At 39.0% G+C, this 72,089-nt stretch overlaps 1 protein-coding gene across 1 annotated transcript; it reads right to left on the bottom strand.

The window, feature by feature from the left end:
* Positions 1 to 34,566: 34,566 nt before the first annotated feature.
* LOC148028146 (uncharacterized) lies at positions 34,567 to 43,245 on the bottom strand. Its single transcript, XM_087689821.1, has 4 exons — positions 41,988 to 43,245; positions 40,670 to 41,331; positions 39,673 to 40,191; positions 34,567 to 34,914 (listed from the first exon to the last, which is right to left on the bottom strand). The coding sequence occupies exons 1-4, from the start codon at positions 42,271 to 42,273 to the stop codon at positions 34,780 to 34,782; spliced, it is 1,602 nt and encodes a 533-aa protein (XP_087545947.1). The 5' UTR covers positions 42,274 to 43,245; the 3' UTR covers positions 34,567 to 34,779.
* Between the last annotated feature and the right edge of the window lie 28,844 nt (positions 43,246 to 72,089).

Genomic DNA, 72,089 nt, shown 5'->3' with positions numbered 1-72,089 from the left:
GAGTTTATGGTAGCATGTGTGGCTAACAATGCCAGAACCCCTGAGCATTGGTTGGCAATATTCCCCGCCACTTTCAAGGGCGCGACGTTTCAGTGGTATGAGAGACAAGCAACAGGAACTTTTGGCACATGGGACGACCTGAAGTTGGCCTTCCTCACTAAATTCAGGCTTGAAGGTTTTGAAGAGCGGATGAGACAGGAATTCATGAACCTAAGTCAGTCTTTTGGAGAAAGAGTGGAAGCTTATGTCTCACGAATGGAATCCATCCTGAAGAGATGGACTAACCATAATCTAGATGATGGCATTCAGAAGGGAGTATTTCTCAGAGGATTACAACCAGAAGTTCGTAAGTTTGTGGAGCTGCAAAGACCAGCCACCCTACAAGCTGCAACAGAAGGTGCAAGACTGTACGATGAAGTGGAAGCTAGATTAGCGATGAATACAGGAAGAGGAGTCCTACCTCCTCTGATGCCAGGAATGATGTATCCACCAAATGCAGTTCCAGGGACTGTTCCCTACCCCTACCAACCAATGCCTCCAGCATCACAGTACAGTGCACCAAATCCACAGTGGCTACAATCCATGCCTCAAATGATGGTTCAACCACAACAACAATGGTCCCAACCAATTTCCTCAATGCCAAATCAGCAGCAACAGTGGAATCCTACCAACTGGAGTCAACAGCCAATAGTTCAAACAGGAGCTTTGAATCAGAACCAGAATAGAGATCCCTCTGTACTAGCCCAACCGGTTTATGCAGTGATTACAGAGACTCCTCAAAACCCTACTACCAGTACCTCCGGAGGAGAAAGCTTGAAGGACTACTTATCTAACTCAGTTGCCAACATCAAAAAGGAGTTGATGGATGTGATTATAGAGCAGTTACAGACGTTGAAAGTGAACACTGCTAGCATATTCAACGTTGCAGGAGCAGGAAGAGATGTGATGCGGTCAAATACTTGGTATGGTAAGTGTCATCAAGCAGGCCATTTAGCCACTGAATGCACACGAAAACCAACCATTCTTGGAGCCTTCTATTCCTACTGTTTGCGGAAGAACCATACAAAGGACATTTGCTCTCTGAAGGAGATGCATGATAGGAGAAGGAAGGAAGAAGACGCAAGATTCAACTTGCTGGAATCCAAAATGACAACACAAGATATTGGACCCAAGCCTAGAGAGTTTGGTCCTAATTTCGGTCCCAGAAGATTTCCCTCTCAAAGTTACAGAGGAAGACAGTCTGGCGGTGGTCAGAGATCAGAAGTGGAGTGTTACAGATGCGGAGAAAAGGGACACATCTCACCAAATTGTCCAAATCCCAGAAGGTCAGTGGATTACAAGCCCTTATGCAGTCGATGCAAAGGAGAAGGCCACACTGCAAAAGACTGTCCAAGCCCAGCCCCAGTGAAAAACAGTGCTACTGATAGTCCAGCCAAGGCCCAAGAGCCTACCTCCAATTTAGTGGAATTGGAAGTTGCTTCCATCACTCGTGCAAAGCAGAAGGAACCACCTGTCCAGAAAGAAAATAACCCTCCTGCCAGAACAGTGAAGTTCAATCTTCCACCAGAAGAACTGAACAGAACAGAGCTTGACAGTGCCGTACAGAGCCCTACAGTGCCACAGAGAGTTACAGAGACAGGACCAGAGGTCCAGGAGACAGAAGAGGAGGAAGTGCCACAAGTGGCAGAAGAAGTTCCCATGATTCCCCTATTGGAAGAAAAAGGGAAAATGAAAATGGGTGTTGCCCCATTCCCTAACTGGTTAGAGAAGCCAGTGGATCCTATTAAGGAATACGATCTGGTCAGAGATCTAGATACCTTTAAACCAAACCTCACATTCCGACAATTATTGATGTTGTCTCCCAGTTGCCGAAAAAGGTTCAAAAGTATATTGACAAGAAGACATGGCTTAAGGATTGCTCCCTCAACAGCAGCAAAGTCCAACAAGGCTCCAGAGCCTGTAAAAGAAGTGGACGTAGCTAACGCCTTTCTAGATCCGGGTACCCTAGAGACTGGCGTGTGGATAGAAGGCTGTTTTATTGCAAATGCACTGATTGATGGTGGTTCATCAGTGAACATTATGACGGATGTGACGATGAAGGATCTAGGCTTACAAGGTGTGCAACCAACCCAATGGCTCATTAGACTGGCGGATCAGAGCAGAATCAAGCCTTTGGGTATTCTCCCATATGTGAAGACTACATTGGCTGGAAAAGATTATTGGCTAACTTATTTGGTGGTGAAGTCAAACTCTTATGGTACATCCTATCCTCTGTTACTGGGCAGACCATGGCTTTTTGAAGCCAGAGCAAGGACGGATTGGTTCAAAGGAACCTTGACCTTGGGTAGAGGACCCAACAAAGTGGTGCTGAAACTATATGGTTCTCAAAAAGGACATGGATCCATCTCCTTGGAATTATCTTCTGATTCCCCTAATGAGGCTACAGATGGAACATCAGCAGACGAAGATGCTGTCCAACAGATCCTTCCCAAGAAAACAGTGGCACGTTCCTTAACAATGGATACTGTAAGCCGACTTCCAAAAGATGCAAAGCCACTATCAATGGGTGAATACTTCCTGCATGAACCAGGAATGACTTCTAAAATCACTTCTGACAGTGAGATAGAAGCATGGATGTACTGCTCTCCCTGTTACATGATCATAGCAGAAGCAGAAGCAGAGACAGAGGTAGAAGAGGAAACAGAGAATCTGTTCTTCTGTTATAGAGCTCCTACAGAGACAAAGACAGAAGCAGAAGCAGCAGCAGAGACAGAGACAGAGACAGAAGAGGATGAATATGATATGGACGAAGAAGGTTATGAAAGTGAGCTAGAAGAGTCTATTCCACCCGAAGAGGATACAATTGGAGAAGAAGTTTCAGAAGCATCAGAAGCAGACGAGCTCATGCTATGGGACAGAATGGTGATGGTACCATTTGGTCTGGTAAATGGATATTCTCATATGCAAAATCTTTATAAGAAATGGATTAAGAAGAACAAGCCGTCTTTCAACATTGGCTCATGCCATCCTCACCCATCCTTGCCAAAGAAAGATGATGATGATGCACCGTGCCAACAAGCACCAATCCCACCAACCCAACAGGCATCAGAGGGTCTCTGTTATGTGACGTTCCTGGATGTGTCATCTTCAGAAGAGGAGTCTTCAAGCCAAGAGGTAATTAATTTTGAAACCAAACCCAAAACAACTCTAATCCCATTTCAACATCTTAAGGAGCAACCTAAGTCTCCACCAAAAGAAGAAGTTGGTTCTAGTGGAACATCAGAAGAGGACACCACTCCCTTGAAGGAGTCGGATTTGTATCCAAAAGGAGTCCGTGGGACCTTCATCCGTGAAGTAGAAGGTGAAAGGCAGTTAACCTTGTGGATGCAAAAGGCACTGAATGCCACTTGAAGGTGGGTAGCAGCCTCCCAGAAGAGGAGTTGTCAACCTTGTACAACTTATTGAAAGAGAATTTGGGCATGTTTGCATGGTCTTACAAAGACCTAAAGGGGATTGATCCCACAATATGTCAGCATCATATTGACTTGGAGCCTGATGCCAAGCCAGTACGGCAATGACAGAGGCGAATGAACCCGAATTATTCCACATTGGTGAAAGCGGAGCTGCTGAAGCTTCTGGAAGCCGAGTTCATCTATCTAGTGGCAAATAGTGAATGGGTTTCACCCATCGTGGTTGTACCCAAGAAGAATGGAAATTTGCGAATATGTGTGGATTTTCGAAAGCTTAATTCCAAAACAAAGAAGGATCACTTTCCTATCCCTTTCATAGACCAACTGTTGGACACAGTGGCAAGACATGAGCTTTATTCCCTTTTGGATGGATTCAGCGGATACAACCAAGTGCAAATAGCAGAAGAAGACCAGTCCAAAACAACCTTCACCACAGAATGGGGGACCTACGCTTATCGAGTGATCCCATTTGGACTCTGCAATGCCCCTGCTACTTTCCAACGAGTCATGATGGCCGCATTCCAAAATCATCTGCACGACTTTATTGAGGTATATTTGGATGACTTCTGTGTCTATAGTTTGATCCGTGAACATTGGGAACACTTGGAACAATGCTTTGACCGATGCTGGGAGTATGGGATTTCCCTCAACCCCGACAAATGCATCTTTGGGATCTCTTCTGGAGTTCTGTTGGGCCACATTGTCTCTGCACAAGGGATATCAACAGACCCTGCAAAGATCAAAAAGATCACAACTCTGACCGCACCTACCAACCTCAAACAGTTGAGGGGATTCCTAGGCCATGTGGGTTACTACAGAAGGTTCATAGCCCATTTTGCATCAAAGGCAACCTCCTTGCACGAGCTTCTGAGGAAAGATGCAGAGTTTACTTCGACAGAAGAATGTGACAAAGCCTTTCAAACTCTGAAGCAGTGTCTGATTAAGGCACCCATTCTGCAACCTCTTGATTGGATGAAAGAGTTCCATGTACACACTGATGCATCTATTGAAGGCTTAGGCGCAGTCCTATGCCAAAAGGGCTCCTCCAAATTGGATCAACCGATCTATTATGCAAGCCGAAAAGTCACTGATAGAGAACGGAACTATACAGTGACAGAGCTGGAGTGCTTGGCAATGGTGTTTGCCCTAGAGAAGTTTCGCCACTACCTCCTATCCACCCACTTTAAATTTTATGTGGATCATGAAGCCCTATCCTTCCTAATGAACAAAGCAGATGTGAAAGGACGAATGATGAGATGGCTCCTTTTATTCCAGGAGTTCGACTTTGAGGTGATTACTAAGCCCGTTCGTTCCCATATTCTGGCTGATCATCTATCGCGTATCCCACAAACTGCAGACGAGGAGCAGGATGATCTAGACCTCCCTGATGCTTCCCTATTCCTGGTAGAAACTGTAACTCCCTGGTATGCAGACATTGCCAATATGCTGGCAACCCAACAGTATCCTCCTGGCATTTCTAGTCGGGAAAGGAAGAAGCTCATGCTAGAATCAGCCCCCTACACCCTACTAGGCAGTGCACTGTACAAGAAAGGCAAAGATGAAGTGCTTCGAAGATGTGTTGCAGGAAATGAGATTGGGATTGCTCTAAAGGCTTGCCATGACGAGCCATGTGGAGGCCACTTTGCAGGGGAAGCTATAGCCAGGAAGGCTCTCCTAGTAGGATATTGGTAGCCTACAATTCACAAAGATGCCTATGATTACTGTAAAAGATGTGATGCTTGTCCAAGAATGGGGAAACCCACCAAGACAAGTGCCATGCCACTGCAACCTATTATTCCCTTAAAGCCGTTTGAGAAGTGGGGCATTGACTTCGTAGGTCCAATCGATCCTCCTACCAGAAGGAAACAGAACCGATACATCCTCGTATGTACGGATTATGTTACAAAGTGGTGTGAATCTAAAGCCCTAAAGCGGGACGATGGTAAAAGCATGGCCTTGTTCATGTACAAGAATATCATTACCCGTTTTGGTAGTCCCTTAGAGCTGGTAAGTGACAGAGCCACTCATTTCCTTAATAAAGTCATGGAAGAGTTGACAGAGTTGTATAAGATCCGCCATCGCAAGTCCACTCCTTATTACCCCAGAGCCAACGGCCAAGTCGAAGTCACGAATCACATCCTTTGCTCAATTCTGACAAGAATAATTGCCGCACATCGTCGTGATTGGGACGATCGACTTACAGAGGCCCTCTGGGCGTACAAAACCTCCCATAAAGCAGCAACAGGATAGACACCATTCCAGCTAGTGTATGGTACAGAAGCTGTTTTCCCTGTTGAACTGGAATTACCCTCTTTGAGAGTGGCTATCAAAGAGCGTTTGGGGGACGATGATTCACTACAATACCGTCTCCTGCACCTGGAATGTTTGGACGAAATTCATAGGATGGCTCTCCCGTGCATGGAAGCCACGCAAGCTCGACGTAAGGCTTACCATGATAGCTTCATCAAGCACAAGGAGTTCAAAGAAGGTGATTTTGTCCTAGCCTATGATTCACGATTTGGCAAGTTTCCTGGCAAGCTCCAACAGTGGTGGATGGGCCCCTATAAGGTACTTGCCATCAACCCTAATGGCTCTGTCCAAGTGCAGACCGTTGATGCCTCTGATGATCCCTTTCTAATCAATGGATATCGCCTGAAGAAGTACTTCCCTCCTTGGGAATCTTGACAATTATGGACACTTGATCTTTTCCCTCATTGGTGCGGCACTGTACTTCTTATGATGCCACTTTTGATAGCCGTTCTTCAGTCACTCCTGATGAGATGGACGCAACCCTCTGTCCCCTCCACTTCACCTTCCAGCCTTGATCTCTTATCCTCTATTTTCCACCAGCGATAGTGGCGAGGTTGGTTCTGATACATGAACTTTCTACCATTCCCTTGCTCAATTCGAAGAGAAAAAAAAAGAAGAAAAAGAAAGAAAGAAAAAAAAAACAAAAGAGAAAAATATACATATCGGTCATGGGAGAAAAGGACTAAGGTCCCTGTCATGCCGACCTATTCTTCGAGAAAAGGTGGAAACACCCTCGGGAATAGGGGAAAACAAGAAAAAAAAAACAAATCTGTTATGAGAGAAAAGGAAGCAATTCCCTGTCCTAGCAGGCCTCGTTCCAAGAAAAGGTGATAAACACCCTGGGCGGGAAGCTGGCTGTGGAAAAGGTGGCAACACCCAGCAGTCCAGAAAGTGGATTGATTGATTGATATCCCTAGGATCCAATTCCGAAGCTACCTCCCTTGGTACGCTGTGTCTTGGGTCTTTCTGCAGAGTGTCTACCTATCCTCTCGCAGACGACATGTCCTATCTAACACAATGTTCGATTTGATGGCTACCTCCCTGGGTACGCCTCTTCAACAACTGACGACGCGATCTTCATCGACAAACAATTGAGTGATGTGAGCTTTCATCCTAACCGGATGGGGGACGTGAGTATGGTTGCCCTCTGTAACTATCAACAGAGAGTGAGACAGAGGGTGGGGCGAGTGACCAGTCTTTTCCCTTCAAATCAAATGAGAGGTGAGAAGTGTGAATGAAGTGTTGCACGCACGGGATGGGCCTCTCAATGCACAAAGCACAATTTGTTCTGTGCACTGCACCATAAGGCTCCCTGGCCTTCCTTCTCGCACCGTATGCCGGCACAGGGCAAGATGCACACCATCAAATGCGCACAAGGCATACAACCTTTGCACGCGTGACTGTGAGGATAATATCAATGGGTTTCAGGAACGGGCTGCCCTCCTGTAATTATCAACAGAGCGTGAGACAGAGGGTGGGCTGAGTGTGACTGGAATTTCTTCAATCAATTACCGAGAGGTGAGATTGAGGGACGTTACGACACTTGGAGTCAGGTATGTTCCCGTTTCCCTGTGCACCCACAGGATGGGTCTTTGCCATCATCACAAGACACATTACCCTGTTCTGTACACTACACTATAAGGCTCCCTTGCCTTCCTCCTTGCACTTATGCCAGATAGGTTGGACGCACTAATGCACCATCAATTGTGCACCTTGGCATACTCCTTCTGCACCATTCCCCCCTTTTCGATCCCTCAACCGGGTACGAGATATGGGTTTCAATCCTTATTCCTCGAGTGATATTAGTCATGGGGCGAGTGACTGTTCTTTCATTCCATTTGAGTGATTGTGAGTTGAGTGCAATATCCCTCATCATCGACAACGCATTTCCTACGATTCCTTCCATCAGCTACCTCCCTGGGTGCTGCCACATGGTTCCTGCCATGACGGACGTGTGCCGAGAAGATGCCTTGGTACCTCCAAAAGCCGACAACAACACAGGAAGTGCCATCGACAATTGACCTTGATCCTCAATAAAATGGGCCAAGTTTTTCTAACCCTACAACTTCTGTTTCTCTGTCACGTTCATGTTTTAAGTGTGGGGAAGTTAGTGGATGGTCTGTGGCGTGGTCCTAGGTCCCTGTTGCTCGGTTAACCCTACCCATTAAGATCTTAAGTGTGGGGACGTGTCCCTGCGTGTCTACATTGCCTACCCTTCTGCATATGCCTCAACCTGCTCATGCATGTATGCCATGACTTGCTTTTACCCTAATGGGGACCCTTTCCACCCACCGTTTATGTTCCACCCACCCTTGGGGCTGTTCCCTTGCAGTTTTCCTTCATTCCCTGCTTTTAAGGTTCTGCCATGTGAATGCACCCTACGTTCACCAAAGTCCCAATCCAACCTTATAGCCCTGTTCCTCTCTTTGAACTGACCATTTTTCCTTTTTACCTACCCTTGTTCCGGTACACGATTTTCGCGTTATTAATTTTTGAAGCATTTTGCGTAAATTAGCCGGTTTTCCATGTGAACGCGCTTTTCTTGCTTCGGAACCATGCTCTGACATCATAGCCTCGACAATCACTTTTCCCCTGACATTTTTCCTTTTTACGCCGTGTCATTCCGATACACGGTTTGTCCAATATTAATTTTACGATGTTTTACAACTTTTTCGTGCGTCTTTTTGACATTTTTCCATGTGAACTTGCACTGTTTGCATCGGAATTCCAATTTGATTTGACCGCCGTGTCCCTTGTGTCTTCCCCCACCTTTTTCCTTTTTCCTCCCCCCTCTTTTGACTTTCGGATTTTTACTTATTAATTTTTCAGTGAGTTTTCGGGTGTATTTTTGGAGTTTTTCACATATGAACCCCTCCTACTTCCATCGGAACTGCGGTTTAACATGACAACCCGGTGTCACCCCTTCCTGCGGACATTTTTCCTTCTTCCTACATGTCATTCCGGTGAACAGTTCGTCCGATATTAATTTCCGATCCCATTTTCGGGGTTGTTTTTGGGTTTTTTCCACGTGAACGCGTCTTATCTCAGTCGGAATTATGTTTTGATGTGATAGGATTGTCGGGCACATCTTTCTCACAGTTTTCCTTTTTTCTGCACCTCGTTTGGATGCACGGATCTTCCAATATTAATTTTTAATTGTGTTTTTTGGTTCGTTTTTTGTGTTTTTTGCACGTGACCGCCCTTTACCCCTCTCGGAACCTCCGTCACATATTTTTCTTGTTTTTTCCCTGTCGTCTCGCCCACTTTTTGTTTTTACGCTATTTTGTTTTGACGTTCAGATTGGGAGTTATTAATTTTTCTTTATTTTTTATGTATTTTTACGCGCCCGTCCCGCGCGTGAACGCGCTTGTTTTCAATTTTACGCATCTTAACGCACCCCGGCCGCGTCCGCGTGCCTCGTCCCCGTATCCGGGCGTCCATTCAATCCCGTCATGGCAAATTTTTTTACCCCGCCCTGCGCACGTGCGCGGGACGGGGGTACACGTCCCTCTTGGGCCCCTACCCACCCCATGACCCTTAGCCCTACCTTCTCCCTTGGGCACCCTACCCCATGGGCTCCCCTACCCCACCCCCCCTTGAGCGCCCTTTTCCCCCCCACACCCTTCCCTATCCCCCTACCCTTACCCTTCTTTCCCCGACCCCTTCCCCCCCCCCAACCGCCTCCCTCCCTCTCTCCCTTCCCTCTGCGTTCGTTCTCCCCCCCTCCTCCTCTTCTTCTCCTTCTCTCCTCCTTCCTCCCCTCTTCTTCCCCTCCTTCTTCTCTCTCCAGCCCTCGTCTCCAGCCCGCTCGCAGTCTCCCTCCAGAATCTCCTCGTCAGCCGAGCCGCCACACCCCTCGATGGCCGTCCTGCGGCCTTGTCCGCCCTGGCACCCCTCGCCTGGACGCTGCCCCGTCGCCCTCTGCAGTCGTCTGGTGGGCGCCCTGGCCGTGGCCCTATGGCCCTGCGCGGCCGCCTCCTCCTCGTTGACGAGCGCCACCCACCGCCACGTGGCTCTAACGCCCCCCGTGTGCCCGCAGCCGACGCCCCCTGTGTGCCTGCTGACGACGCCCCCGCAGCTGACGCCCCCCCATGTGCCCACTGACGACAGCGCCATCTTCGTCTCCTGCCCCACCCGTTGACCTACCCTCCTCCACGTGCCACCTCCTACACACACCTCTCTCCCTAAGCCCCCCTTCCCCCCACTGTCACAATCACACACACCTCTCTCCCTAAGCCCCCCTTCCCCCCACTGTCACAATCATAACCCAACCCCCATTAACCCCCCCACTAAACCCCTTTCCCACCTCACCCCCCTTCCTTCCCGCCCATACCCACACACCCCCAAACCCCCCTTCACACACCACTAAACCCCCACCCTCACTACCCCTCCTTCCTCCCATAAACATCCCTAAATCCCCATCACCAAACTCCACCCCCCGTAACCAGACTCCACCCCCCAATCCCCATTGGCTTCACCTCACCCTCCCCCAACTGTCGTTCATGTGCGCGGAGTTGTATGTGCGTTGTTCGTGCGGGAGTATCTTTTAGCAGTTGTTCACGCGCAGGACGCGCGTTTGAATTTGACAATTGAGGTGGTGTGTGCTGGTTCGTGCACGCGCAGTTGTCACGTGTGTCCGGGTATTCATTTTTGAAATCCTGACTATCATTTTTTACAAATCCACACCTCCATTAAACACACTTAAAATTAAAAATAATAATAATAATAAACAAATTTGACAAAAATTTTGAAATTTTATTAAAATTTACTGAAACCTTTTTCCACCATTCTATATATATATATATATATATATATATATATATATCTCTCTCTCTCTCTCTCTCTCTCTCTCTCTCTCTCTCTCTCTCTCTCTCTCTCTCTCTCTCTCTCTCTCTCTCTCTCTCTTTATAGGCTACAATTTCCTATTAAACAATTCAAAAAAATTTCCATATTTTCCAATTTATTCAAATTTCCCTAAAAAACAAAACGCGTTTTAACAAAAAAAAAGAAAAAATAACAAACAAAAAAATCATTTTAACTTAGTAAAAAATACCCACAAACAACATAAAACTCTAACAAATTCTCAAAAAATTCCCCTCACCCCCTTGATCTTTTTTCATTCATTTTTCACTTTACAATATTTTTATACATGGAACCCATATTTACAAACAATTAATTAATTAAAAAAATACACACAAAACAAACACACAAAAACATTGACAAATGCAAACACAAATCATTACCAGACACTTCCAATTTTGAAAAAATTACACACGATTCTCGGAAATTTTCCTCTTGTTTCTGCACCCCATGGCCCTATTTTTCTAAACTTGAACATTTCAAAAACAAATATTTCTGCCCATTTTAAAATTCCAAAATCTTTCAAAATACCCAAAAATATGATAAAATTTCTTTAAAACTGCTAAAAAATTCCAACTTAATTTTTGAAAAATTCCTCACACTTCCCTTAACATTTTTATTTATTTCTAGCATATTTTTCTCAGCTGTCATAATATTTCCTTTCACACCTAAATTCCTCGCAAATTAAACCAAAACAAAAACAAAATATAAACAACACCTTTTTCATCCAAACACCAACTAACAATCTAGAAAAAAATCCAGATATTTTTAGATTGAGGAGAGTGCATTCTTTGCATTTCCATACACCCACTACCAGGTATTTTCCCTTTTATTTATTATTTTTTCCGCTACCCCAAAACCCACGGTTAATTCAAAAATTAAAAACAAAACAAAAAACACACAAACCACAACTACCACCAAAACAAACAAACACATAATAAAAACAATGAAACCTAAATACCACCATGGCACGCGCTTTCGCGCTATATACACACAATATTTTTTTAAATTAAAATAAACCCGCCGTTCACTTCGCACGCGCTACGTGCGCTAAAGAGACACTTTAATTTGTAATTAAAATGAACCAGCCGTCACATGAGCACGCGCTAGCAAAAAAGTGCTCCACATCACCTTAATTTGTAATCAATGAACTCGCATTTAGAGACCCAGTCTGGGTATCGAAGTCCGGGATCGCATTAAAGCACCATTTTCACCTAATAATTGGTAATTAAATTTATAATAAGGAACCGTCGTTTTCTTGCTAAGGTTTATCACTTAATAAAAATTCACACATTTCTTAATAATTTCTTAAAATCCACTCTTCATTAAATTGATTCCCCCTCACTGCACTTAAATTCCTCTTTTTAACGAACCCGTTTCGTGGGATGGGTATGCACAGTCATTGGAGTTATTTCCATGGTCAAAGACTGGTTTCTCAATGATGTAGTCTTGATATGTGTCGGATGTAGTATTGTTTTGGTTTACTGTCTTTGTTACGGTTACGGGTACGGTATGCAGTTTTTTCTTTTATTGCCTGATATGGGGTTCTGGGTGTTTGTCTGATGCATAGCATAAAGCTTTCGATCGCATCTGTCTCAAGGTCATGTCGAATTTTTTCTAGGCTGTGGTTTGCTTGGGGTTAGTTGGTTGAGTCACGTTTTATTATTTTGGTTGTTCTCTTATCCTTGGATTTTTTTCTGTTGCTTTGCAGGCATTCTCCTTGATTGTCTATGTTTGTGGTGTGTGTGTAACCATCTGAATGGCGCCTTCTCATGCTCCTCCCCCTATCCAGTACGTCCCATTAGTTAGTAGGGATTACTCTTCCCTACTTACTTTTGAGCCTCTCACGAAGGCGGGACTCGTTGTTTTTGTGGCTACTTCTTTTCCATTGCTTCCAGAGGATCCGTCGTTATGTGATGAGTTTCTAGCCTCTTACAGCAAGAAGACAGGACTAGTCCAGGGCATTTCTATGACTTTGACACCTCGAGGCTTAGGGAAAGCTCTATCTCTACCCTCCAAAGGTGAACCTTTTGTTACCACTCATCAGCTTTTCTCTAATGAAGAGATTCTGAAGATGTTGCAAAAGCAAACAAGGGAAATGCTGGATGTTAAGAAGGTGATCAACTCTTCAGGAGTTTCCTTTTCTATGATCACTGATCCCGTATGGAAGACGATCTGTCAGTTTCTCCAGGACAGGTGTATGCCCTGCCAAAACTCCATCCCAGTACTTGTCCAAAGAGCTTTTTACAGCTTCTAGGATGGTGTTGAAAGGAGTTGCTATTGATTGGAGCACTTACCTCCTCACTAAAATGGATCAACATTTCGTCAAAGTCACTAGGGGTAATGTTACCAATGTCACATATGGATCATATTTGTCTGCCTTCTTGACCTATTCAGGTTTACAGAAGACTATGCCTCCACCTCCTCCATCAGATCCAGTACCTCCTCCTCCACCTTCAGATGAGTCAGAACCCATTGATATAGAGGATGATGATTCTCCGCCTCCCCTAGTCATCCAGCGTAAATGCTTGAAGCGGGTAGCGGATAAAGCTCCTTCCGTACTTCCTTCAGTGTCCATTCCTGCTACCTCTGGCAGTGATCTCCCTGGGTATCTCACTTGTAATAACCTATTCAGAGCACATCGAGAAGGATCATTGGACATATCAGTTCCCTCCCTGAACAGTCTAGTTTCAGGAGATGCAATTCCTTTCCTCTGTAAAGATATTTAGAGTTCCATTGAATTGTCAGTGACAGCTTGTGTTCAACAACTGTACGCGTCCTTTTATGAAGAGCTCATGCAGTCTAAGGACCAGTTGCATAAGGCAACATCTGAGTTACCTTCTGCTAAGGATACCCTAGCAGATTTGTTTAAGCAAATGGAACAACAAACCCAACTGGTTGCCACCCAAAGCGATGAGATGTCTTCTTTGAAGTTCCAGTTACTAGAGGCTCAATCCCAGGTTACTAGCCTTTTAGAGGAGAATGAGAGGATGTCCAGAGAAGCGCAGGAGTTCCAAGCTATCTTAGATGACAAACTTTCAGCTTTACAGACTGCTAATGACACAGTGGCATCCCAAGCCTCCCAAATCAAGCAGTTGCAAGATCAACTGGCAAAATCCCGGTCTGTTCCTCCAAGCCCTAATGTTCCTTTGATCCCTTCTCTTTCACAACAGGACTTGGCTGCTCTTCAGAGACAGGCTACTTTGTGTCCTCTATTTCAAGATAAAGTGGAAAGATTGCAATCCTGAATGGACTTGTTATGGTCTACATTTGAGCAGTTTCAGGAATATGTTCCACCAAACCATTTTTTCTTTGTCCACTACCACTTACAGAAGTTGGTCTTTTACATGAAGCTTTCCACGATGGATTTACCTCTTCCAGAGGATGGATGGAGTGGGGCCTGGTCTGCTGAGTTGTTAACAAAGGTAGTAGGGATGGTGTTTGAAGATTCTGTCACGCCAAATACCATGTTGATGTCATATATGTATCTACGAGGAGACTTGTTAATTCCAGATGAGGTGGATATGGCATGGTATGTGGGGGATGTGGTTCTACAAGCTGTTTTGTATGTCAACCATTTGGAGTTGCACATAGCTGACATGTTCCAGAGTTACTCCTCCAAAGTGGCTGATTTTCATGATAATTCGTGGCATCCCATGATTGATTCTGTGGTTCTGAATCAAAGACAAAACACAGCTCCTACCTTTGCCCAAAGTACTAATCAACTGAGGATGGATCTCTTAGCCTATCTTTCAAAACATAATCTGTTTGATGCTACCTTCTTTGATGCCTATCATCGACGATCTCTCTTAGGACCTTCTGTTCCTACCCTCCTCTATTACCAACAAATGGCTCACCGCTATGCTATATATCTTTCCCTTTGTCAATCTCATTCCACAATTATTTTACCCCTTCTTTTCCAACCTTCCTCTTTTCCTCAAATTCCCATTTTTACATACTGTTTCTTTATTGAGGATAGGGTATTTTTCCCTTCTCCACCCTTTTCTTCTCCATCCATTCATGTACCCTCTACATTTCCTATTTATCAGTTAACACCCTTCCTTAGTGATTCCCTCCAAATTTCTGCCACTCCTTCTTTAAACTTTTCTTCCTTTTATGATTTTTCCTATCCCTCCCTTCATCCACTTTTTCTTATTCCACTACCCTCTCCTAACACTTCTATATCTCAACCACCTCAGTTGGTTAGTGACTGTGACAGGGTTTGATAATCAAATTTCCAGAAGAAGGGGATGGAGTTCGGATGATTGCCTTACAGGACCTCAGATCAATTGGCTAGTAATTCCAGGAGAATGGACAGCTTCCAGTCAAGCTTATCAGAACTATGTTCATTTTGCTCAGCAGTATTCACAGTCTGCCGATCCTTCAGTGAGATTAACTGCTCACTTTGCTTGGTACCTGGCGTATATGCATAGGCACTCTCATAATGATTCCAAGCCTATTCCAAAGTTATGCATGAATGTAAATGTGAGCATTGATTCCCAGCAACAACTGGATATATTGTATTTTCATGCCCTTTGTTTGCCTAGCAGATACTTGGTCCTGTTGGAAAGGATGTGCTGTCTTCAGTTTTTTCAAAATCCTCCCAAAACCTTTATAGATGAATCCTTGTCTATGGATCATTTCCGACAACATCAATCTTTCAAGAGGGATCATCTTCATTGATACCTTTCCAATGTATGGTGGATGCTTTTTAATGAAAATCTCTCTTTTTGGAGGAGTCATTCAGATGGTTGTGTTGTGTATTAGTGTTTGTGTTGTGAGTTCATTTATGTAAAACGAGTGTGGTGGTTTCCTATTGGATTGGCTTTCATGCGAGCTACATTTTGGAGAATTGTGGTGCTAGGTTCGTGGTTACAGAGTTGAAGCTGATGCTGATGAAGAAGAAGAAAACTCTTATATCCTTTATAAATTTGTTGTGATTTTTAGTTTGATAAGAAGTGTTAATGTATAAAGGGTTTTCCTTTCTTTGTATTTTTATGTCAGAAACAGGTTATAAGTTGGGGTCGTAATGGATGGATTCTTTTTTAGAAGATATTGAAGATCAAAGTTGAGCTTTTCTCTGAACTTGTTTTCCCTTTTTCCTGGGTCGCGAGGACGCTTCCTTATTAAGTGTGGGGATATGTTGAGTGTTGAAATGACTTGTTTTTTGGCTGATTTTTGTTGTTTTTGAGAGTTGCATGGTTGATTTTATGAGATGATTGATTGGTTTGGAAGTGGTTTGAGAGTGTTTTGGATGATATTGATTGTGTTTTGGAAGTTCATGATGTTTATCAGTGGTTCTGTGATGTTCTGATAGGTTCTGATTGGTTCTGTATACCTTCTGTTTTGTTCTCTTTTGGTCTGTTTTGTTCTGATTATCTTTTGTAAGGAGGGATGGAGTATTGATTGATGAAGAATGAGATATTGTGAAAGCTTATTGAATGGTTTGTGAGAGTTTGGAATGGTTTGAGTATGAGTTATGTGGTTTTGATGACCTTCTGTAACCTTCTGTAGGTCTTCTGTTTCTGTCTCTGTTCTGTTCTGTACTGTAGCTGTTCTGGTACTATTCTGTGACTATTCTGTATGCTTCTGTATGTGTTCTGATGGATGAGAAGTGTAGCTCGAGAAAGTTTTCTAGCCTTGGAAAGAGGTGAATACATGTGTAAAAGAGCTGAAAGAAGTGAAAGAAGTAGCTGCTGAAGACTCAAGTGAAGACTAGAGTGAAGTGACAGTAGTGAGCTATGAAAAGACACTGTAGTGGCTCTGGTGACTCTTCATATCAGACATACCTCTTGGGAGGGGTATCCACGACCTAAGAAGGATTATTGAGAGTGATTTTGAGAGATTGTAGTGAGGATATGATGTATTATTGATGGAGAGAGAGAGAGAGAGTCAGAGATAGCCAATTCTACTGAAACAGAGTGATTGTATATGAGAGATTGAGAGAGAAGACTGTGAAGATATTGAAGATGAATACTATGTGATGTATTTCCATTCAAAGATGGTGTATTCCTTTGCTTTCTTTGTTCTATTGATGGATTTTATGAAGATGTTGAAGAATATGGTTGATTCTATCAAATCCGTGGGAGATCTACATGATGTTGTATGAAGATTTGTTGTGCCTGGTGTTCTTTTCTTCATTGTGATCATATGAAATATAATAAACAAGCTTGTTGATGTTACAAGATAGATTTTCTTGCAAGAGAATTCCCTTTTCCTTGGTGTTCCTCTTGGGGCTCCACTCAAGCACTTTGGTAGCTCCATGATCCTAGATTCAAGCTCAAGCAACCTCAAGACTCCACCTTCAAGCTCCATCCTCCATAGCCACATGCAAGATAAGACAAGAGAAGAGAAGATAGAAAGCTTCTCCACCCCAGTCCCTCACCCTTACACACTCACTCCCTCACACTCTCACACTCCCTCTCTCAATTAAAAGCACACACAAGCAAGAAGGAGAGAAGAAGAGAAGAAGAAGAAACCACTTTAGCCACACACCAAAAAATGAGCTTCTCATTCACTTTTTGATTTTATATATAAACCCTAAATCCCTTGGGCACCCATCCCCTTTTTACATGACCGAGCATCTTGCCAAGGTGCTTTTTTCCTATTCCCTTCTAGTTGCCTTACCCCTTCACCTATGCCCGTCTAGATTTTACAATTTGCACAGGAGGGAGCTTGGTGCTCTTTTACAAAATTTTAGTGATGCCTTTGTATTTTAAAATGCACCTTGGCATTTGACTTGACCGTTTGCACTTTTGGCCTTTCCTCTCTTATTCATTTACCAGGCTGTCTTTTTTTGCATTATTCTATATTTTTGAACTTTATTTTTCTTGTCTCGCATCGGGGTTAATAAGCACAGATTATGGGGCACTTATACTAGTAATGGTAGGCATTCACTACTTTCCAAACTATTGCCCCCCGTATAAGATAATCTAAGATCAGAGTATCATGATCTTTTCTTTTATTCTTACTATTTATTATTTAAAGTTTTGCTTGGGCAATTACTAAACAAAGGAAAAAATCTTGGAGCTTATGTAGCACAAGAAGAGGATTAGTATTCACAAAATAAAGAGAAGTTTTTTTTAAGTTTTATTTTTTAAGGAAAAGGAAAAATGTGAATCTTTGAAAAGTTGATACGTGGCTCTTTGTCTTAATAAGATAATGGATGTACAAGACATAAAGAGGGGTTTTCTTTCAAAAGGTGATATGATATGTGTGTTAATCTTTCCTTTCCACTATTTTTGGTCTGTAATGTATTTTTAGTAAAATGCAAGAAAGCTAAGTATGAAGAAATACTTTTTGCCTATAAATATGGGGTTTACATTACAAAGAGGATGATTTGCCATGCAGTCTAATGTATATTTTGTGTTTGTATGTTTGTATGTATCTACGTCACAAAGAGAGAGAGAGAGAGAGAGAGGTCCAACATCTCTCAGAAGTATTAAGTAGAATACTCGTATTCAATGTTAGAAATTGGAGCTTTGCAAAATTGTGAGACCACCTAGATAAAACTGAGGACTCTTGAATTAGATTAATGAAGATTATAAAATTAAACATTTATTATCACTATATCTTTTGGTGGGCCCAATCTCTCAAGTTTAGATCATTAGGACCAAGAACATTTAAAATTTTGTTGTATTTTTCTTAATCCCTTGATTAAGAATAGAGCCAAAGAGATTCTATCATGTATACAAGAATATGGTATCATTGTATCCTCTTCTTTGGAGATAGTAAAGTCCATTTTGTAGTTTTCTCCTCTTTTTTAGTCGAAATATCTAAAGTATGACATGTTTTTGTGATCCTAACAATCCTATTCATTAACAAACGCTATCAAAATATATGACAAATATGGGACCTGAAGTTAATACTTGATGTTTTGAAAATTGAAAGATCCTTTTTAATTGGAATATCTAAAGACATGTGTTGGTAGTCCCAACAATCCTATTTATTGATAAAATCTATCAAAATATCACAAAGATAGGACTTGAAGTTAATACTCAATATTTTGAAAATTGAAAGATCTGACTACATGACTTCTTTTTGGCACCTATTCATTTAACCTCTCTCAATCCTCCTTCTTGACCTTTTCTTTGAGTTTCTTTCTTTGCATAATACAGGCACTTTTGTTTCATTTCCATAGCATCCACAAGGCGTCCCTCTCGTTTTATGAACTCTTGTATCATCTATAACAGAAGTACAAGGAAAACTTGGAAGCCCAAAACTTTTACATTAGATGATTAGATTACCATACTACTAAGGGCTCTCACAAGATGAAAAAAAGTAAAACAAGAGGATGTAAAATATCGTTGGAAGTGATGTATTACTACTTTCAAAGCTAGACCTCAAGAATGTTTACTCAACTTCAGCATGTTTATATGGCTAGGGATATCTACTTGCCTCCAACTAAATGTATTTCTCTAAAGATACACAGCAAGATTTGATACAAGTAATAACTATAATTTTTGTTCTTTTAGTGTAAGTAATAAAACTAGATTATTATGTGCAAATATCTTTTGATCAATAAGTTTTGAGCGATAGCCAATGGAGATCTTAAGTGTTACTTTGTAGGACATTAGAAGATATTAGAGACACAATGAAGTTCTTGACAAGACAACACAAGTTTAAGATATAAGTTCTTATGATATTGCTTGCATAACGTGGTTTGTGATAACACTTGCAAAACCTAGTTATGTATACCCAACTCACAAAACAAAATAAATAAGTTTGAGTTTAATAGTGTAAACACATTGTACATTTTTTTACAAGAAAATACAACTTATGGGTAAATGTTCAAGCTCAATGGTGTAGACCATTGAAATAAGAGTTGAATATTTTTTGAACAAAAAATATATAAACCCTTAAGAATTTGGTCTTACTTATTGACATTTTTTGTGAAGAAACATCTAGAAAAAACTTTATATACTTCAATATGATTCTATAAATAAAAATATATTTGATTTATATATCAAAAGTATTTTATTACATAAAGGAGTAGATATGAGTGTACATATATAAATATGTAAAATAATAACCCTTGAAGTATATTTCTTGGATATTATCAAAAGTAGTAAATAAATATTTACAAGATAAAAATTACAAGAAATGAATATATACAATATATTTTAGCATATCGATGTATTCCTATTAAACCATTTGTTTTGGTGGGCCAGATTTGCATAGTATAAAGGAGTAGACACTTATTGGTTATTGTATAAAGGAGTAGACACTACCATTACCTAATGTAATTGGTAAGACCTTCATATAATGGCCATGACATATGCCGATGTTAGACCTCAAATCTGTAAGTTCAATGGAAAAGACTTTCATCCATGGCAGGTATTAGTGAAGTATAAAATGATGGAATAGAGCTATTGCCCTTTATCAAAGGGACTAAGGTTATTGACCCATCAAACCCACTTGACGTAGAAGATGATGAAAGAGCCCAAGCCATAACCATACTTCATCTAGGGATAAATCTTTGATTCATCACATTGACCAACTCTTTACTACCAAGGAGAAATGGGATGAGCTTGAAAAGCTTTATGAAGCTAAAGGAAATAACTTTAACATTTTTCTTAAGATCAAATTGTTTAGCCTGGAGTATAGGCACGTGGAAGACCTAGGTAAGTTCATCTCACACATGAAGGGGCCCATGGCATAGCTATCCTCAGTTCAAGCTCCAATTCATGATGAAGATACCATTGCAATTCTCTTGAAAGCTGTAAAGAAGGTATTCCCAACCCTTTTAACTACTTTTATAAATATCTCTAATCCAATCTTGTTTAGATGAGGAGAAAATAAATTAGAAAGAATGTAGCACTAGTCAAGCATCTACTTCAACAAACCGTGAGCATCTCTTGGTTCATATTGTCTCCACCAAATGCTCCTTTTGCAATAAGAAGGGACATCTTGTAAGCAATTATTGAAAAAATATCCTAACAAAATGAAGTGCAAAAAATGTAAGAAGATATGGCATATTACTAGTAAATGCTCTACCACCCCTAAAGTACCAAAAGAGTTGGAGACCAACTTTGTCTCCAAAACACATGATGATCAACTTTTCCTTCCTCTATTTCAAGTTCTTCTTTAACCTTCTCATCATATTTGATATCATGGAAATAGAGAATTCTAGCCATGCTTGAACTCCCTATTCGTGCAATATTAGATTTTTTGTCATAATTTTCTCAAGTTTTCTTTAAATATAATTAAAATATTTGCTTTTTTGAGATTTTTCAACTTTAAATTAATGGTCACTATTGGATTCAATAATGTGTTATGCTATAATATTTAACTTTTATGAGTCCATACAATTGTTTAAAAAATAATAAATATATTATGCTTTTAAAAATTTTAAAAATATTCTTAAAATTTTTAGTTTATTTTCTACTTTAAATATATTTTAAGGCTAAAAATAAGCCTCAAAAGTAGTTTAAAAACACAAATAAAGACTTGTTGATACAACATGATAAGAATGGTCTTAATGTCTTGAAATCCCCCTAATCGAGTTGTATCAACAAGTCTTATTTTTTGTCCTTTTTTGTTTTTTTAAATGCTTATTTTTAGCCTTAAAATCTCTTTAAAATATCAAGTAACATAGACAATTTTGAGACAATTTACAAAATTTTTTTCAAAGAATAATTTATTTATTTAAAAATTGATATTTATTACAAGTGTAAGAGCTCATAAAAAATCAATATTGTAGCATTTTTTCATTATTTAATTTAATAGTAACCATTATCCTATACGTGAATAATCCTAAATAAATGAAATATTTAATTATAGTTTAAAAATTAAGAAAATCATGAAAAAGTGAATATGCGATAGTATGCAAATAGGAAATCCTAAAACCCCCTATTCGTATCATATCAGACATTTCTTATTCTTCGTGGTTTTTTCAGATACTCTTAATTTATTAATATGGCTTGATACAAAGATTGTTATATCATTGAACGAAAAGATCGTTATAGGTCATTTGGACTATCTCAAGCATAATAAGACTTGAAAACTTTTTTGCTAATCCTTTTTTATTTTTTATAAATATCATCACATTTTGGATCAAAAAGGGAACTATCTTTTGTAGAGATATTACATAAGTATATTTTTGCTCCATAAATTCTATCTTCTTTAGTTGCTTTAAAAATATACAAGAGATATTGATTTGTTATATTTTTTGGGATAATATATTCTTTTTTTATTCTTTAATTATTCTATCTATTCACTAAATATTTTTTATTTCAAAGATAGTCTTTTAAAGAGTTATTAAATATAGTGTATCTTTGCTAAATAATATATTCTAGCCTTTTGAGCTAGAGAAAAATATTGAAAAGATGTTGAATAATTATATCTATTGTCATGGATTTCTTATAGTATTGTAAGAATTTGACTACTAATGACTCACTTATTTAACTCCATTAACTTATCAAAAGGTCACATTATTGTATATAGGCTTACTAATGATTTATTTATCTAACTCTATTGACTTGTCAATAGTTTATGTTATTTCATGTGGAGAATTTGGTATAACACCCTACAATACTCATTAAATCATTTTTTAAAAATAAATACATAGTAAAGGATATCTATAATCACAAGGATTATTTTGTTATATATTTTTTGTGAAATTTGAGATAATTACATTTGAATAAAGATATACAAAGATAAGGCATCAATAATGTAGTGATGTTTTCAATCCTAAAATAAGTCTACATTAGAATCAAAGTTCTAAGAGGAAGAAATAGAGTCAAGTCCTTTCTATTTCTTTGCACATTTCAAGGGGAGAGGATCTTAAGAAATTACTAAGGATAGAATAACAAAGCAACATCATCCCATGATATCACGCCACCATTTATGTATTGAAATTTGATGTGTTACTAAGAATCGTACTTGAGGTTATGATGAGAAAAGGACTCCCAAGAACTAATATCAAGCAAAAAGTTATATCTTTTATATTCTCTGAAGCTTCCTACACATGAGATCTTCTTAGTCATGAAGTGGATATTTTGCAAAAGCTCTCCTTGGCCTTAACAACAGTTAAAACTCTAAAGAGCTAATATCAAGTAAAAAGTTGTATCCTTTATATTCTCTGAAGCATCCTACACATGAGATATTCTTAATCATGAAGTGGATATGATACACAATTATACTAGTACTTTCATATATTGTTAGGTTAATCTTTTTAATATTCTAATAGTTAAAAAACTAAACAATGAACAATAAGAAAGAAAAAAGATTTACCATTAGTAGTAGGATTGTTCAAATCAATATTTCTGTCTTCCAAAAATCAACATACTTCCTTTCATGTTGAAATTCCATATTATTAAAATAGATTATAAAGAAGATCATTTATTTTTAATTGATAAGATGAAGGTAAATCTTTGCACTTTCTACTCTATTAACTTGAAGATCATCCTCACGTGTGAATATAGGGTTAAAAGTGGTCCCAAATGTTCACCTTCAAAGTCTCAATCAAAAATCATTGCAAAGGTTTTATAAAGTAGTAGAGATGTTTTGAAAATGAAGTTTTTATTTCTTTCAAGAAGATTTTGTTATTTTCTTAGTCCTTTCCATTTTTCCACTCAAAAAGGCATTCAAGTAAGGGTCCACACTAGGGGATGAGACTTGTGATGGCAAAAGAGAAATTATTTGGTGAATTGCTATGAGTAGTTCTCCCCTAACCTACATAATATATGCATCTTCTAATGAAGAGAATATGAGCACAAATGGCTAGATAGTCCTTAAGTTTGAGTGGAAAAAGAGAAGTTTTAAAAATTGTTGAATGGGTTGCAATTGTGATTCTCAAAATTATAGTCATTCTAAAGTGGTCATTATTATCTATAATTCGTGCTAGCACTATGAGTATGATCTACAAATCTCAATGGAGATTGTTGAATTGGAGAGTGAGTTTTGTGAATTGCTATTTAGAGAAATCAACTCTCCTTGCAACTCAAATCTTGTGACCTCACTCTCATGTTGATTGTGCCACTAAAATGCTAGTAGTGTTAGAAGACAGGCATAGAAACCCACTGTAAGCAAGGGAGTATGAGGGCAGATGAGTGTGAATAGCCCTAGAGGCAGGGGAAACCCTAACCCTAGCTTGGCAAAGGCTATATAAACAGCCTATGGGTCACTATCAAGTGTGAGAGAGTGTACCCAAGTTGTACTCTAAGCAACTTAGTAAGCAAGATTTCATTCTTGTACTTTGAGCTCTCTTCTCCCTCTTGTGCACACATTCCAATGCTGCAACTCTGGTTTCCAACATGGTATCAGAGCCATCTCTGATCTCCTCAGCTTCCTAGTGCACATGAGCCTCTATCTCCTTCATCTTATCCTTCTTTCCTCCATAGCTGCCTGCAACCTACCTCCATTGGAGGACTTGGGGAGGACAAAGGAGGCCATATCTCCCTCTAATTTCTTCTAGGGATTTCTTGTCTATCTCAGGGCGAATCAGCCTAGCACAATAGATGTCAAGATTAGTCGACGGCGTGGGCAGCATTGCGTGAATCTCAGAAACAGGTGCAGTTTCTGACAGCGCGGAATTCGGGCTATTGTACATGCAACAGGCGGTGCAATCTGTGCAGCTATCTTGGGGCTTTGATAGCCCCCCAAGTGGGCTATCCTCAGCTAAAAGGGTTCCCGAAAATTCCTCTCAAAGAGAGAGATCTCTGCCAAACCCTAACTGTGTTTTTTTGGGCAGCCATAGCCAACAAGCTCCAAGCTTGACATTTTGTCATGTTTTCACTCTGAGCTTCATTAATGGTGATTCTAATCACTGAAGCAAAGTCTCTGAAGCCTATTCCAGATTCCAAAGCTCTTGGGCATGCTCAATGGACATCACTAAGCATCGGGAATCCGACTTCCAACCGGGTTCCATTCAAGCACTTCACTAAGCTTGACAATAGTGTTTTCTAAACACTAATCATGAATCATCAGGTTAATTGCTTGTTGGGCATTCACTAAAACCCAGTGAGTTTTTTATTCCTCTTTATATATTGTTGTAAGGTTATGTGTAAAATTAACACATAGACCATCATGCACTAGAAGTGTATTGCATACCGTGAGTGACTTTGTCTCAAGTACATTGGTCAATGAAATCAAAAGCATGAGTGTCATTGTACTCTCCTCGGAATCATCAGCAACAAGCATTGAGATCATAGACAAACCCTGTCCAACACAAGCTTCATCCACTAAGACATACCACAAGGAGGAGCCTGAAGTCCAATCTAGGTTTACTTCATTAAAACCTAAAAAGACTATTAAACCTCGGAAGAAGCTTGCACATAAGAAAGGACCCCAAAGTCATATCTTGAAATATTACACTTATATGATTTTCAGCCTTTCTCTTCATTGCAACTTTGATTTCACATTGTCTAATTTGCTTCCGCATTCAGTGGAAAGTTTGTAAGGGACTAGACACTGCCCTTGTCCTAACAAGTGGTAAGACCTTCCCAATGACCACAACATATGTTGATGTCCGTCCTCAAATTTGAAAGTTTGATGGCAAAGATTTCCACCCATGGCAGGTACTTATAAAATACAAAATGATGGAAAGAGGGTATTGACCTCTCATTCAAGGCAGTAGAGCTGTAAACTCTGCAAATATGATTGATATAGAGGATGACCAACGTACTCAAGCAATCATAATGCTACACTTAGATGAATCCCTGATTCATCATGTTGATCAACTAAACACTGCTAAAGAAAAATGGGATGAGCTTGAAAAGCTCTATGGAGCCACTGGCAAAAATACTAAAATCTTTCTTAAAATTGAATTATTTAGCTTGGAATATCGTTCATGAGAAGATTTGGGAAAATTCATTTCTCATATGAAGGGACTTATGGCACAGCTTGCTTCTGTACAAGCTCCAATACATGAAGAAGATGCTATTGCTATTCTCCTAAAAGCTGTAAAACAGGTGTTTCTTACTCTTGTAACCACTCTCACCAACATTCCAGATCCTACTTTGGCAAGTACCATTCAATCCTGTTTGGATGAAGAAAAGAGGAACCACAAAGAAAGCAACAATAGTCAGGCAACTTCAAATTCCCGTGAACAAGTATTGGTTCATACAGTTCTCACTAGATGTTCTTTATGTAAGAAAAAAGGACATCTTGTAAACAACTGCTAGAAGAAGTATCCCGAGAAGATGAAATGTAACAAGTGCAAGAAGACAGGGCATATCACTAGTAAATGCCCCAACACTCCTGAAATACCCAAAGAATTGGTGGTCAACTATGCCTCCAATCCATCTGAAGATCGATTGTTTTGACCATTTTAAATCATCTACCTAAAACAACCTTGTAAGCTTGATTTATAAAGGCATCCCAAAAAGGGGGGAATCTCTTACATGCTTTGTAATCCAATGCCACCCTGGCATTGAGGGGGGGTGTTAGAAGACAGGCATAGAAACCCACTGTAAGCAAGGGAGTATAAGGGCAGATGAGTGTGAATAGCCCTAGAGGCAGGGGAAACCCTAACCCTAGCTTGGCAAAGGCTATATAAATAGCCTATGGGTCACTATCAAGTGTGAGAGAGTGTATCCAAGTTGTACTCTAAGCAACTTAGTAAGCAAGATTTCATTCTTGTACTTTGAGCTCTCTTCTCCCTCTTGTGCACACATTCCAATACTGCAACTCTGGTTTCCAACAAGTAGCACTTCTTGTTTTTCTCATTGAAAAAGAGGTAGTGGAGGATAGTTTAAGACTTAATTTCAATCCTTGAACCATAGAGATACATGCTTTGTTGTTAGTGAAGATGGGGATTTACTGAGGGTAGTATCCAAAACTAATGTCCTCTAAGAGTTTCTTAATGGAGTAGATAACTTCTCAGGATATCATGCTACATGCGATATATTCTCCTTCCGCAATAGAGAGTGCTATGGAGTGTTACTTCTTAGTATTCCAAGAGATAGGACCACCTACTAGAGTAACAATGAGACATGTGAGAGAGCTTCTGTGGTAGCAAGGTCTCCATCCTAATCTGCATCCGAATAAGCCTTTAAAAGAAAGTCATGTTGTCTTTAGAAAAACATAGCCACATATGAGATCTGGCCTTGAGGAATCTCAAAACTCTTTTTAGCTGCTTTCAATTCTTGTACATGGATTGATGCATAGCCTTGAAAAGAATATGTCTTACATAAGATAAGTTTGGACAGGTTCGAGATAATTCACTTTATGTATACCATCTATATCACATGTGTTCAATGCCTATTTATAAATATCCTTATCTATGAATTTTTCCTTACTAAAACATAACTCTTTTCTATCAATCTATAAGTAATCCCTTTATATGGAACCGTTCTGTATGTAAAAAATGTGTAAAAATGCTATTTAGAAAATCCCTTATATTGAACCCAGCGTGATACTTATTATGACTAACCTCCCCAAGGAATGGATGCAAATAATCAAATACTTGAGATAGCCAAGTGCTTCCCTGTAGGGAATAGTTTTCATTTCATGGGCTTGCTCATTGGAGAGAGAATGAGATAATCGATTGAGCTAAATATTTTGAATTAGAGGAGTACCATGGGATTACAATTTTGCATGGAATAGCAAGAGAAAATAGTCATAATGTAGGTATGTTGATGAAATTTAATGGATGTAGGTGACTATTCAATTTCAATGCCAATAGAATAATGTATGGAACCATAATCTATGATAGAAAATAGGGTGGATATTATAGATTTGGCCTTTGGTATTGCATAATAAGAGTTAGCTAGGATAGGAATGTCATCGACATAGAGACCTAGAATAATGACTATGTTGCCTTGAATGAGAACATAGATGTTATGATCTATATTCGACCTTCTAAAGCCATGGTGTACCAAGTGCGTATAAATGCAAGTGTGCCATTGCTTTGGTGCCTCTTTTAAGTCAAAGAGAGCTTTATGTAAAAGACACACAAGTAGGAAGTTTGGGGTCCACAAAATGATGAGGCCAAGACATATAAATTTATTCATCTAAGTGACCATGCAAGAATGCAGTTTTGACATGGACATGATGCAAAAGTAATTTGAAATGAGCATCCATGGAAACTAATACCCATAAGGAAGTCATCGAGAGTACTAAAGAGAATGTACTTCTGTACTGGAGGCCTTTTCTCTCTTTGAAACCATGAGCTACCATGCGATACTTGTTAATGGTACTGTCTTGTTTGAGCCTTTTTTGAAGCACCCATTTGCAATTGATTGGCTGATTTCCCAAGAGGAAGAGGGACCAATGTCCAAGAGTGGTTTTGAAGAAGAGCCTTGTATTCCTCAAGCATGGTAACTTGCCAATGAGGAGCTTCATGACCTTGGAGTGTTGGAGTGAGAGATAAACAATTTGGTGGCTCAAGAATGCCGTCATGAGGCGGATTTCTAGCTTGTCCAACTCCAATATTAGCTTGGACATGGAGGTTATCTAAGCTCTTGTAGCATGGAGTGGTAAGGACATGACTGCATAGTCTTTGAAGCCAGAGGAGCTGAAGAGAGTGATGGACCTGGAAGAGAAGATGGGAGATGGAGATTTGAGAATAGTGACAATGAGGAAAGTAGGAGGTGAGTTACTAAAAGTTAAAGACATGGCAACCATTCTTACTGATTTGCAAAGTTTGGGGGTAGAGTTGGAGGTTGCTTTCTTGAATTTCTTGTTTTGGTTAAATTGACCTACTTAAGAGTAGAAGATGACAAATGAGATTTTTGGGGAGCTAAAGGTAGTGATATTGGAGTGAATAAGTTTGGCATGACTGCGTGTTGATTATTATTTATTAATATAGATGAGGTTTGAGTACCATTGGGTAGTTGTACAACTGATGAGCTGGTTTGGTAGTGATTTGTGGAAGGATTAGTGGATGAGATTGGAGTTGGAAAGAGATTTGGGGCATCAAGAGTGTGACATGCTATCATCATGGCTGTTAATGCCATCTGCTATGATATCTCCTCCTCATTCGAGTCATGAGTGACCTTGATTGTTTTGTGGAGTGGACCTGCTTCAATTAAAGGATAACGAGGAGGAGTCATGATGGAAGGAGGAGATGATGCTAAATTTGGCATAAAAATATGGCCACCACCAGAAGGTTGTGAGTTGGAGCAAGAAGGGAATAATCTTTGGCTAGTAGTAATTGAATTAGGGATATTAAATTATTGGGGTTTTAGAGTGGTGTTCCATGTGGCAAGTGGGCATGAGGTATGAAGCAACAAGTGTGTGGAGAAGAGGCAGGACCCAACATTGGAGATATAAGTGGCAAGAGAGGAACTTGAAGATGTGGACCCGAAATGGAATGTGTGTGTTGCAAGGAATGAACTTGAAGTTGTGGACCCAGCATTAGAGGAGTGTTTGGCAAGGGATGAATTCAAAGATGTGGTTGCAAAGGGTGCAATTGGAAAGAGAGTAAGAGATTGAGAGTTTGTGGTGTTTGAAGAGATCAAAAAGATATGGAGTTTGTTAAAGATGGCACTCCTACCATAAATAAAAGATGTGTTGTGGGTCATAAAATTTGTAAGCTTTGTGACCATAAGGCTCACCATATCTAGTGAAGATAAGCCATGTTGCTTGTGGTGAGAATTTGATTTGTGGTCCATGTTGATGAGAAAGGCAATGCATCCAAATATCTTCAAATATGATAAGAGGTTGGCCAAACCATAATTCATCAACAATGTGATTGTGAAGAGAGATAGAATACAATCTATTTTTAAGATAAGTCATGGTAGCAATTACTTCTTCCCAATATTATTTTGCAAGACATGCTACTGATAGCATGGCTCTTGTACCAAATGTGTGGTTCTTACATATAGCAACTCCATTCTCTTGTGGATGATATGGTGTGGTAAGCTCATGGTGAATCCCAAATGCTTTGTAGTAATCTTTGAACTCATTAGATATGTACTCTCCTCCATTATTTGTCCAAAGAGCCTTTCATGACTCATGCTTAGTCTCCACTACTTTCTTTGTATTCTTGGAACTTCAAAAATTTCTTTGACTTACTTGTGAGAAAATATACAACATATCTAGAGTAATCATTAATGAGTACCATGAAGTATTTTGCTCTAATGAGTGAGGTAGGATCGATGAGACCACAAATGTTAGAATGTACTGATTGAAGGGGTTGAGTTATAATTGAACAAGATTTAGAGTAGGGAAGATATGTGGCTTTGCTGAGAGCACAAGCTCAACAAAATGGAAGTTGGGAGAGAGGTGGGCTACCCATGACAAATTTATTATGGGTAAGTTATTGGAGAACATGTTGAGGCGCATGACCAAGTCAAAAGTGTAATCAAAGAGAATCTTGTGGTGAACTAGAGAGGGGTGGAATTAGTGGGAGCATTGGCAAGAGGTTTAAGAATTAAATAGCCAAGTTTGTAAAGCCTACCTAATTTTGGACAAGTGAGTTCGAGAGAAGGTGAAAGTAGCTACAAGATACAATGGTCCTTGACAAAGTGAGCTCACTGATGCTTAAATATTTTTCTCGATATTTGGGACATAGTAAACTTTGTGTACCTTGATTATGTGGTTAGATGAAAGCTCCACTTGATTGAATGGTATCGTAGCCTTGAGCTTGCTAGATGATATTCTCCCCCATGGCTACACTTAGTGGAGTAGACATCTCTTTGAAATTGACCAACCATTCTTTGTGAAAACTCATACAATAAGGAACTTCAAAGTCTAGGATAAGGTACCCAAACCCTTGTAGCTAAGATAATGATAGTGTTTAATTGATCTTTTGTGTCATAATTTCCAATGCTAACAAGGTGAGCTTGTCCCCTCTAGTCATTTTGTTGAATCTATATTCCCTTTCTATATGAACTTGTCTTTTACAAACATTGCATATCATATGGTAGAGAGGATTTCTAGAAATGGGTAAGGATTGAAATGATCAATAAGAATTGGGTTTATGATGAGGATTGCCAAGGATTCTTTTTGGACAAAGGAGAAAACTTAGGACATGGATTAGCTCTTTTGTGAAGATGTTTTAGATTTTTGGCAATTATAGCTAGGGCTTTGGACTCTTAAGTAGATTGGAAAGAGTATCCCTCATGACTTACTCTTGTTTGATTCTATTGATGAGGGGCTAAAGCTTGAGTTTATCAATGGAGGTTTGAGTAGTGATAAAGGCTCTCCAGGATAGAAGCAAAAAGGAGAGAAGAAACATAACTTGTAGTTCTTCGGAGATGTCTAATCTAGATAGTATGGCTTCATCTAGTAGGATTACCACTGCTCTAAGAACTTAGTAACAAATTGATCTTCATGTATAATGGCAATGGCTAACTTTCTAAACATGGTGATTTGATATACGATATCTATGTGTTTATAAGCATTGTTAAAGAAATCCCAAATACCTTTTGTAGTGGATATTGTTCCTACTAGTTGCTCTTGTCAATCTCCATCCTTATAGCTACATCTCTTTACATCCAATCTTCCTTGTTGGCTCCTTATTCAAGGCATTCTTCTTTGCCATTGATGATGTCCTAAAGGCCAAGAATCTGTGACAATATGATTCATTCATATAAGTGGTGGAGAAAAAATTATCCTCAACCGTAGTACCACCCAATAAAAAAAGTATGGAAACCATAAAGCAACTAATCATGTCAAATCCCTTGAACATGCCAAGCAATATACACTTGGTGGTGAAGTACGATGCAAGCAAGATACCCTGTGCCATTTTCCAAACAATAAGATAGAGTTAGCTATACGGATGGAAAATTTGACCAATTAGTCAATAGCACTTTGAATCATGTGATTATCTAATGTTGCTATTGGGCTATGATTCACTTGCATCTAGAAGCTTAGATAATCTTGAGAGTTGAAAACACACATTTGCAACTAAATTGGGCCTTATGACGCCATTGTAGATAAGACAGTCATGTACATTTTTCAATACAATTGGTAAGGATTTAGGTTCAACTAGAGATCGATTTTTAAGGCTTACATACATAAGTGAGGGATGCCAATGATTACCAAAGGAACTCAAAAACACATACATCTAGACATCCATATGAAAATATTACCTTTGTCATCTTATGTAGGGAAAAATTATAGTATTAGTAAACTAGTCATTATTGCTTTAAAAGAAGCAATCCTTAATGTGGACAAATACATGGCATGATAATTGATATCAAATACCTAAAAGAAAACTCAAGGATGATCCATTTTTTTAGGTCATTTCTTCAAGCATGAAACATTGCCATTCATGTGCCACACATGCACTTCTCATAGTGAGGGAGTTGAACTTCCATAGTGGTGGTTAGTAGAGGATCCTTGAAGAGTGGTGGTAGATACTCCTCTTCTATATCAACCAATGTGAGGTAATGGGCCTAGCATAGGTCCTTCAAAGATCATCCATCATGGAGAGGTGTATAAAACTAGGATGCCTTGAAATCAAAGCACAAGGATATGTGGCACTTGATGGGTGAGGGTCTAGGGATGAAGAGATCATGATACAAGTTGGTTGTGGTACATTCCAATTGATTCTTTGAGGATGGAGCATGTGGACATCCATATGGAATAGATGATGGAGAGTATAAGGGAAGAGGATATGTCAAAAACTACACTACGAAGAGTGAAGTATATTGGGATTTACTCCATGTGGCACATAGAGAATCTACTATGATTAGGAGAGTGAAATTCAATGCTGCTAATATACTAAGATGAGGCACTAAATCAAGGTGTAGAGATTGGCTGTTGGGATAAGATAAGTGAGATTTTTCTAAGGCATTTGGGACTCATGGTAATGATTGAGATGCAAAGATAACGGTTAATTATGTTGGAGGCCTTCATGATAATGATGGGATGCTAGTTGAGTTTTATGAAACCTAGAGTGGATTAAAGAAAGCTAGAAAAGTGGATCTAATCAGCTTACGACAAGGATTGGGTCATTTACAAACCAAGATCTATCAATGCTAAAAAGGCTAACAATGGGGTGACTTGTGGTAGGCATTAATGGTATCATATCTAGAGGGGTTATTACAAGACCCAAGGATAAGTAGTGGAAATTTGTGGCCATGAGAGTGTGAGATTCAAGATAGACATGCGAGTCCATAAAAGACATGTACCATATCCAAAGGGGTTATTACAAGACCCAACAAGAGGTGCACATTTGAGGCCATGAGAGAGAGATTCAAGATAGACGTGCATAAAAGAGTCAAGAAATCAAGGATGATTCATATGCATCATCGATGCAATGTAAGGGGAGTTGGGTCCACAAAAGGTCAAGTGTAATTCATGAGATCTAAAAGCACTTATTGATGATGATTGAGGGTGTTAACATAATTAAATAATTTGGGTACATGAGAGAATGACATGAGGCAATCTTCTTAACATATATACTTTTCAAAGGACAAATTCTTTAATAATGGGGACATAAAGGCAAGAAGCCTTCGTACCAAATTTGTTCAAATGATTGACAAAACTCATATGCATCATCGGTACAATGTAAGGGAAGTTAGTTCCACGAAAAGCCAAGTGTAATTCATGAGATCTAAAAGCACTTATTGATTATGATTGAGGGTGTTAACATAATTAAATAATTTGGGTACATGAGAGATGATTGAGGGTGTTAACATAATTAAATAGTTTGGGTGAGATGATTGAGGGTGTTAACATAATTAAATAATTTGGGTACATGAGAGAATGACATGAGGCAATCTTCTTTACATATAGACTAAAGGACAAATTCTTTCATAATGGGGACATAAAGTCAAGAAGCCTTCATACCAAATTTGTTCAAATAATTGACAAAATTCTTTCATAATGGGGACATAAAGTCAAGAAGCCAATTTTTGTCCAAGCTACTAGGGATTTGCTACTAAAAGGTGTATACAAATAGAAAGGGACCACTAGGGTGTCACAAACTACACAATAGTTGTTGCAAGCCAAGGGCATTACGACATGTACAATAACAAATGACCTAATAGCTCATGGCCTACAAATCACGATACTATCAAGTTCTATTAGTTCTTCAATTCATGCAAAGTGGGCATATTGTAGGAGGCAAAGATTACAAGAAATTCCAAACCTTTGAGGCATTTGTCTAACAACTTTTTCAGAGCCCTAATACAAAACAAAGTTTGGAAAATGGATGGGATTAAGTTCTATGGTGATCTTCGGGCTCACTAATGCGGCCTTGGGTGGGATAAATTCTATGGTAATCACTAAGTTTACTAAGGTTGCCTTGTGGGAAATAAAGAGCAACAAAATGGTGAAACTTCACAATTAACCAATAAAGGTTCAAGTCAAACCCACTAGAAAAAATGAAACTAATACATATGCAAGTTGCACACACTAATATTCTTAATGGCTAGGACAATCACATCCCTCAAGTCCAAGCCAAGAATACAAAATACTTCTAATTGGTCAAAAGAGCATTGAAGTATCAAAATCAAAATGTTATATCTTTGAAATCCTTCCAACTAGGATATTGGGACATTGAAGTACCAAAACTTTGAGAATAACTTTGAAACCATTCCAATAAGAGAAGCAATATCAATGCTCATGCTCCATAACTACATGACAAGTTGTTACTCTCAACTTACTAAGCATGGCAAACATGTCTCTTACTAACCACAAAAAAATAAATCAACTTCATAGCATCTTTAGTACAAATGAAATACCAAACATCCTAATTAGTGATGCACTATTTAAATCATTCTTTCCAAAATGATTATTACTACCATCAAGACTACTATATGAGTACAAGAGACCATCCACAACTTCTTGTAATAGAATTTACAAAAGGATGGTTTGAGCATTTGAAAATAAGAATGGATTACTTGTTTATTTATCTAACTACCACAATTGAAATTGTCTCAAGACAAATCAACATTTTGAAAACTAAGAATAGGAAAATACAAAATGGCAATTTGCTTTCAATTCCATTTAAGACCCTTGTGGAAATTAACTTTACTAAATATTATATTACAAATTGAACATTCAACAATGAGAGAAGGTTACAAATATGTTATTCTTAATTGAGATCGGATAATTGACCATCCTTGAAGAAATTGAATTTACAAGGATAGTGATGTAATGTAAGTTGAGCTTTCAATTAAAAAAACTAGTTACAAGTATTTTATTTTCAATTCAAATTGACATGAGATAGTCATGCTTACAAGAATGAGAACATGTTGGATATAATTTTACCTATGATCATGTGTTTTAAGGAGAAATTTTAACCACTTTGTGGTATTAAAACATCAAAATCACTTACAACCCATTTAGCAATCTCTTCTTGTGAACTTATATAAATCTCAGTGCCCACATCAATTGAGGGCCACTTCCTTATAGCGGGTGGGGTCTTTGGATCCTGAGAAAGAAAACCAATAAAGATATCTAAAAACCTAAAAAGTATATAAAAACATTGTAGAATCATCATATTATTTAGTGAACTAATCAACAACTTATGTAATACAATGATACAAACCCCAAAAGCTCAACTTAAAGATCCAATTGTTAACATAATCTTTAGCTTGATTATTAAGTGAACTAATCAACAACTTATGTAATACAATGGAACAAACCCCAAAAGCTCAACTTAAAGATCCAATTGTTAACATAATCTTTAGCTTGATTATTAAGCAATATCTTGCCTTAGGTTTTACTAGTCACTTCTCTATGGCGCAAAGAATTTTTTAATTAGTCAAAGACTAATGTATCTAACATCATTTCTTAAAACACACTCTAGTTTGCAATCTCTCTAGCATCATTTCTTAACAATTGCAACACTATACAAGTATATCATTGACCTTCTTCTTCAATTTTACAAGAGTATACTTGCAAAACATGCATCCAATTTAAAAACTTGATTTCCTACCCAATCTTATTCACTTATTGAACAAAATATGTTTAAGCAACACATCCAATTATGTTGAAAATTATTTCTTACCAAAAGTGAACCCCTTAACATCCAATTTTCTTTCAACATGTCTAAGAAACACATTCATGCATTAAAGGATATGTCTAAGCACATTCACACATTAAACAAGATATTCACTCTTCTAGTGCATATGGTAGCAATAAATAAATATGAAAATCTTGCACAAGTGCTTTACACAAGTTTGCACAAGAGGCCAACTATCCATGTGCAACTCTCCTTAAATATGTCTTTTAGTAGCTAAGAAAAAAGTTTGTGCAATACTAAGTAGTAACTACTTCTAATCATTAGTACTTGTTTTTTATAATAAGTATTGACAAGGATTTTGTAAAATCATGGTGATGATACTACTTTTAATGATATCATGCATAGAGATTGTCAACATATAATGTAGCACAAGGTTTACTACACATTCACTATAAACAACTATCCTACACATTTTCTTTGCAATGGAAAACAACTTCACAAATCATTTGAGCACTACTTGGTGGTCATTTCATTACAAGTTTCACTAGTAGATCACCTCAAACATTCATTTTTATTTGCCTTTTTTAGCTTTGCTTACACTTGAGGCAACTTAATAAGTGCACTCATTCCTTATATGGCCAAAAGGACAATAAATGTTTATGAATACTAACATACTAACGAAATTTTTCTAAGAGCAAATGCATAGTAAAGATTGTAAAATTTTATGCTTTTGTGATTTCATAGTATTTTCCATTGCTAAGCACCAAATGCTTGATGATTCTAAGGTCCATTTTTTATCATTGGTCATTTTACAATATTTAAATTATTTAAGAGGATAGCCACAATTACTTCTCTAAAATTAATTTGCTACATTGCTTATAATTATCCCACTCCAAATCAATCGAGTTAAGATCCATTGGATGCTTTTCTTAAGAGCTCTCTAGCTACAATCATTGTTTAACTTTTACTTTTACTAGATCCATTAGAAGTTTTTTCTTAGGAGCTCAAAAGCTACAATCAATATTTAACTTTTGCTTTGCTATGCAATTGGTTTGCAACATGTCAAAGTATGATAGACCTAAGACAATAAGTTTAACACAAACACCCAAATTATTCATTAATCATTTTCATAATCACTTACCATTTAAGCCATGTAATTATTGTATAACAAATCCCTGCCAATCTTAACTCTCAAAGATCTTCCTTGGAAATAGAAATTAGACCTCATGTTAAATAAATATCCTTATAATAGATCCTAACTTTTTCTATAAGTTAAAAAAGTATAGGATGCTTGGAGTATCCTTCTCTAGCTTCCATAGCCTTAATGTGAAATTATGTTGTTGGAAACTAGAAAGAGAATCATAGCCTTTGGAAAGCTATGTTTTGTCAAATCGTAGCCTTACAATCACCACATTCTGTTACACCTGAGCGACCTAAAGTTGTTACGTAGTACTTTGCATTTTAGATTGTACTATCACAATCATCTTAATAAGAGTGGCCAATTCTATGTTAAAAGATTACTTTGCATTTTAGATTATGCTAAAGATTACTATCACATAATCATCTTGATAAGAGTGGCAAATTCTACGAAGAGATCCAAGCTATTAATAGACAAACTTTAAAGTGATATAAGTAAATATTACTAGGTTTTCTACTCTAATGTCAATGTAGCCCAAAAGACAAAGGAGCGAGACAAACAGAGATAGTATCCCTATGATTGGATGTTGTTAAGCATGTAGAGAGAAAGAGAGAGAAGCACACCTGAAACATTATTTATTTGAACCACAATTTTCTACCCTTTTTTAAAGAACATTAGAGAAGCATTAACCAAAATACAATTTATTTGAACCCCTATTTTATTACCTTGTAAAGAACATTAGAGAAGCATAAATGAAAAACTATTTATTTCAACGCCTATTTTCATCCCCGCTTTTAAAGAAGACACATGTTCCAAAAGAAGCTCAAATCACTTTTTCTTTTCCATCTCACCATTTCCATTCCTTTTCTCTAAGGAGAACCAATATGACTATCAAGATTAGTTCAATTTCTTGAGAAGTTGAATAGATATTTGACTTAAGAGCAATATACAATTTAAGAAGTTTGAATACCTAGCACATATGAAATTTGACTTCTAGGGTAACGTACAATATTACAAATTTGAATTTTTAACATGTAAAGGTCAAAGTGATTTCACTCAACACACTTAATATTGGTAAGAGTGACATATGATACTTGATTGAAGTTAAAATGGGTTTTTAATGATTGATTTAAAAAACCTTTAAATAATTATTGTTTCTAATGCATTATTCCTCCCCTTACCTCTTGTAATAAACCATCCATGAAAACATGTCAAAAATAATGTAAAGCCAGCATGAATCACATGCTTGGGGGAACACATCAATGTTCATGATATCTTGAGCCCTCATTAGGCCATCTAGCAGCCCATGAATAGCTTTGGAGGCAAACTAGAGTGACAAGCTTGGGGGACAAATCAATATTCATGATCTCTTAAGCCCTCATTAGCCCATCTAGTAGCTCATGAGGTCATTACACATGCTACGACTACAAAAGATGTAGACTAGGCTATAAGAAACATGAACTAGATTCCAGTACCTCATGGATGGCTTTGGAGTCAAACAAGAAACTCTTGAGGTCATTACACATGCTAAGAATAGCATAGACTACACATGCTTAGGGAGACACATTGACATTCATGATGTGTCTTGAGCTTTACTTGGCCCATGTAGTAGCTCATTACAAACTAGTAGCTTTTGAGGACATTACACATCCTAAGACTACAAGAAACATAGACTAGACTCTAGATAGGTAGCCATATTGATATTTGAATTACATGGGAGTAACTCATGATCCAAGAGCACTGCTAGTTTATTCAAGCTCACAAATGCAAACTAATTGCCAACCCTTGATTTGAGGCACCTGATTATTGGCATATGGAACAAGAAAGACAGCTTGTTGCCAAACCATTAATCTAAGCTAACATTTTGGTAGTCCATAATCATTATGACAACAAAGATGACTAGTTCCTAACAAAATGGTGACAAGACAGGGTTCTAAAGCCCTACAATTGAACCTCTCTGCAATTAAAAGAGCTAATACAGGCATGTGATGGGCTATGTGCATAGCAATTGGCATCTCAAGTGGGAGACAATTAGGGTAGAGAGGCCATGGCAACAAAGGTCCTTCGACTCAAATAAGAAGTACATATATTACTTGACATTAGTTTGTGACTGATTATGGACAAGCCAAACCAGCACATCGAAAGACCTTTTACCTACTTATGAGCAATACAAAACCATTGTAAGACATTTGACTACTTATGGACAACACAACCATCAAAAATGAAAACCTTGACATATTTATTGTTTTTGTTCCCACACCCCAAACCCCTTCAATAGCAATCGACTTCACTTGCCTATGTTTTATTCTGTGCTACTGGCATGTCTGGATCCCTTCTTGTAAAGTTAAAGAGAGACCTGTGTTATCTAAGTATGTGGAAGGGGAAAGGAATGATTTTTTCTTAGAGAGATACTTAAGAACTTGAACTAGCAGACTTGTGACCAGGGAACAGCTAGGGCTAGGGAATGGGCAGGAACCAGTATGAAATGGGTGAGGGAATGGGAACGGCCATAAAGGGGGTCAACCACCCATTCCCGGGTTCTATGCTTTTAATGGGAAAGGATCTCAACCCTAAGGCTAGTGTCAAGTTCTTGGTCTATTGCAATATCATCCTTGCCTTATGAACTCCTAAAGCTATAAACAATTACCACCTATGCCATAACACTAATTAGTCGGTAGTCAAGGCCAGCTCCCCAAAGAAAAAGGAGGGGAGGGGAGAGAGAGAGGGAGAGAGAGAGGGAGAGAGAGAGAGAGAGTTCAATGAATGTAAAGAAAACTAATTAATCACAAGAGTCTATTGTTTGATCTAACTAGCTCTTGCTTCAAAAGGCCCCTGCTAGGCAACTTACTGCATTAATTCCAAACACTTAAGTTTAACTGTTCTTACTACCTCGCCCACAGTGCTACTAGTACTCTTAGCATTTTAGTAACATCCTACTTCAGTGCTATTGGTTGTACTACATTACATCTTTTATTAATCCAAAAACCACCTTATTACCCTTACTGCCCCTACTGGTAACAGACAAAAACAAAGATGTGTGTGTGTGTGTGTGTGTGTGTGTGTGTGAGAGAGAGAGAGAGAGAGACCTGGTAGAAGTACAGGCGCTGAGAGAGCGCTCCCACATCAAGAGTCCAAGTGGTAGAGCCATCTTCCCATCCATGGCCTTTGGAGGCAGGGTAGCCATGGACAGCCCATTCAGGGTGGGGTAACAGCTGCATGAGCTCTTGAGGCTGTGGGTTGCTGTAAGGATCGCACACACGATATGGCACCTCTGCATACCTTGCATTTGAGGGCACACAATACAAATGGTATGCTTCATACGGAAAGTTTTTCGTATCATTGCGATATACTCGACGCCCTGTGCTTGCATCCACATGGTATGGAGGGCACTGCGACAGATCATTCGGTCGGCACCAGTTTGGTGTGGATGGGTTTATTATCATCTCACTGTATCGCGTCACATCTGAGCTTGTGTTGCCATCACATTGGCTGCCATCATTCTTCCAACACCCTCCTATGTCTAGCAGGTAGAACTGGCTTTGAGGCCCACCACCTCTGATCACATTGAGTGTCAACTGCACCTTGAAATTTGGAGACTCAGGCACCTGACAACACCATTAAAATGACTTCATTCAGCATACAAATTTAGATCATTAGTCTATCAGAACGCAAAAGATCAAACTAGCAGACTCTTCAGCTTCAGAGAGGCAACCTCTTCCAATTCAAGATGCTGCACATGCACCCCTCTAAGACCCTAAATCTGGCCATGCACACTGTCCACATGCAATGTGTGACCCCTTGTCTAGGGGCTTAAGGGCAGGCATGCCAGGCCCCACCCAGCCTAAAAACTAAGAGCCTGTCAATTCTGTTTTAATCAAACAGAAACATGATACATCCTTTGGAACTGATTCTAACATCATCATTCACAGAACTGTACATGATCTGAGAACCTCATAAGAAGAAGATACTTCTGCACTCAAGACTCAAGTATGCCGCATGCAAGCAGAAGAGTATGCATTGCATACTAATGAAATCCAGTACAATCCAAAGACCATTCTCTGTTTGGTTGAGTTATGAACTTACTTCCACCATCATTCCTCTCGTTTCCCAGGGATAACCCCCAGAAAGCCCCTTGGTTGCATCTGCTCGGAGATAAAGCATCAACCATGGATACTTGTGGTTAACCTTCAGGACATGATGGAACTGCCAACTTCCAGTCTTATCATTCTTCTCCCATATCACAGAGAAATAAGATTTGCTATCAGCACCATCCTCCGCTAGATTATGTTCCAAATCATATGTCCCATAAAAGCTCCCAGTCAGAGTGCCATGTTTGGTTCCATCGCTGCAATTTCCACCATCTGAATAGCTTGCACATGGCATCTGAGGCTGAGACCAATTATGAAATATCATAGGATGGTTCATGCATCCTTGCCCAAAGCATGGAAACGATGCTTTTGATTTAATGGTTTTTTTGAATGGCCGTGTAATCTTTGCTGCAGACGCACTCGCAGGACAAAGGCCTGAATTGACATCAAAGTTTCCATTTTTCAACATTATCATCCAGAAATGCCATGGACTGCTGGCCCCTGAGTCAACCTCACAGAGGGAGGCCAAATAGAGCTCCTTCTCAACTGCGTATTCATCAGGATCCTCATAATCAGTGAATGAACCCTGTGGAAATGCCTGCCCTGATTTGAGTTCATTGTCCTGAAGTGAAACACGCTGCAGCACATCAACAGGACCTACAAAAGAAAGCACAAGAAAGGTAAATGAAGCTGAAACTGTGCTAGAAGAAATACAACGGCAAACAGGTTATTTCTGTGAACACCCCAGCCACAGAGCTGGCTATGCCAACCTATTGAGCCAAAATGCGCATTATAGAATACCAGCCTGCCAATGATCTGCCGTACTAGCCCAGCAATATCACTACTGTCAATTGTTTCAGTATGTTAGCGAGGCTGAGATTCACATGCATAATTTGCAGACAATCTACCACTGTGGACTACTAACTGTGGTATTATACACCATAAAAGTATGTACGAGCATGGCCTAATGGTCCAATTCACAATACATTTGGTCATTATTACCATATATGCCTGATGAACAGCTGAGTTTTCCCTTGCTAACACCCTTTGCAAACTAAAACAAAGAGGAACACAGACACAGACACTTTCTTTTTTTTTAATTGAAACCACTCGGGTGGACAGAAGCGCGAGCACACACAGATACCCACATTTTCTTCTCTTTGTTCTGTATTACTCACACCCCCACTTGGTTGCACGCAGGGGACACATGTTCCCATACACACACACCATATTAGCCTTGCAAAAGAAACAAAAAAATAAATAAAACCACAGGCAGGAGACAGAGCTCCTGCAAGGAGAAAGAAACACCGTACCTGTCTCATTGAGGACCAAGTCTGCACAATCGGCTTGTCTTGGGCTTGGCATGCCAGCATACGTTTCACCCCCTGCCTTGTTGCAGAAATTCCAAGACTCCAATGCCACCCTCACCCTGGGGTCCTGCATGCCAGGGTCCCCCAATGCGCTCTTGACGCTTGCGCCTTTAGCATTCAGGCAGACTCCATCCTCCTCCAAAAGGGATATAAACCTTCCTTGAGCACATTGCAGCAGCACCAAAAACAGTATAGCTGCCAGACAGCCCACATAGTAACAGTATGCCATAGCCCAAGTGTATTTCACACAAAGGGAGGATTATTTCCTTCAGGCCATACAGCAACTCTCAAAGGAAAGGGGTGGCACGAAAGGACCAGATGGAATTCTACTAGAGGACAAATGGGGTGCGCAGAACAGAAACTTTCCTGTTCATGGATTATTGGCTGGAAGGACAAGTAGGAGGATTGATCTAGAGGAGATCAAAATTAAGGCACCAATACTTGCTTTCAAATTTACTATAAAGAAATCTCTGACCTCACATTGCTATGGGTGCAACCAAACAGATGCAGAATTTAAAAGGATTGCAAGAGAAGGAGCATATGGTATGCACAAAACAGATGCTAACAGATGTTTATCCTTATGAGTTACCGATGGGGAAGCTCCTGACTGTGATTGTTTGTTATGCCTTGAAGTTCCTTCTGACGTCCATTGTCTTGCTTCGCGAGGGATTGCGGTATGGTGAGAAAAAAAGGGCGGATGCTTAGAAGGAGGGGAATGCATAATGTAAGCTTGAAGAAGAGAGGAATGACGGGCTCATCAGGTGGGTTTTAGCAGCTTGCTTGTGAAGAGAAAAACAAACAAACAAGACAAATAAAAAAGAGAGGAGAAGTAGGGGTGATGTTAATTCCTCTTCCCCGTGTATTTTCCTCCCCTGTTTAATATTAGCTTGAAGGCAGATACAAGCATATAATTGCAGAGACAAGAAGAGTTCAAAAAATGCAGCAAGAAACAACTGGAGGGAGCCCAAATGGGGAAGGCTTATATGGGGAGGAGAGTGAGGAAGGGAAGCCCCCATATGGCAAGGGAGGGAGTGGGTCTCCTCTCTGAGGGGTAATGTAGCGTACAATGGCAAGCCCCAGATGTAGAAAAGCAGGGGTTGTCCCTCTCTTCTTCTCTCTGTCTCTCGCTCGGAGGGGTAATATAGTGGGCAGTGACACATGCTGATGAAGAGCAGCAGAAAAAAGGCCGGGAAACAGGGAGAAGGTGGCAGGGTAAAAGCATTGCATTTGTATCTATCTACCTTCGCCATGCTTTATTTCCTCTTCCGGGGCATCAATGGGTGATCTTGCTTGAATAGACCACTCACATGCGCAAAAGAGTGGGATAGTTGGACTACCTGCAAAACCTTTAGTGTTGGTAAACTTTTTAGTAGGTTTCCCATGAATGCCTTTATGCAGCACCGTCAACAAGATTTAGTAACATCTAAAATAGTTGGCCATCCATGGGTTATTACTTCTACATATTATGTGACTTGTGCTCACTTTAATAATACAACATAATATGTGTTGTATCCAAATGGAAAAGCTATACCAAATCTGCCTAACTTTTGCATAAACTTCCAACATGCCCCCAAAATCACCAATATCCCCTTGTACCTTAGTTGGTCAAATGCCTCCAAATTTCTCCTAGCCCATTCTTTTCCATAAAGGATCTACCTTGAGTGCTTTATTGAAAAATCACCACAAATGAGCACAATGAACACTAGCTTTTGTGTCCATGAATTCATCACGCATTTCATCTCCAAAAATTCTCATTCTATCATCTCTCAAGACAAGGACATCATTAGCATCCTAAAAACATGTAAATTATGATGCAATAAGAAAATCTTATGAACATTGTGAGGGATGATGGGAATACAAAATTTGAGGCGTAATTTGGGAACTCTTGATCAAGAGGTAGAGTAGGTAGGACTTTTGACCAAATTCGAGGGAAGTTTGGGACTTTTTGCAAGTATTTTGACCATTTTCCCTATCAAAAGCACTAAATATGTCCTTAGACCTTGGTTTGAATGAAATCCTTGCATGGAAAGGAAGCCAAATAGAGCAAGGTGGAGAGAAGGAGAATGTGTATTTTATACCGAATAGAGATAACATACTATATAAGGATAAAGTAATTATCATAGATCTATATTGCCACATATTTCCTATAGAGTATCAAAAACCTCAATAGGCATCCCATACAAGCTACAATACTTTCTCTTTTTCATCCTCATCACTACAATATCCAATTACTCTGAGGAGATGGTCTAGATATAAGTATAGAAGACTTCAAAGACATAACCTTCTCAATCGATGTCATACGATCTTATGTATGTACTACGCAGACAAATGAGATCTCGTAACTTCATGCATTCAAGAGTCTGTACGTAGGACATGGCACGGCAAGTTGTAGGAGATTTGAAGACGCTGCTAAGTTTGGACTCAGTGGTTTAATCAAAGTTTAGTCATAGGTAATGGAGTTGAACTCAAGAGGAGAAAGGAAAGTCAAATAAGTTTGTGACTATGAGTAAGAAGACATGTGACCCTATGTAGGGCATAAGTAGGAAACTTGTGAGACTTTCTTATAGGGTAGAAAAGGGAGGAAAAAGAGAGGAAAGGGGGTAGCATTTCAACATGAACTGGATGTGCAAACACGGTATATCAGGCCTGGAAAAGAAGTGGAGAAGAAAGGAGTTGAAAACTCATGCAACTTGAAGGCTTTGGTAAAGAGGAACAGGGTTGAACACTCGTGGACCTTCAAGGTATTGATTGAGGGCAACAAAGAGGTGTTGTGGCTCATATGAGTTGTGGGAAACATGGTAAAACTAGGTATTCAAGCTGATATTGCTATCTTGAATTTTCAACGTGAATCTTTGAACACAAGCATCAATACTAGATGCATATGCTTATCTATAGTGAATCTATGCTTGAAGTATATTAAAAACCCTCTTTAGGGTGATTTTGGGGGCTCCATAAAGGAGGTTTTTTTACCACTGTTAAACAAGACAATAGAGGTCTGAAGTGTTGTAAGCAAATAATTCAAGTGTATGTGGCTTTATCAGGTGCTTTCTTCCCAAAAGGCTTGTCCAAGCAAAGACAATTTCAAGATAGATTTATATTGCTCAATACATACTGTTGTAGGTGAGTTTCGATAGTGAAAGGGAAGGTTTTTTATGAGGGAATTCAAGAGTTTTTAGGATGAATGGTATTTAGGCGACTTCTCTGCATCCCTTTTGTCCTAAATCCCTTTGGTTAGGCCTTCAACCGTACATGCTTTGACATTAGTGAACTCGACATGAAGGCCGTCCTATGTTTGGAAGGATTCCAAACACAAGAGATACGATCACAGATTATACGAGAACGGTGGTTGGTCATTTGATGTAGATCCTGATTGGAGAATGTTGATTACTAACAACTCATCTTGGGATCTTTATATTGCATGCCCAAATGTTCCGGGAAGTGTTGGGGAGATACAGGATGACCAACACCTTTGTGTAGGATACATGTAGTTATCTAGTTATGTTAGGATAACCATACATTGTTGTGAGATGAGGATGGAGACTAAAGTTCTTGATTATGGATTAGCATATGCTCATGTTAGGAGCAAAGATGGAAGAAGAGCAGTACAATTTTTATTATGAGTGTTAATCATCCACGAAATAGGGATACCCTCAGGGATTACCCAGTGCCATCAAATGTCAAGAAATTTAAGGGTTTTTAGAAGGCACTTTGTAGGGAGGCTATGGTAGTGCTGCATGAGGATGTTCTTACTTCCTTGTGAAGGGAAAAATGTTTTTATTGTCGGTTTTCATGTATAGACCACAAACAATTAGAAATGATTCAAGAGGGTTGAGACCATGTGCAAGGTTGAAATGTTGTTATATACATAAAGTTGAAAAAGAGATTAGGAAATATGGGATTTTGACTATGGATGATTGCATTTTAGGGCTATTTGATGGATGGATTTTTGCTAATATTATGGCTGAAATTATATCACTTGTTAATGTAGAAAATATGGCTGAAAACTATGTCTTACATGCACCTTGGATATGTATGAAGCTATATAAGTATTTTCTCAAAAGGAATGTAAATGGTAGCAAGATTGGGCTGAAGCACTTGTGGAAACGAAATAAAAGACAATTGATAAAAAGGTTAAGCCAAATTAAGACAATTGATAAAAATGTTAAGCCAATTGCTATGCCTTTGCCCCTTGGCAGTGATTAGATATTTGAGAAAGTTTCAAAGTAGCTGAGTTTAAGAGATCCATGATGGAGTATCTAGGTTGTATGTATGCTTTACTAGATGTTTACAATAAATGGCCATTTGGCCCAAGAACACTATATTAGAGAATTTGGGAATCTCCCAAGTTCCACTCTCAAATTAGAAATAAAGATTTGACTATGTGGCTATATCTTAATCCCAAGTTTGGCTGTCATCTGAGTTAGTATGGGATATGCATAGGAAAAGAGAGTTGTAGGCTGCATAGAATTTTATTGCAGTAGAATCTTTTAGAATTTGGTCCTAGTCTCTTTACAAAACTTGTAGGTTAGAATTGGGGCTATAGTTATTACAGAAGAAAGCTTGGCAATCCGAGTTAGGGATAGATTTTTGTAGGGTGGGCATGATTGACCATTTTCAAAGTAGGGCATGATTAACCTTGATGGTGGGTATAAAGTACTGTCATTGACATTTTGCATGTAAGTGAGATTATATAGAGTTGAGGATCCCTATTGTAGGAAAGTAGATCAATACCTTCAGAAGACATGAAGCTGATACGTATGAGATATAGGAGCTGGAGACATGTACTACTCATGCTAGTGATGAAGAAGAGGATGAGGATGGAATGGAGGTGGATGATCAGGGATCTGAACCTACAGAAGACTAAATGTCTAGAGGATGTGCAGGTTTGGAGGGGGTAATGTAATACAATTTTATATCCATATTATGAAGATAGACAATATCCTATAACTTTGTGCATTCAAGAGTCTACATGAGGACATGACAAGACAAGTTGTAGGAGATCTAGAGACATTGCAAACTTTGGACTCATTGGTTTAGTCATAATTTAGTCACAAGTAATGAGGTTGAACTCAAGAGGAGAAGGGAAAGTCAAATAAGTTTGTGATTATGAGTAAGAAGGCGTGTGACCTTGTGTAGGGGACAAGTAGGGAACTTCTCGGACTTTCTTATAGGTAGGGAAGGGAGGAAAAAGAGAGAAAAGGGGGCAACATTTTAGTGTGAAATGAGGTGCAAATAGGGTAGATCAGGCCTAGGAAAAATGGAGAGGAAGCTTGGATAGCACATAGGAAAACAAGAGAGAGCCAAGATTGTATATATAGAAAGGTGTGGCTTTAGCCTTTGAAATGAGCAAATAAGAACCTAGTGTAGTTATGACTCTCCACATGCATCTAGCCAAGTTGGCAATGTGACAATCCCCTCTAAGTTTTGTTTCAAGCTATTTAGCCACACAGCCGCCATTAGCGTTGAAACCAAGACCTATTTGGTAAATGCACTACCCATAAATGCCTTCTTGTCATATTTGGGGACTCACAAAAATAAATTTGGCTATTACCTACATGGTTAGTTGAGAGGTGGAGCATTGATCTCCAACAATGCCTTATTCTTAGCTTGCAATATTCAATTGACAAATATAGACACATAAATAACTTTATTAAGAGATTCACCAAAGAGCATTCATCCCACTATCTAGCCAATCATGTAGGCCAAAAAAGGTAATCCACACAAGATAATCACGAAGTTCAAAAGAGAATTGAGGCAACCAAGAAGCCTGTTCTTGTTGAGAGTTGACTAGTCCAAATTAAGCCCCTTAAAATTGTATTTTATGAGCATGGCTCTCACTTAATATTTCTACAAAAACCACCTAGTGAACTTTTCTTCTCCTAGATTCAAGCTGCAAGGAAGAAGAATAGGTTGCACAAAGAGAAATTGAAGTATCATTTTTTGATCCTTTGTAATGAAAATGCCCCAAGGACTTTATGAATCTTTGCCTTCATCTCAATTGCATGGGCCTTCCTCCTCTTACAAAATTGCAAGATAACTCTTTACACACCTTTCTTGATCTTCGCCATGTCAACTTTTCCATGCTTCACAATGTAGGGGACGTCAAGCTCTATATCTTGATCTTTTTCCTAACTCTTTTTGCCATCATCATCAATAGCTTCTCCCTCTACCTCAATTTGTCATGTCTTGTTTGCATAAGGCTTTTGCATGAGCACCACTCAAGTGGTGGCAATGTGGTCACTTACAATTTCAATAGACCATGTGAGTCAAGCCCTCAAGAAAAAACCATTATCAAACATATACTACCTTTCTAAAGGTTGTGTTGGAGAAGGTGTGTGTATGCCCGCCATGCTTTGTAGGTTGACACATAAATGTGCATGCATGCATGTGTGTGTGTTGTGTGTGTGTGTGTGTGTGTGTGTGTGGGTGGGGGGGGGGGGGGGGCACACATGTGCATGTGTGTGAGCTTACATCTATGTGTGCGTGTATGTACACTTGACTCCAAATATTTGGAATTTAAATTCAGTCACAACAATAATGGTAAATGGAGTAGGGATGTATTTTGCATGGCCCCACTATTGTTGCTAGAGTGACTTGCAAGGGAAGATTTGAATAGAATTGCTTGAGCTTTCATTGTATCTTAACATTACCTAACCAATTATTGGACCCATCAATGGCTAATCCATTGGTTTTGCATTAGAAGAGAAATGCATAGCTTTCAAAAAGCTCTCAAGTTAAGGTAGGGCATTAAATGTAGGCCAAATGTATTGCTAGCAAGACCATCTAAAGAAATGAGACCATGGGATCAAAAGTATTTCTCCCTAGATCCATGTAAATTAAAAGCTAAAACAAAGTAAGGATACTTCCTCTAGAGTGAATGTTTAGCTTGTGGAAATGACACCACAATGTATGCTTACACAAAGGTGGTGCACTAGTCATTGCTATATCACAAACTAGGGATAAAATATCATGCCACAATGGTTGATGAATTACCTAGAAGGGAAAGTACATGCTTCAACAAATGATCATGTAAGGTTGCTTTTAAAAAAACCCAAATGATAAAGGTTTTTGCATCAAAATTCAAGACATGGTAACTCAAGACATTGATTGGACCAACATGAGCCTAGCTTTTTTGATCAATTATTTTGATGATATAATGGTGTGCCTCACTTGGATGGAGCTATGTTTGGCAGAGCTCATGATCCAATAATCATCAATTATTAGTTAGGCTAGTGATTATAGTGAAGATAATGTTAGAGATCCAAGTTCAAAGGAGCACAAGAGTATCACTAGGTCACTAGGAGAGGCCAAGTTGCAGAAACCCTATCTATAGGCTCATGTATGTTTTATGCTCCTATGGAGGTTAGAGTGGATGTAACTTCAAATTAAAAAATTATATATTAGTATATACTTGAACTCCATAGCCCAAAGGATGAATGATCAAGGTTGCTAACCTCTTTTTGAAAAGACAGACAATAATTCAAAACTTTAAAAAGATAGGAAAACAAAGGTGCAAGCACCCAAAGCACTAGAAACAAGGGCATATTAATTGTTGAGACATGCCAGAAGAGGTAATCCACACAAGACAATCATGAAGTTCAAGGGAAAATTGAGGCAACCAAGAATGGCATATGCAAAATGACCAATCCTAGAGAATCCATTATCTTCTTTTTGAGAGTTGACTAGTGCAAATTAAACCCCTTACCATTGTATTGTATGAGCATGGCTCTCATCTGATATGACTACAAAAACCACCTAGTGAACTTTTCTTATCCTATATTCAAGCTACAAGGAAGAAGAATAGGTTGCACAAAGAGAATTTGAAGTATCATTTTTTGATCCTTTGCAATGAAAATGCCACAAGCAGTTTATGAATCTTTGCCTTCATCTCAATTGCATGGGCCTTCCTCCTCTTACAAAATTGCAAGATAACTCTTTGCATACCTTTCTTGATTTTCACCGTGTTGATTTTGCCATGCTTCACCACATAGGGGAAGTTAAGCTCTATATCTTCATCTTTTTTCTAACTCTTTTTCCCATCATCATTAACATGTTCTCCCTCTACCTCATTTTTCCCATCATCATTAACATGTTCACCACATAGGGGAAGTTAAGCTCTATATCTTCATCTTTTTTTCTAACTCTTTTTCCCATCATCATTAACATGTTCTCCCTCTACCTCATTTTGTGATGTCTTGCCTCCATGAGGCATTTGCATGAGCACCACTCAAGTGGTGGCAATGTGGTCACTTGTAATTTCAATAGGCCATGTGAATCAAGCCATTTCTCAAGGCAAGACAAAACCATTATCAAGCATACACTACCTTTCTAAGGGTTGTGTTAGAGGAGATGTGTGTATGCTCATGCCTGCAAGTAGACACACAATGTGCATGCATGTGTGTGTGTGTACGCGTGCATGTGTGTGCATGCATATGCATGGGTGGGCACACACATGCATGTGTGCAAGCTTGCATCTATGTGTGCATGTGTATACACATGACTCCAAATATTTGGAATTTAAATTCAGTCACAATAATGGTAGGTGGAGTAGGGATGTATTTTTCATGATCCCACTATTGTTGCTAGGGTGACTTGAAAGGGAAGATTTGAATAGAATTGCTTGAACATTCATTGTGGCTTAACATTCCTAACCAATTATTGGACCATCAATGGTTAATCCATAGGTTTTGCATTAAGAGAAATGCATAGCTTTCAAAAACATCTTAGGTTAACATAGGGCATTAAATGTAGGTCAAATGTATTATTGGCAAGACCATCTAAAGAAATGAGACCATGGGAATCAAAAGTATTTCAAGTTGTCCTAGATCAATGTAAATCAAAAGCTAAAACAAAGTAAGGATACTTCCTCTAGAGTGAATGTTTTGCTTGTGGAAGGGACACCACTATGTATGTTTACACAAAGGTGGTGCACTAGTCATTGTTATATCACAAACTAGGGATAAAATATCATTCCACAATGGTTGATGACTTAGCTAGAAGGGAAAGTACATGCTGCAACAAATGATCATGTAAGGTTCCTTAAAAAAACAAAATGATAAAGGCTTTTGCATCAAAATTCAAGACATGGTAACTTAAGACATTGATCGGACCAACCAACATAAGCCTAGCTTTTTTGATCAATTATTTTGATGCTATAATGGTGTGCCTCACTTGGATGGAGCTATGTCTAGTGGAGCTACATGATTCGACAACCATCAATTATTAGTTAGGCTAGTGATTATAGTGAAGATAGTGTTAGAGATTCAAGTTCAAAGGAGCACAAGAGTATCGCTACCAGGGGAGGCCAAGGTGCGAAAACCCTATCTATAGGCTCATGTATGTTCTATGCTCCTATGGAGGTTTGAGTGGATGTATCCTTAAATTAAAAAACTATATATTAGCATAAACTTGAAATCCATAGCTTGAAGGACGAATGATCAAGGTTGTAGAGGAAAACAAAGGTGCAAGCACTAAAAGCAGTAGAAACAAGGTATATTAATTGTTGAGACATGCTAAAATTATTTTTTGAGTCAAGAACTACTAGATGTTTACTTTTGGATACTCCTATTTTTTTGAAGGACATCATTTTGTAATTATATTTTTAAAGAGAGTCAAACTCGCTCCTAAAGGGAGTGAATCTTAAAGTGGAAGCACGGAACAGAAGTAAGAGCTATGGTGGAGAGAGAGAGAGAGAGAGAGAGAGAGAGAGAGAGAGAGAGAGAGAGAGAGAGAGAGAGAGAGAGAGAGAGAGAGAGAGAGAGAGAGAGAGAGAGAGAGAGAGAGAGAGAGAGAATAGAACTCATAGAATTTGAATGCATTGTAGAGACCTCATCAGTAAGCCAAGGTCTGCTACTACCAAATGGCCTAACTAGAGAGCCTCCTTGCAAGCCTCATTGGTTGCAATATACTTTGTCTTTGTAGTAGATAGGACCATGCATTTCTACACCTTGGACATCCAAGTAACAACACATTTGGCAAAGATGAAGACAAAGCGAGAGGTGGACTTCCTACTGTCTGCATGTCTTGTATAATCACAGTTAGTGTAACCCATGATTCTTGTATCCATGCATCATAACATATGCACATAACTATTGTGCCCTTCAAGAACCGCATGATACCCTTGACGGCATCCTAATGCCATTTTCCAGGTGTAGCTATATAGCGTGCTACAAATCCCACTTCAAATGCTATATCAAGGTGAGTGGCTATCATGGCATAAATCAAAATGTCCATTGTGGATCCACAAGGGATCTTGGCTATCTTAGCCTTCTACTCATCAAATTGTGGACAATTGGTGTGTTGACCTTCACATGAGAACGTAAAGGACAACTACTAGGCTTAACATCTTGTAGATGAAACCATTCAAGGACCTTCTAGATGTACTCCTTTTATGACAAGTAAAGGAGCTCCTTAGAGCGATCACACATAATGTGCATCCCAAGAATATGTGAGGCTTGTCCCATGTCCTTCATCTCAAAGCTCTTCTTGAATAGACCTTTCAAGGCATCGAGTTCAACACAAGCACTTCCAACAATCAATATATCATCCACATAAAGGATTAAAATCATAAGGCTACCACCATAAGTCTTATTTTATGTAAACACGGATCCATATCACTACAGGAATATCCTTAAATGCATAAAAGCATCAAACTTGTGGTACCATTCCCTATGTGTCTATTTAAGGCCATAAAGGCTCTTTCTCAATCTACACACTAGGTGGTCCCTGCCAGCTTCTGCAAAGCCCTTAAGCTACTCCATATAAAACTCATCCATGTAAGTCCCCATGAAGAAAAGTCATCATGACATCCATTTGATAAAGGTCCTAGATCTAGTTGAGCAACTAATGCTAATACCAATTGTAGGATAGTTATCTTCACAATAGGAGAAAAGACTTCATTAAAGTCCACACCGTGCTCCTACTTGAAACCCTTAGCAACCAATCTAGCCTTGTATGCCAGCTTGGGGCATCTAGGGATACTTTTCAACTTGTACACCCACTTGCATGGCAAAGCACACTTTCCACTAGGGAAAGGAACCAAATTACATGTATAATTTTTCTGATAATGAGTCATACTCAGACTGCACGGCCCTCTTCCAAGAGTGACTATCACCTCTACACATGGCCTCATCATAAACAAGAGGATTACTAGCATTTTTCACCATAATAAATCCATAGATGGCTCAAACCATGTATGCTATCATCTATCTCTAGTAGCCTACCTCAAAATAGGCTGTGGGGCTTACACATCGTATGGACCATTAGGGGCCTAGGCTATGGTAGCATTAGTCACTGCTATGTGCATGTTGTCTAGCTGGCTGTATAGTAGCAGGAGGCTCCTCTTGAAAGATCACCCTACATACCTCATCGACATGCTCAGACTGCTTATGCATTTTCTCCTTATGGAAAACAACATAATGGCTATAGAGAACCTTTTGAGTAGCCTATGGATCCCATAGGTAATAGCCCATCTCAGCTGCATCTCCATAACCAAGAAAGATGCATTTCCTAGACTTAGAATCTAGTTTATTACACTTATAGTTGGAAACATGGCAGAAAGCCTCACACCCAAAGATATGCAAATGAGCATATGAGGGAGGTTCTCTAGACCATACCTCCTCTACAACTTGATAGTCAAGAGTAGTACATGGGGATTGATTAATCAAGTGTACAGTAATAGTAATTACCTCAATCCAAAAATGTTGTGGTAAGCCTACCCAGCTAAGCATACTGGGGACTCCCTCCTGAATTGTCCTATTCATGTGCTTAGCCATACCATTCTAGGGTTGGTTGTACAGGGCAATCAACTGACGCTAAATATCCCTTTTATCACAAAACTACTCAAAGGATTTAGAGACATACTCAGCCCCATTATTTGACCTTAGGCAAGACTGGTCCTCAACCAAAGCAAGCCAATGTTGAAATGTAGCCAAGTCTTCTGATTTTAGCTTAATAGGATATGCCTAGACCATATGCATATAGTCATCAATGAAGACAATGAAATACTTCATACAACCTAATGACTTGTAGAGCATGGGACTACATACATCGAATGAACAAGAGCTAAAGGCTCACCCATGTATGTCATACTAGATTTTTATGTGTATTAGATATTTGCCTACTATATTAACAATGATCACAAGACTCAAAGTACTTATAGTCAAGGGACAAAAGATACTAAAAATAGGTAAGCATTTTCATCCCTTTCAACGACATGTGTCCAAGGCGACGATGCCAAAGATATACATGTGGAACTGCATCTACTACCAAAACATAGTCAACTCACCCATATACAAGCAAGAGGTAGAGAGCATTGGATTTAGCACCATGTGCAATGGCAAGATTCCCATTGATAATCTTCCATGAGAAATTACCAAAAGAAACTACATAACCTGTATCATCCAAAGTGCCAACAGAGATAAGGCTCTTCGTGAGAACTGGTACATGACATACATCATGAAGAGTAAACATGCTACCTGAACCAACTACAGTTGGACATCACTAATACTAATGATCTCTAAGGTAGGTCATTATCCAAATGGATAGATTTAGTCATACTGCAATAGGAGTGAAACCACTCTCTATGAGGGGTCACATGAAAGGAAGCTCCCAAATCTATCAGCCAACACTGAGTATACCCTAACAAAGCATTATCTAGCTATGAAATATTAAGAGAAGGAGCTACAAGTAAGAATTCATCGACAAAATTAGTCTGCATGACATTAATCTCTTCAACCTTAATGCTGGACTTGTTAGGGATAATGCTACCATCATCATTTTTGTCTTATACTTTACCCTTGCCATTTTTCTTGAGTGAATATGTCTTGCTTTCCCAAATAGTAATGACAACTCAATAAGGAGTTATGGTAATGAGACTTATTGTGAAACTATCCAGGTGACTGAGAATGAGACTACCGAGAGTCTCTCCTAGGGAGATCATTACTGCTCCTACCATTATTGTCTCTAACTATCAAAGCATGAGAGGTATAGGAAGCATCCACATTCTATATGTTAACCTCTTCATTCAAGAGTACACACTCTATATCTTGTAAATTTAGCCTATCTGTAGGCATGTTTACACACATAGCACTATGAAATGTATCCCACGATTTGGGTAGTGTAACCAAGAGGAATAAAGAGAGGGAGGTTTATCCTTAAATTCAATCCCTTGCAAAGACAAATGGCTGACAATAGACTAAAACACATTTATGTGGGCTAACATGGAAGTGCTTTCCTTCATGCAAAGGTCCATGAGTTGCATTTGAGAAGAGGGGCTTTGCTTGTCGTAGACATTGCGAATCTTATCCCATACGTCCCATGTGAACTACCCATCAGAGACAACATTATATGATGCCAGGAGGCATATTTCACAGTGGATTCCGTGCCACGATGGATTCCATAAACTTTGTTGACCGGGGCTCATACACAAAGTGGATTCTTAGTGCGAGAAGTTGATGGGGACGCCTATCCTTTTCGGGCATTTCATTAATTTAGTGTGTACATGGGTGATTCCATAGCGGGTGATTCCGCAAAATACATATTAAATTAATAAACGTTTATGAGTTTAGAGTGCGCACTCATGATAAATTAAGGTTAGGATTGATTTCTAACCAGTTGAATTATTTATGTAGCTGAAGACTGTTAGGTATTCACTTTTGTCGGTTTAATTGCATTATTTTACTAACGATTGTGAATGATTCAGTTGATGTGTAGAGATAGCAGCAGTGGAGAAGGAAAGCATTGGAGGATAGCGTGTATTCGAGTTATCACTTATATTTTGATGGGCGCATACCTTAGGCATGGCGCTTATTTATTGAGGCGTTGGATATTTATTTATTATATTGTATGCGCATGGGCGCACGATTATGATATTTGTATTTGGACATTGTATTGGGTATGCCTGACTCTTTGGGTGCCCGCCCATTAGCTTTATTTCTATTTTGTACTAAAGCAAACTCAAAAGCCAAAAGCGTGCTATTTTGTAATTTGGGCTATTATTTGAGCTTGAAGATGATTAATACATAAAATACATGCTTTGTGGAGCGCTCACACAAGGCATGGGGGGAGATTGCACCCAATTGGTCTCTTGTTCATGTCGTGAATGCTTTCTACCTTGAGTTTTGTGCAAAAAGTAGAGTTCTTTTGTTCTTGGAGACCTTCCGGCGTTCACTACGTGAGCATACAGCATCCGATCTGTGCACCAGTGGTATCAGAGTGAAGCTGAGATCGAGAGCTTCCAATCACTGCCCATCTTGTGCGAATGCAGAGCTCCTGGAACGATTGAGCTCTATGGTCAGCCTCATTGCGAACGGTCGATACAGGTGGATTCCTAGCGGTCAAGAACCTTTGTTTACAGCCTCTGATCGCGAAGGACCGGCCTGTAACAACGGAGGACCACTCCTACATCCTCTTCTCCAAGTCGTCTTCTTACAGTCAACAGAGATAAGTTTCATAACTTCATAAGCTTAAAATCTTGAGTTTAAAGCTTATAAAGCTTAATTAGAAGCTTATTAAGCTTCAAATTTACAAAACAGTGGCAAGGTGGCCCTTTTCCGTGATTTTCGACGATACAAAAACAGCCCCCTCCCCCCCTCCCCTCCCCCCCTAAAATTCGACGATTTCTAACACTAAGCTTTAAGCTTAGTTACCTAAGTACTAAATCACATAAAGTTTCAAAACTCTATAAGTTTCGTAAGTCTGTAACTCTGCAAGTCCGGCAAGTAACCAGAAGTCAGAACCGACTTGTGCTCAAAACTCCCATAAGGAATGTTTCTGCGTAGAAGCACCAAACTGCAAAGTTGTTCCCTGGAAGACTCTGTTCGCATACGCAGACTTGGTGAACCAGTTTCATCACACACAGAAGGTCAAAACACAGATTTTTCAAAGATTTCAAATCCTGCAATTGCCAAAGACGAAGACCGTGAAAGCCAAACAAAAATATATAAGCCTTATACACCCGATCTTGAGCTATGCTCATCCCACTAACTGGATTTTGAGAGTGTGAGGTCTTTTGAAGTTTTGCAGGATGACGGAACCAAATATGGATGATTTAATGGCTGAAGGCGATCTTCCTGAACCCATGGTAGAACAAAAGTTGGGTTTAATTATGATGCAGTTGGACAAAGAACGAAGACCCCGGCAAGCATTGCAAGTTCAATTGGCCAATTTACAAAGATCGACTACCGACAAAGAGGAACCACAATCCAAAGATCTTATCCGACGAACCATCGATGCGACTCTCGAAGCTCAATCCATCCGCAAAGAAACAAAGATAAGTAAAAGAAATTTCAAATTCCGTACTTTCAATGGCACTCGAGATGGAAAAACTGTTCTTGCATTCATCAATCAGTTTGATGATTATTTTCATGAGGAAACATACGCTGAAAAAGATAAAATCAAGTGTGTCACTAATCATTTAGTGGATAGAGCATCTCTTTGGTGGACCGTGGTTCGTAAGAGTATAGATTGTCCCACTACCTGGGAGAGTTTCAAGAATAAGTTTATGCAGAATTTCCTTCCTCCACAATTCCATGAAAAAGCCATAAAGCAATGGGACCTTCTTCAACAAAGAGATCGTGAGCCTATTTCTCAGTACACCGAACGCTTTTGGAATGCCTTACTCCAATTACGCATGCTTGAAGACGTACCTGAAGCGACTCACAAGCGCAAGTATATATCTGGATTCCTTGAGCATTACTACGTTGAAGTTAATATGTTCAAGCTTGCAACTCTTGAAGATGCAATTTCTTTAGCTCATGACACTGAAGACAAGATTCGAGGAAGAGACAAGCGTCCACAACAATTTCAAGCAAATGGTAACTATGGTTCTAAGCAATTCAATTCAAATTTTAGAAGATCCAATCAAAGTCGATTTCCTTCATCATCTTTCCATAAGTCTTGGACAAAACCACCTGCTTTGCCATCAAATACCAATCAAAACCCTAAGCCATCTTCACAGCCAAATCTTAATATTCCTAGACTTCCTGCCATTGCAAACAATGTATCTAAAGCCAAACCTATAGTGTGTTACAAATGCCATCAACCTGGACATCTAGCAGCCAATTGCCAATCGAAGAAGCCACCTGTCCATATCAACTATCTTGGAGCAATGGAAGATGAAGAACATGAAGAAATGCCTGACTTTACGGAAGATGAGGACGACATTACTACTCCTTCGGATACTTTACCAAGTATGCCAACTCCACATTCTTTGTTGACAATGAAATGTTTAGTGTATGGAAAAGAAAAGATTATTTTGCATGATGATGGTAGTACACATGATTTTATTTCTGCAAAGTTAGTGAAAGAATTGAAATTACAAACTGTTCCTACGCATTATCGCATTAAAGCAGCATTCTTAGGCACAAGGTATAATGGAACACAAGAGGTATATGATTTAGAAATTCAAATTGGTGAATATACTGAAAGAAGGAATTTTCTAGTTGTACCATTACAGTCCAGTGATATTATCTTAGGTATGCCTTGGCGCCATCAGCATAATCCTGATATAGATTATTCCACTCATTCAATTAATATTCATTTTCAAGGAAAACACATTACATTGTATGGTATGCATGCATCTAATGCTTTTCCACTGCTTACTCATACTCAAGCTAAACGTGCATTACGCAAAAGTAGTAAATCTTATCTAATTTGGGTGAATGAATTGCAAGCTAAACAAAAACATATACACCCTAGGCATAAAGAATTCCTTGCACAATTTAAAGATTGTTTTGTTGAAGATCTACCACCGGATTACCTCCTTCACGTCCTGAAGACCACAAAATAGATTTAATTCCTAGTACACAACCACCTTGTAAAGCACCATATAGGCATAACTAGATAGAGCAGAAAGAAATCCAAAATCAAATTGAGGAATTATTAAATAGAGGATTGATTAGACCTAGTAGTTCTCCATTTGGTGCACCTATTTTGTTGGTAAAGAAGAAGAATAATACTTATCGTATGTGCATTGATTATCGTGCCCTAAATAAGATTACTGTAAAGAATAGATATCCAATTCCTAGGGTAGATAATCTTATGGATAAACTACAAGGTTCTGCCATATTTGGTAAAATAGATCTTAAATCTGGTTATCATCAGGTGAGATTAGATAAATCTGACATATTCAAGACTGCATTTAGAACACAATTTGGTCATTATGAATTTTTAGTGATGCCTTTTGGATTGACTAACGCACTTGCTACATTTAGTAGAATGATGAATCACATATTTTTAAAATATCAACATTGTGTTATAGTATTCTTTGATGATATCTTGGTATTCAGTAAAAATGAGAAAGAGCATTATGAACATCTGTCTTTGGTTTTCAAGTTGTTGAAAGATAATCAATTGTATGCTAATCCGGAAAAGAGTGAGTTCTTTCAAATATAAATTGAATATTTAGGTCATATTGTATCATTAGATGGTATTAAAGTTGACCCTAAGAAGATAGAAGCAATATTGAACTGGCCAATACTTAAAAATGTGCATGAGTTACGTTCTTTTCTAGGTCTTGCGAGTTTTTACAGGAAATTTGTGCGAAATTTTTCATTACTTGCTTTACCTTTGACTAAACTTTTAAAGAAAGGTATTGTTTATCATTGGCCTGATAATCAACATAAATCTTTTGATTTATTGAAACATGCATTAACCCATGCTCTTGTATTACAACTACCCGATTTTAATAGACCATTCTTTTTAGTAGTTACTGATGCTAGCGGATCTGGAATAGGAGCAGTACTTATGCAAGATAATCATCTCGTAGCCTATTCTAGTTGTAAACTGAAACCCTCCGAACTTAAATATTCCACATATGATAAAGAATTATTAGCTGTTGTACAAGCTTTAAGACAATGGAAACATTACTTAATGGGTTCTGAGTTTATGATTAAGATTGATCAACAAAGTATTAGACATTTACTTAGTCAACCCCAAATATCTGACCGACATATCAAATGGGCAGCTTTTATTCAGAGTTTTCATCCCCTTATCCAATATCAACCAGGTAAAGAAAATGTAGTGGCCGATGCATTAAGTAGAAGACCAACCATTCATAATATCTTTGTTATATCATTTGATTCTCTAACCCCTATGAAAGATACATATCATCAGGACATTACTTTTCATGCTGATTGGAATAAATTAGTTAGAAATAACTGGATTCCTATTGATTCACTATCTTATAATGATGGATTCATGTTTTATGAAAAGAGATTATGTATTACAATTCCATTTAGATCTTTTATTTTGAATGAGATTCATTGTCCTCCATATCAAGGTTATAGAGGTATCATATCTACTTTACATATATTGACTGAAGATTTTTATTGGCCACATATGGACACTGATGTAATTAACTTTGTTTCTGAATGTTTAATTTGTCAAAGAGTTAAGAGACATTATGGTAAACAGTATGGATTACTTATGCCTTTATCTATTTCATCAAGACCATGGGAACAGATTTCTATGGATTTTATTACTGGTTTACCTAATACTAAAGCTAACCATGATATGATTTGGACTGTAGTAGACATGTTTAGTAAACAAGCATATTTCATTCCATGTAAGAAAACGTTAACATCATCTCAGGCAACACAATTGTTTTTGAAAACTGTTTTCACTAATCATGGATTACCAAAAGTTATTATTTCTGATCGTGATTCTAGATTTTGTAATAACTTTTGGATTACTTTGTTTGCTAACCTAGGAACAAAGATTGATTTCTCATCTGCATTTCATCCTGAAACTAATGGACAAACAGAAGCTACTAATAGTACTATTTTAGATCTTTTACTTGCTTACACTATTTCTAAGCCACAGACATGGGACATACATTTATATTTACTACAGTTTGCATATAACAATACACCACACACAGCTACAAAGAAAGCACCGTTTGAAGTCATTTATGGTTATAGATTGTCTACACCTGTTGCATCTTTATCAAATAGAATTCGGAGTGCTGATGATATTGCTAATATGCACGCTACTATTTTTGATGAGGTTAAAGACATGATTGCCAAAGCCCAGCAATTATATACAAAACAAGCCAATAAGAAAAGACAAGCCATGAATTTCAAAGTTGATGACTATGTTTGGTTGAGAATAGAAAAACGTAGATTACAAAGTGTAGATAAACACCCAGTTGAAATTAGCACCTCGATTCTATGGACCATTTAAGATCATTCACAAAATCAATGACAATGCATTCAAGTTAGAATTACCACCTCACTGGAAAATTCACAATACATTTCACATTAGTTTATTACGACCCTTTAGAGGCCAATTACATGTACACCCTGTTTATGAAAACCCACCTCTATTAGATGAAGAGACTGAAATACTTGAACCTGAAGCTATCCTAGATACTGACTTTATGACCACTAGAACTGGCCAAAGATATTCTAGATATTTAGTCAACTTTAAAAACCATCCTGTTGAAGAAGCCCAATGGATGCACGCTAGATACTTAAATGCTTTCCCCACTCTGTTAGCTCCACATTGAGCTAATAGCAATTGAGGACAATTGCTATCCCACCCCGGGGTATGATGCCAGGAGGCATATTTTATGGTGGATTCCGTGCGACGGTGGATTCCGTGAGGTTTTACGGTGGATTCCGTAAACTTTGTTGACCGGGGCTCATACACAAAGTGGATTCTTTGTGCGAGAAGTTGATGGGGACGCCTATCCTTTTCGGGCGTTTCATTAATTTAGTGTGTACATGGGTGATTCCATAGCGGGTGATTCCGCACAATACATATTAAATTAATAAATGTTTATGAGTTTAGAGTGCGCACTCGTGATAAATTAAGGTTAGGATTGATTTCTAACCAGTTGATTTATTTATGTAGTTGAAGACTGCTAGGTATTCACTTTTGTCGGTTTAATTGTATTATTTTACTAACGATTGTGAATGCTTCAGTTGACGTGTAGAGATAGTAGCAGTGGCGGAGGAAAGCATTGGAGGATAGCGTGTATTCGAGTTATCACTTATATTTTGATGGGCACATACCTTAGGCATGGCGCCTATATTTTGTCGCGCCTATTTATTGAGGCGTTGGATATTTATTTATTATTTTGTATGCGTATGGGCGCACGATTATGATATTTGTATTTGGACATTGTATTGGGTATGCCTGACTCTTTGGACGCCCGCCCATTAGCTTTATTTCTATTTTGTGCTAAAGCAAACTCAAAAGCCAAAAGCGTGCTATTTTGTAATTTGGGCTATTTATTTGAGCTTGAAGATGATTAATACATAAAATACATGCTTTGTGGAGCGCTCACACAAGGCATGGGGGGAGATTGCACCCAATTGGTCTCTTGTTCATGTCGTGCATGCTTTCTACCTTGAGTTTTGTGCAAAAAGTAGAGTTCTTTTGTTCTTGGGGACCTTCCGGCATTCACTACGTGAGCATACAACATCCGATCTGCGCACCATTATAGAACACTTGCTTAGAGAGGGACAAAATGATAGTGGACTTACATATCTCATCCAATTCAGCCCAATCCTCTACATCAATATGTTTAGGCTTGACACCCTCATGTTTCAAAGGCTTAACCTGCATTTTTTGCACTAAAACTTGTTAGATTTGGGCCTTCCAATAGTTATAGTTAGTGTCATCCAACTTGTCAACATTAAAGATATAACTATCATTGGAACCACCAGCCATACTAAGACCAAGCTAATACACAAAAGGGCAAAACAAGTTGTTGTAATAACCTAAAAATTAGCTCCAAAACCTCTACTAGATCAAGTTGAAAACAAGGGGAGCTATTATAATAATGAGATGTTCCTAGACTCAATGCAAAAAACTATCAAATGGGGGTGAATGCTTGCATAAACAATGTAATAAATTGAAATTATAGCATGCTAAAAATGGAGTACAATAGTAAAAAATCAATGCCAAAGAGGGGCAATCACTGATAAAAGACAAACTACAACTGCCAAGGAATAGCTGCAAACTAGTAGTGAGTGAATATGCGATTGCCATTGAGAACTATCAAAGGATCAATGTGTCAATTTGAGATACATCCCATAGGCATAACCATTATACATAGAGTAGGTCTCATGGGTAACAGAAGAGACCAACCAAAGGCATAACGGACTGAGCAATATAACGGAAGCTCAATGCATAGCCAACCAAGATCCATACATTACTGACAACAATGTAACAGAGATAAGTGCCGGCCCAAAAGCAATGTCAAATCAGCCCACTAAGCATCAATTGCATACATAAAGGATGGCAAGATTATGTACATGTCACTAAGTCCCATGGTCTCACTATAAGAGCCTCAAGCTCAACTGCATAACCAAATGCTCAATGTAACATCCAAATGTCAAGTATTGGCTCCCACTCGAACAATAGTTGAATGCCAAATGAGAAAACAAAGATCAAAACATCAAGTGGAAGGCATCCATACATCCAAGATCCAAATAGCATATATTTGGGAGCATTCAACACAAGTTACTTGAAACTCTTATTGTAGCATCAAATGACCATACATAACAGTGAATGATAGCCAATGTCAAAGTCAAATCTCCAATCTTAGCTCAAGAGCATGTAAAGAGCATAACCAATCATGTAAGTTCAATGGTATACCCCAGTGTAGTATCCAAAGTGCTCAAGAAGCATCCAATAGCAATAAGCATACAAGATCCCTGATAAAATAGTATTCAACCTTGCTTACTATAGTAGTAAAAAAACCTTTGTAAAACTAAGAAAATGAGTGCTCAAATTAGTGGCATCTCACATCAATGCCATATCATCCCCCAAGTATTCAAAATTAATACATAAGCATACAAGCATCCTAGGAAGCATATATAAGCTCCAATGCCTGAGAAAACTTTGTTCAGAATTATATAATAGTAAGTCTACTATTTATGATAGCAAGGAATGGAGTTTGGAGCTCCAAAACTCAAGTGACCAATATTGGGGAGTGTCCGAGATGATTGCCCAAGTGCCCAATGACCATACGAGAGCTAGAGGAGTGACGAGACTGAGCAGAGATTCAGACCATCAAACTGGCACAAATCACATGGATTTGCTAGTCTTGTTGGCTACCTTGACAATTTTGAATATGCCCAGGAGAGAAGGCTTGGAAAAAGCCTTACTAAGCCTTTGATTATCGAGAAGGAGAAATGTACCAACTCATACCTCTCCAAGCTGAGCCATGGCTACCATTAAAATTGTGAATTGAAGGTATTCTCTGCAAGTTGAGAAGCAATGCCGGGTCGGGGGCTCAAGCTCTTGGGAAGATGGTTGTGAGCCCTGAAGCAGAAGCATGGAGCGAAAATAAGAGCTATGGCGGAAGGAGAGAGAGAGAGAGAGAGAGAGAGAGAGAGAGAGAGAGAGAGAGAGAGAGAGAGAGAGAGAGAGAGAGAGAGAGAGAGAGAGAGAGAGAGAGAGAGAGAGAGAGAGAGAGAGAGAGAGAGAGAGAAGATGTGGGAACTCCAACAACATCACAATGTGTGACAGGCCTCCCTTTATTCAAATGCCAATGAAATAATAAATAATGAAGTGATAGTGATGGGCATTTTCCACCTATAGTGTATAGGTATGCATGTAACTAATACATGGTGTGCGTATTACCAGTGTAACTAATACACAGGTGGTTAGGCACAAGTGCCTTTACCCCCAACAACTCCCTACAAAATTGTAAAATATTTTTTAAGTTAGGATAGCCGGCTGTGATGGGCATGAGGTGTTGTGGCCATCAAGCTTCAATTCACTGTGATTAGTAAAGGATGATTAAAGTCAAGAATGCATGCACAAATCAATGATGTTTGATTTTAGATCAAAAAAAGAGTGCCCAACCAGAGCCCATGTATAAAAGCCAAAAAATAAATGGAGAGACTCATTCTTGTGATGTGCAAACTTGAGAGAGCTCTCTTCTTGCTAAGTAATAAGTGAGTTTGCTATGGTATTTGTGAGAGTGTGCAATGGTTATGCGAGAGGTAGTCTAACCGCATCATTGGAAAGCAATAAGTATTCTGCTAGATATAGCATTGAGTTTGGAAGAGCTTCGAAATGTTGGTTCTATCATCAAGACCTAATGGAATTGAATGACTAGGCATATACTCTCTATGCCGAGTGGTGGATTAGGAGCTTATACTCTAAAATGCCTCACAAACTAGTCTAGGATGAGTGGATTGAGAGGAGATAAATCTGTACTGGATCTTAAATTGTTCTTTTTTCACTTCCGTCGTTAGAATCAGCTTCATAGGAATGGTACAATGCTAGTGATTAAGGTCTAGAGATAGGAAAGCATAAAAATATAAAAACCTTTAAGTTTCTATCACTAACCCACATGAAAAAGAGTAAAAGCAAGGGGTTTGAGAAAGTAAGGGGTTTAAGAAAGTAGGGGGTTTGAGGCTAAGTTTGCAGCCATTGCTTTTTGGAAAAATCATTTAGCCATTGCATTTAGAGGATTTGCTATTTTGTGCTTTTAGGAAGTGGAATTGGCTATTTGTTTGGGGGTAAAGGTGCTAGTGTCTATGATGCCTTGTATTTAATTCACACACCATGATTGCACACCTATACATTGCAAGTGGCAGAAACCCATCATTGTCACTTTATTCTCGATTCTTTCAATGACTATTGAACAAGGAAAGGCTAGTTACACATTGTGACTCTTGGAGTTCCCACGTACCATGTGTCTCTCTTTCTTGCTCTCTTACTCCATCCCACCATAGCTCTTGCTTCTACTTGTGTGCTTCCACTTGGGCTCTACCTTTTAATTGGTATCAAAGAGGGAATTTGAGGAGCCTCTTCATTCTTTCCTTTAGCTCAGATTTAAAGCTTCAACTTAAGGTTTCATGGCAGCCATTGTTTCTTCTCCTCCTGAGGTATACATTGAGTCTTCCCTTCTCTCAACTTGTTGCAACTTGCTCTTGGCTTATCGAGGAGCTTCCTAGGGCTTAGTTTAGCCTTATTGAGTGCTTATTGAGCTAAGGAGAAGCTATTCTATCCATTTTGAGTGGATATAAAGCATGTTGTAGAAGTCTTAGACAACTATGGTAGCTTGATAGCACTTTTGTATTTTGACCATAACTTTTGCATACAATATTGGGTTCATGTGTTCTGTAGCTACAAACAAAGAGCATGTCAAGAGCTATAGATTTGAGCATCATAAAGTTAATTTTGTGCAAGTTTTAGTCCTTTATTTCACATAGAACATAATAGTTTTGGTTCGGATAGCAAACATCAAGCTCTATTATGCATGTTTAATGCCTTGGTGATACTATTTTGGTGCCTAGATGTTACAATTATACTTTGGGATGCTACTTGGATTGTTTAGAACTTGATTAGCTCAGTTTTGTAGAATTTCATTGTTATGATAATAGTTTGGACATCAAGCTACTAACAGTAACTTTATGGCTTGATGCTATTCGGGTATGCCACTTACATGCATTGATGTCTAGCATTGATACTTGGACCCATATATAATTATGAGTATGCTCTATGGAGCTTGGATACTTGGATGTCATTCACATGGCGCTTTGATCTTTGCTTGCTCATTTGGCATTCAACTTTTTCTTCAGTGGTGTACCAAGCCACATTGGCACCTGGGTGTACTATAGAGCATTTGGTTTATGTAGTTGAGCTTGAGCTTATTATAGTGAGACAATGGGACTCACCATGACATGTACATGCTCTCTTGATATATATTGGATGTAGTTGCCCCTATCGTGGGAATGATTTGATCTCTTGGCTTGGACTTGGTACTTATGTTTGTCAAGGTGTTGTCAGTGGTATTTATGTGCTTTGGGTTATGCATTGAGCTTTGCTAAGTGATTTATGCATCTAGTAGTTCTCTTCATTTACCTTTGAGACCTACCCTCTACGCATGATGTCTATGCCTATTGGGTGCCTATTGCATATATGTTCTCTGATACACTGTAGTTGTGATAGTCTTCAGTGCTAGTTGTTCCTAGCTTCTTCCTTCTTGGTTGCTCATAGTTGGTTGTTGGCATATATTGCTACAATTTAGGATAGTTACTTGGACTTGAGGGACTTTTGCTTATACTTTATGGATAGCTCATTACTTTGGCAGTATCTCTTGTCTCCCGCTTGCTTTAGTAGTGGTTTTGGGGCTGATTTGCTAAAATAGAGTAAAAGTGCCTAAATGCCTTAGCCAATATTTAGCCTACTACAGTTAAGTATAAAAGGCTAAGTTGTAACTAGCTTAGAATCTTTTTGCCATTTTACAACATTACATGTTTGAGGTCTCAACCTCCCACCATCTAAGAGGGTGAATACTCTTGGCCACCATAGCTTGGGGTGCATACCATGTTGTAGCCTCTCATCATTTGATTCTCAGCCAACATTGGTAATATCATTTAATGCCTAGCTACCTTGGCTATGGTTTCTTGATTAAATAGTCTATTTCTTGTATTTTCAGTTTAATGGCTTATTGTGGGAATTAGCTTCTTTACATTGGTATCAGAGCAAAGGTTTAGATTTTTCCAGAAGTCATTTTCATGCATTAAATCTAGTTGCAATGACTAGGGAGGGAAAACCATGGTTTAAATTTAGTCACATGAGTTAGTTCTACCATAACTGTGGTTAGACATGGAGATCTATCACAAACTGTGACCAGATGAAGGTTCTTTGCATGAACTAATGGATAATGGCAGGCTCCATCTATTTTAGTAGGTCGTCATCAGATTTTGGCTTATTTTGAAGGACATTTGTTAAAAGAAGAGCTATGGGAAACTAGAGGGGTCTAAAGTTACCTCTACTTTTTTTGAAAGTAGGGTTCATCTTTTTCTTTCTCATCTCTCTTAAGCTTTTTTTTGAGCTTCAATGGTGGATTTCCTTGCATATCTTCTTTCTTTTACATCAATGACTTAAATGCTTGTCCAAGTCACATTCTACTTGATACATGGAGTATGGTCATAACCATTCTTGGAAGGTTTGATGCAAAACGTGATTAGCATGATGAAATCAAAATGCATCGCCCTGAAGCTCTATGTGATAAACATAGAAGGTAAGGCCAACAGGAGGGTACAATGCTTCTGGCTACTGCATGAGCCTGCTAATCTTTGTAGAGGGTCATTGTACATTAACTTGAGACTATTTGCACTGCTCTACAAGTGTGGAGGTTAGCTCCTCCTTCAGTACTTTTCCTGTTGTGGAGATGAAGTCAACACTCTGGAGAGAAGTTCCATGGAATTCCTAGCAACATCAAAATCTCTTTTGATTGTTTAGGTGTGTAGGCCTTGCCACTATTCTAGTCTGATGTAGCACCAAAACTTGCTCCTATCCTTAGAACTATCTGTGTACTCTATGCCCTTGGAGCAGCAAAGTCCTTGGAACTGGCTTTGTACTTTGCGTCATTGGAGGAGTAAAGATCGGGGCTAAGATCTCCAGATCTCGACCAAGAAAGATGACTCCTCTTGTTCTTAAGTTATTATATGTCTCTTCAAATACAAGAAGGTAATGCAACTCCTTAGTTGATTCTCCCTGAGATTTGATGAGATTCAGGGCCTTCTCGCAAAAAATCTCAGGAGCTTGGGAGATTGGGAAGCATCTCAAAGGTCTCTGGAGCCACCAGCGAGGCATGGCGGTGGTCCTATAGATCTTGGGGGAGAGAGAGAGAGAGAGAGAGAGAGAGAGAGAGAGAGAGAGAGAGAGCAGTTGAAAAGGGCCATCAAGAAGTTTGCAAAAGAGCAGGAAGGGCTGTTGTTGAAAGAGCCATAGCTCTAAGGTATGAGAAAGAGTTGCTGTAGAAGCAGGAGAAAGGGCTGTTGTTGAGAGAATCACAACTGAAGCACAAGAACGAGCAACTGTAGAGGCACAAGAGAGGGCTATTGTTGAAAGAGCTGAAACAAAGGCTTGTGAGAGAGCAACAAAATCCAAGAAAAGATCCACACACAGAGGCTCGTGAAAGAGCAACAAAAGCCAGGGAAAGATCGGCACATAGGTGTGGTTTCAACTACCTAGTCGAGCAGGTTTGGGCCAATCTCTACGACTGTAAGTCAATAGGCAACAGCCACGTCTGTGACAAGAACTATGACTACAGGATAGTCTACGACAATCAAAGCAGCATATGCAGGGCGAGCGGCTGGATGTTTCCTCTCAATAACAGCACCACGCATGCAGCAATCCATGGTGTGAGAAGGAATCACGACCTCGAGGGAAGCCACGGCCAAAGGAAAAGGAGTAGGAGTCTGCACAACCTTTTGAGTAGTGGATGAACCTTCCAGCGTGCCTGCATTCATCAGAGAACATGGACATTGTGTAAGGAATATGGTTTTGAAGTTCAGTGACCCTTTTGAGCAATAGATGAGTCTTTCGGCATGCCTGCATTCATAAGAGAACATGGACACTCCACCCTGTTGCAAAAGTTGCATTGCTGTATTTGGGAAAGTTTTACTATGGTATTGTGTTTGATGTGTCTCTCCTGACTATCAAAGAAGGCAATCTTTGGTGAAGACGGCATCTTTGAAGTGAAAGCAATTGCTGGTGATATGCACCTGGGAGAAGTAGGCTTGCGAAGAACAAGAAGCCACCAAAGTAGTAGGAGAAGATCCATTTATGCTGCACCTACCTTCCTCTTCTAGTAAGCTTTGCCTCTCCCTTCATCTTCTTTTTGCCAGGAGAATGATAATAGTAGATCAGACCACTTTATCTTGAAGTGAATGGTGATGGCGGATCAGCTGCTGCTAGGGCGCTGAATGAAGGATAGCTTGAAAGTGACCTTTGATCTCCCGAGCAAGGGTCACATACTATTGTAGATGCACCACAACATGAGTGTAGTCTTGTGTAAAATGAATTGTAGCTTATGGTTGATAAATTGAAAAATACATAAAATCTTGGTATATTTGAGAGTGGTCTCTGTATGAGCTTGTGGCAAGATGCTTTAAACTTGGAGCTATCAAAAGAATCAAAGAACATCATTCAAAACAAAGTATTCCAACACATTGTTCCTTGGTATAGAGGATGTTGATCAATAGGCAGATCGTCTTCATCAATAAAATACTCTATGCACTCTTGATGACTTCTTTCATAGTTAGACATCAAGGATTTGAATTCTCTTAAGCACCTAACAAGAAGCAGATATTAATTTCACTTTATAACAGCCGTTTGAAGAAGTACTTGAGGCAACAGAAGTGTGGATTTATGCAATAGATTTCATGGACAAATATGTTCTTCTTTGGGGCACTGCTTGAGAATATGACATGCAAGATAGCACAAGATTGCATGGTAGAATGTCATCATGTTGATGAAGATGGCATGAGTTGGTGATAGTGCTTCTATGAATACTTTTGGCTTTGGAGTAGTTTGCAAGTTAACAGATTTGGCAAAGCTACTGTGAACAACTCATACTCTCCACCTTGTATGCTTGTGGCAGAATCCAAATAAGGGTCACAACCTGCTTATGAATACCTTGGCATGAGGGGTCTGTAGTTTCAACATTCTTGGAGACATTCATGAGCTGCAATTCTAAGATTCACTTGGGAAGATGAATGTTGTTTTATTGAAGGCTGTCGTTTCAGATAATTCTAGTGTTGCACCCTGGGAATGTGTAGTTGGCAAGAATGATTATGCGTCATATTTGGGGAAGTTTACAATAGTGCAAATTTGTTAGTTCAACAATTGCCTCAACAACTGTCTAGTTTTCAGACACCATCACGATTCTAGCCATTACTACAAAGAAATTATTGAGTAGATAATGACAAAGACATCACCATATTGGATAGTACAAATTCCAGCACGCATATCTGAGAAGTTGAAGCTCATTTCACTTACAAAAGGAAAATGGGATTCACTCAGTTCAACCTCCTGATGCTTCATCAACTTTTCAGATGATGGAAAAGATAGAGTGATAAGAGATGCTGGTTGGCAAGAGGGTTAGCTTTGCTCTTTGACATGAGGGGTTTTATAGAATGTGACAGAAGCATTTACTGTATGAGAGAGATGTCACCCCTAAACAATATCCATACTAGAAAATTAATGCAATAGCCCAAATCAGTCCTCCCAAAAGTACTCCTAATTGATGCATGGTACTAGGATTCTCAGTTCTACGGGAGCAACTGTTAATCATATCATTGGCATCCAATATAATGGAATAAAGATGTGAATCGGTTGATGAAAACTTAGATCATATAGGGCTTCCACAAGAGATAAACTTAGATCATATAGGGCTTCCACAAGAGATAAACAGGGTAGATCCTTATGATGTGCAAGAAGTAATTCCTCTGGTTGGTTCAGATATATCTTTTCCTGAAGTTGACTGTGTTGGAAGGTGCTCATCATGTCATTAGTGTATCAGCTAACCATGATAGGATACAAGAGCTAACAAAGTTTGAATAGATGACACCCATGCAGTTGTAGCAAATGAATTTTCATAATTCTAGTGTATTGAGCACAACACTCTATCGTCTTGCCCTTTTGTGTTATTGCTTGTTCTCATTATGGCTAGTGGTTCTCATGACAGTGCTATCTTCAATATTGAGAAATTGGATGGGGCCAAGTACAGCTATTGGAAGACCTAGATATGGTAGGTTGTTTTAATGCAAAAATTGCAAGTTAGACTACTAAAAAATGGGGTGCCAAACCCAAAAATATTGTACCCAAGTATTGGGATGAATTGAATGAGCTATGCAAGACCATAATCATTTTATCACTCTATAAGCATGTTCACTACAATATCATGCTTTTTCCAACATCTTCTTCCTTCTTTTCCTAACCTCCACCTTTCTTTTTGTGGTTGCATCCTGTGGTGGCACTTCATGTTGTTGAGCTTTTGGTCTTGGAGAGGGTGGTTGGGGGACTTGTTCCTTGTCTTACTACCTCCCCTCGAAATCATGCCCCACATCAAGAGTGGTATGTGCTGCTCTTCTTTCTTTCATTGGCTCTTGTGGTCCCTACTCCTCTGTATACCCCAGCCATTCTATCTCTTGAATTTTTAGTCCTACCCTTAGCAAGTACTCCTTTTGCTCTTGTTGGCTTAGGCTTATTTATGCTTCGTGTACTTGGACACATAGGCCATGCCTTATGGCCATGTGGGCAATCTCCAGCTTCTTCTGTAAG

This window comes from Lygodium microphyllum, chromosome 12 (assembly GCF_053477565.2).
Source record: "Lygodium microphyllum isolate KBCC chromosome 12, Lygodium_microphyllum_v1.1.10, whole genome shotgun sequence".
NCBI lineage: Eukaryota > Viridiplantae > Streptophyta > Polypodiopsida > Schizaeales > Lygodiaceae > Lygodium > Lygodium microphyllum.
The sequence above is the reverse complement of the archived record's forward strand: the minus strand, read 5'-3'. Positions and strand labels throughout refer to the sequence as shown.

Excerpts from the sequence above, each read along its gene's own strand:
- LOC148028146 (XM_087689821.1), bottom strand. The coding sequence starts at position 42,273 with ATGGCATACTGTTACTATGTGGGCTGTCTGGCAGCTATACTGTTTTTG. Across the intron at positions 41,332-41,987 it reads CTTGGTCCTCAATGAGACAG|GTCCTGTTGATGTGCTGCAG; the intron begins GTACGGTGTTTC and ends TTTCTTTTGTAG. Across the intron at positions 34,915-39,672 it reads AGCGCCTGTACTTCTACCAG|GATCCAAAGACCCCACCCGC; the intron begins GTCTCTCTCTCT and ends TTTCTTTCTCAG.